The sequence below is a fragment of the Cibotium barometz genome, chromosome 51 (assembly GCF_041138505.1).
Source record: "Cibotium barometz isolate CiBa-2024 chromosome 51, ASM4113850v1, whole genome shotgun sequence".
Classification (NCBI taxonomy): Eukaryota; Viridiplantae; Streptophyta; class Polypodiopsida; order Cyatheales; family Cibotiaceae; genus Cibotium; species Cibotium barometz.
Window position 1 is genome coordinate 12,331,496 of NC_141096.1, and position 72,089 is coordinate 12,403,584.

Sequence of the window (72,089 nt, forward strand, 5' to 3'; positions counted from 1 at the left end):
ATCCACTGCAGTGTAGGTTTCTTTTACTAGAATGAGATGGGCCACTTTGGTTAGTCTATCAACTACCACGAAGATGGAGTTGTAACCTGATTGCACTGAACGTAATCCAGTATAAAATCCATATTGATACATTCCCACTTCATCTGGGGGATGTCTAATGGATGTAACTTCCCAGACATTTTTACCCTCGGCCTTGACTTTCTGGACAGCAGGTCAAACATTGACATACATGATTAAGTACATCCTTTTTTAGATCAGGCCAAAAGAAGCTTTTCTTCACAGACATGTAGGTTTTGATGAAACGTGGATGTCATGCAATAAGGCTATCATGGGCTTCATTCAGAATTTGACCCTTAGTTCCCTCATCATTGGGAATGCATAGCCTGCGATTATAATACATAATTCCATCATCCAGGCTGTACCCTTGAACTCAGTTCAACTCTTGTGGAGTTTTGCTTTCCTGCATAAGTAGGGTAGCAATAGGGCCAAAGAATCTATCTTGCATGATCTTCTCTCTTGCTTCAATAATCAAAGGATTTGACACTACAGTAATTGCAAGCAAGGAGGCTTTTCTGTTGAGGGCATCTGCTACCACATTTTCTTTGCCTGGGTGGTACTTGATTTCAAAATCAAATTCCTACAGGGTCTGCATCCACCTTCTTTGGCGCATGTTGAGATCCTTTTGAGAGTGAAGATCCACTTTAAGCTCTGATGATCTGTCACATCAAAGTGAATCTTTGACCCAGTAGGTAATGTCTCCACAACTTCAAGGCATATACTACTGAAAGTAGTTCCAGGTCGTGGGACAGCATAATTTCTCTCATGCGTTCTGAGTTTTTGGGATTCATAGGCCACTGTATGACCTTCTTGCATGAGTGCACCTCCCAGGGTAAAACCACTGTCATCAGTTACTACCTCAAAGGGTAGAGAGAAATCTGGCAATTTCAGAACAGGATTAGTTACCAAGGTGGCCTTCAGCTTATCAAAAGCACTCTGGCACCTGGCACACCATTGAAACGGGATATTCTTCTTGAGAAGATTAGTTAGGGGGGAAGCTATGAGAGCATACTTTGGCATAAAAGTTCTATACCAACCAGTCAATCCCAAGAATCCTCTGACTTCTTTCATTGTCTTTGGTTCAGGCCAATCTATGACTGCTTGGACTTTCGTAATCTAGAGAAATTCCATCTTTGGATACCAGAAAGCCCAAGTATTCAACATGGTTGGCAGAGAAAGTGCATTTGCTCTTTTTTGCAACAAAGAGTTGGTGCTTCCTTAGAATCTCAAGAACTTTTTTGACATGAGCTTCATGGTCAGCTGCATTCTTTGAGGAAATCAGAATATCATCAAAGAAAACAAGAACAAAATCATCCAAGTATTCTCTGAGAATGTCCTACATTAGGCGATTGAATGTAGCTGGAGCATTTGTCAATCCAAATAGCATGATAGTGAATTCATAATGCCCATACCGAGTATGGATGGCTGTCTTCGGGATATCTTGCTCATTAATCTTGATTTGATAATACCCTAATATTTTTTCTATCCTCAAGTTACTTAAAAATTATCCGAAATGGTTTAAAGCATTCTAAACTAATCAAATTCCACTTTTAAAAGAGAAACAATATGAAAAGTTTAATTCTAACAATTTGATTACTTATCTAGGATAAAGAAAGAATGAAGAGAGGGGGAAAGTCTTTCCAACAAGGCATAACATCATTTTTTCATTTTAAAGAAAATAAAAATTAGAAAACCATTAAAAGGAATAAAGAAAAAGTAGGATTTCTAGCTTACTTGAATTTTTGTGAGCTTTCCTTTGGCTTGATGGTTTGAGGGATCTACTCTTATTTGCAACAAGAGTGGCCACAAATTCTTTTGAAGAGGGAAAGGTAAAAAACTAATGAATTATCAATAAATTCACTGTTTTTGGCTCCGGGATGGAGTAGAGTAACAATGCATAAAACACTATTAAGCTTCTACAAAGGGGGAGGCTTCTATTTATAGGAAAAAGTGAGCTTCTAACCAAGCAAACTGATTCTAGAATTTTCTAGATCAGTTTGGTCATTTTTTTTGGGTCAGTTTAGCTTACTTTTTGAAACTAGACTTGAATTAGGAGAGAGGAGAGATGAAATATCTCAATATTTGAGAATTTAAAACTCCACCACACATGTGAAATAGGCGCCTCCTTCATGAGGGGGAATCCTCACTCTGAGGTGTCAAAAATTCATTTTTTTAGTATTTCCTTTGGTCCTTAGTCCACTCTTCATCTTATGTGAGTATTTACTCATTTTTGGGGAGATTTTCTTTATTTCTTCAATTTATCTCCTCCATACATTTGGATGAATCTGATTGGCCCTCAGAACCTTAATTTTCAGAAAATCTGGACCCTTAGGATAAGGCCTTTTGAACAGATTATAATTTATTTCTAATGCACCTTCTGAAAATCTTTTTGAACTTCTGTTTCGGGGGAATTTATTTTAATAAGAAGAGATATTTTTCCATCCAAAAATATCTAAAATCTAAATAGCCTCTCTCTAGAACATTTTCCATCCAAAAATATCTAAAATGTGAATAGCCTTTCTCTAGAATATTTTCTCTCTCTAAGCCAGAATAGGTAGAAACAAGATCTTTTATTAATCTGAAGAGGGAATTGATTACAAGGAAAGATACTAGACATCTTGAGGGGCTGGGGAGGAATCTTACAAAAAGACATTGGCTGGTATAGAATCTCTTGCGTTTAAAGGTGGAGCACGAAAGAAAAGGATTCGTACAACAAAGTAAGTAACATAAACTTTCATTATGCACTCAATGATTTAAATAAAATAGTCATGATTTGTGTTTTGCCAAGAATTTTTTGTAAGAGGTGTGTTGTTCTAACAAAGAGGGATGGGAGGATTTGGTCAAAGCCATTCTGAATACCAATGATATTTACTGACCCTCATTGTCCTAAAATACGCCAAGCTGTTGCAGCAATGTGGTGAGCGAGATTACCACCTCCGTTGATTCTTCATTAATTCAACATGCTTGTGATGCGACTGGAATCAGCATGAAAGGGTACCAAGCAATCCGTCAGGTTGTAAAAGATGCATTTCTAAGACAAGGAATCACTGGCACTTTATTTCCTACACTCAAGGTGATTCACAATGTCAAGCATATCAATAATGATGATGTGCAGCAAGCTATAGGATAATTTTATCACATTGAGGGCACACTAACATTAGACACAGGGTCAAGCAGAAAGAAAATCAAGACAACAAGTACATAATTTCACTATGATGTTTACAATAACATCTTTGTTAATATTGAGAGACTACAACAAGCTATGGTGAAGTTCTATGGTCTTTCACCACACCAGAAGGTGAGAACTTGCAATTGCTACTATTCATGTTTTTCGGTAGAAAATGAAGACGATTATTTTATTTTGAATATTGTAAACTACCATTTATTTGCAGTTTTGGGGAGCACACTTTCATTTGTGCTCAAGCTAGATGAGTGCTAAATTGTGAAAGGTCGGAAGCTGGAACGTATGAGCATTACGCTCATGAATGAGGCCATGATATGTGCATGGGAAAAGACTACCAAACCAAGTTTTAGTGTGCAATATGAGAAGAGGTCTGGTGGATTGGTGCATTCGAGGTACCGAAGGAGACAAATGAGGTATTGACATGGATGTTTGAAAGGACTCCCTGGATAACAGATGTAATCAAAAAGCAAATTGATGGTCAACTTTTAGATGTAGAAAACATAGGAAAGTTCAAGGTGGATTGGCATCTTGGGGGAGATTTGAAGACAATTAAATGCATGATGGGTTGTGCTCAAGGTGCAACATCAAGATGGCCTTGTCTATACTACAATGCTCAGATTAATATTCCTAGGCAGAAAAAGACAAATGGAAAAGGTATGCAGAAGGTTGGTTTTGCTGGGAAGAAGGATGCCTCAAAAGGTCCCAAGAAAGGGAAGAAGCAACAGGAAGATGCAGTAGATCCAACCGAGTTAACTGATGATGAAGATGAGGAACAACCAAATGCAAGATGGGTGGAAGGTGTCATGTCTCCTGATATGCTAGGAGAACCAAACATGAATTCAAATTGGAGCCCCATCATTAATTTTCCACTAAAGAATATTCACTTTTGCACACTTCATGCATTCTTCATGAGAATCTTCGATCGATTGCTTAAGTGCCATATCGATTATGCATTCACAATGCCTGCATAAGAGACGAAAGCTACAACCCTTGGTAAATTAGAGCATCTTTTGAATTCTCTGGGCTGCCATGGCGGAAACGTGAAAATTGAAGTGAATAAGCAGGTCTCTTGTATGTCATAGGAGGTTGCTCAAAAGGTCTCCATGACTGGAGCACCATGACTGGAGCAAAGGCAAGGAGATTTTTGGAGAAGCCAATAAACATAGAGAATTTAAAGAAGACTTGGGCAGATACACTCCGCAGTGGCTCAGAGATGAGTCTTGATGAGGAGCTTGGGATACCAGCTATGAGAACACTTGGTGTAAAGAAGGCTATGGAAGCCATGAATGCAAAGTTGCGAAGATCTGGGAGAGTGAAGAATCCTGTGCAGAGGTTTACCTATGATGGTTATGTGGCACATCACTATGCATACATGGCAAAGGTTGTGCAGGTTGTAGAGCCCACATGCATTGATGAGGTTGTTAGAAATGTGTGTTGGGAGAAAGCTATGGATGAGGAGATGGATGCACTATATAGAAATGAGACTTGGGATTTAATGCAATTGCCTGAAGGCAAGAAAGCCATTGGATGCAAGTGGGTGTACAAAGTAAAACATAACAGTGAGATGGAAGCATAAGCAGGTACAAGGCTAGATTGGTAGCTAAAGGATATGCACAGACATATGGCATTGATTATGAGGAAACTTTCAGCCTAGTTGCCAAGATGGCAACAGTGAGAGTTGTGATAGCAGCTGCGTCAAAGCAATGGTCTTTACATCAGATGGATGTAAAGAATGCATTCTTGTATGGGGATTTGCACGAAGAGGTGTATATGTTGCAACCACCTGGTTATGAGGATGTGAGTCACCCCGAGCATGTTTGCAGGTTGAAGAAAGCCTTATATGGCTTAAAACAAGCACCAAGAGCATGGTCTGACAAGATTTCTGAATATCTTGTCACTGTTGCCAAGATGGCAACAGTGAGAGTTGTGATAGCAGTGGCTGCGTCAAAGCAATGGTCTTTACATCAGATGGATGTAAATAATGCATTCTTTCATGGGGATTCGCAGGAAGAGGTGTATATGTTGCAGCCACCTACTGGTTATGAGGATGTGAGTCACCCCGAGCATGTTTGCAGGTTGAAGAAAGCCTTGTATGGCTTAAAACAAGCACCAAGAGCATGGTCTGACAAGATTTTTGAATATCTTGTCACTATTGGCTTTCATGTAGCCAATGCAGATTTCTCGCTGTATGTGAGACAGTCATAGAGGAGTTGTGCTTGTTGTCATCTATGTAGATGACTTGATCATTATAGGAGACCATGATGCAGAGACCTTTGATGTAAAGATCTTACTTCGACAGAAGTTTGAGATGAAGGATCTGGGGGAGCTCAGATATTTCTTGGGCATTGAGGTGATTAGGTCTCACCACATGGTATTCGATTACTGCAGAGACAGTATGGCTTGGACATGTTGTCCAAGTATGGTATGACAGGATGTAAGCCTATCGCAGTGCCATTGGATCAGAATGGCAAGTTGAGTGCACATTCAGGAGAGATTTTGGAGGATCCTACTATGTATAGGCACATAGTAGGAAGCTTGATCTACATGATGATCACCAGGCTAGATTTGAGTTATGCTATTGGGTGAGTCAGTTTATGCAGGTTCCTCGGAAGCCGCATTTGGATGCATTGAGACGCATACTGAGGTATGTGAGGTCTACTTTGCATTGTGGACTATTTTATGAAACTGGGACAGAGATATGTGTACACAAATGCTGATTGGGCTGGTAGTATCTCAGATAGAAGATCTACTAGTGGGTTCATGTTTTCTTTGGGGAGTGCTGCTGTGACTTGGAGCAGCAAGAAGCAGCCTACGGTTACTCTATCCACCAGTACAGAGGCCGAGTACAGAGGTGCTGCTATGGTAGCATGTGAGGTAGCTTGGTTGAGAAAGCTACTTTTGCAGATTTGGGTCTATCAGTGGATAGACAAGTTGTCATTTTCTATGACAACATTAGCAGTATACAGTTGGCCAGGAACCCAAATTTTCATGCTCGTACGAAGCATATAGAGGTCCACTACCATTTTGTCAGAGAGAAGGTTTTGGCGCAGAGGAGACATTGACCTTGTTTATGTCAGCACACAGGATCAGGTAGCTAACTTCTTCACCAAAGCATTAGGTATACAGAGAAACTCCACGAATTCAGGGCTTCGCTTGGTGTACATGAGATGGAGTTGAGCTCGAGGGAGAGTGTTGAGATATCAAGCTCATCTAGTGAGGCGGTGGACATTGATGACCCGCCTGGGGGATAGGCCCCACACTTACACCACTGGCATGGTTGGTGAGATCATAGGTGATATGCGGCCAGTGGGATGATAGGCTGTGTGATAGCCATTCTAGAGACTGGCATAGTTATAACGCCAGCTCATTTACTTGGGTTCACACTATAGAGAACCCTAGTATGTATTTGGTTGAGTACCTTTCATATTGTGTGTACTCTTATCTTTGTATATGGTGTGTTGAGTGTTGTGTGAAGAAGAAGAAGATTTTCAGCCTCTCACCTTGTGTGCTCTCTATTAGGGTTTTGTGAGTGTATGTGTGTGCTTATAAGAGCTCAAGCTCTCTTCTCCCTTGCATCTTTTCATGGTGCGCATTTCATGAACAAGTATGGATCGCTCAACATGTGGAGTACCCAAGGGATGGAGAAATCACATTATAAAGCAAGAGGGGTTTATTTCAAAAATACAAGATATGGAGGTGGAGATTCTACCGGAGGAACACGTACAAACTATCTACAAGAGAGGTGGCATGCACCAAGAACAGTGCACGTGTTACCATGCCTTCACAAAACACACTGCAAGGCACCCAACGACCACATACTGGACACCACGGAAAGAGAGTGACCCCTTGGATTCTAGGACACGCCCAATGTGATCACCAGAGTCCAACCCTCCTCCCACCATAGCAACACCAACGCACACACATGTAGGTCCTTCTAGTAGGAGCAAGCACGTGAAGAAGACCCCACAATGCAGCCACCCTAGAGATTAAGACAGAGAGGCTGATGATGAGCAGTTCGACTGGGTTGGTGAAAACATTCCTACAGTGCGTAGCACCACAGGTGGCAAGACCCTACTACCAGGTCAGGGTCCAGGTCAAGCTCTTCAAGCCAAGGAAGTCCCAACCTCACCAACACACCAACACAACACAGAGAGCTCCAAGGAGAAGGATGCGCCAAGGGCTCTACAAGAAATCAAGTTTTATCAGAGGAACACTGAGTTGCTGATAAGAAGAGCCCCTTTCGTTCGCACAGTGAGAAGGAGATTCTCCAAATGATATAGAACAAAGTTATGTGTGTAGGGGATTGCCCTTGAAGCATTGCAAGAAGCTGTCGAGGCTTGCCTTGTTGGGCTTTTTGAAGACACTAACCTCCTTGCAATACATGCAAAAAGAATTACCATTTCAAACACCTTTAATCATGTGTAAAAATACATTGGTCATCCAATGCATTAGAATTGCTCCTAGAGGACTGGGGAAGCTATGCGAGAACAGTGCAAATTTAGGCTCTGCAGCAACGGCGGTGCAGGCTCAAAATTCACACGATTCTGGCATTGCTCCCCCAGCCACTCAGGATTATTTTTGATGCATTTATAATGAAGTTGAGTACACTAAATGTGAGAAACAATAGTTTACAAGATAAAAACACCTTTAATCATGTGCAAAAATACATTGTTTATCATCCAATGCATCAGAATTGCTCCTGGAGGACTGGGGAAGCTATGCCAGAACAGTGCGAATTTAGGCTCTGCAGAAGCGGCGGTGTAGGCTCGAAATTTGCATTGTTCTGGCACTGCTCCCCCAGCCACTCACCATTATTTCTGATGTATAATGAAGTTAAGTTATGAGAAACAATAGTTTATAAGATAAAAACACCTTTAATCATGTGTAAAAATACATTGTTTATGATCCAATGCATCAGAATTGCTCCTGGAGGACTGGGGAAGCGATGCCAGAACAGTGCTATTCGGTTGAGAGGGCTCTATTGTACTTGTCAACTGGCTTGACCTGCATAATGATAGACATTGCTTGCCAAGCTTTCTCTATTACTTCATTACGTATATTGTCATATTTTTTCCCATTTGAATTGTACAAACTCCTTTTGAGCATTGCTTCTAGTGGCATCTTTTCAAAATTGTGAGTGTGTATATTTATTGGTGGGTGGCAACAGCTGCAAGGCTTCACGTAGTAATTCTTCGGAGAGGAGGACCTACTCGTGTACCCATTTCAATTGTACAAACTCCTTTTGAGCATTGCTTCTAGTGGCATCTTTTCAAAATTGTGAGTGTGTATATTTATCGATGGTGGGTGGCAACAACTGCAAGGCTTCACGTAGTAATTCTTCAGAGAGGAGGACCTACTCGTGTACCTTCTACTCTTGTGACCTATCCCCTCTTGGTTTCCCTTCACAGGTCTTTAAGTATTCTGAACATAACTTTGTGTTGATTGTGCGAGGGAGGCATTCAGCCATTCTTCCAAGCCCTACTTTCTCCAGCTTTTCTTTGACTTCTGAATCCTCCAAAATCTGTAAACAGCTAGGGATATGGTGCTATAGGGTTATCTTTCCATGTATTATTTGTTGATCTTTGCTAATCATTGAGCCCTCAAACATCTGTGCATATGGCCCTAGATAAGTGAGTTTTGTACCGCATGGTGCTCTCTTCTTTCGGTCCATTGTGGTACTTGTTTGTGTGACGGATGGAGTCTCTTCAACTTTTGGTTTAGGGGTTGCAGAGGACGACATCTGGAACATTGAGAAGAGCGTCAGTCATAATGACTGGTAAGAGCTTGTGGTCCTCCCCCTCCTTTTTTGGTGATATGGTGTGTTTGTGTGTTATGCTTGATGAGAAAGGCTTAAGCCGTGAAGTGTTAAATCGTGAGCAAGTTAGTACATAAGAGGCTTAACTCGTGAGATTGCAGGGTTCAAACCCCGTGAAGTTGCAAGGTCTTTACGCGTATGGTTTTTTATTTTAAACGAGTCTATGGGTCAGCTAGGGCATGATTTATGTATTCGGTCAGAGATTAAGGATAATGTATCTCCATCAAAAGGGTTGGTGTGGATGACATCAATTACTAAGAATGATCATAATTTTTATGCACATTCTTCAATAATACGGGCGATGGAGGAATAGATGTAGACCATAGAATGCAATCAGACAAAGTGCTACTATTCACAATAATGAACATGACATGCAACTGATTCCCACTATTCCAAAAGAAGGAAAGAAAAGAGGTTCAATCACAAGCTCCCACACCTAAAATCGAAGGTCACAAACAAGCAGTGATAGATGGAAAACCTCGTGAATACAACCCTATGAGAGCGATGAGAACGGATGTAATGTATGAAGCTTGAATGAAAAAATCGCACAAGAAAAAATACACAAAAGAGGAAAGAAATGACTTTTATGATTTAGCCACCATCGGCCTCGACAGCTAACTTAAAGCAACATTCCACGTGTCATCGTTTGATTGGCGGATGGCTAGTGGTTGTTTCACAGTGTGAAGCACTAAGGTGGTTCATGATGTGAACGATGTCTTACCATTTCACGACGTGAAGTACTAAGCGTTTCACAACATGAACTATTTCTGACCATTTCATGGCATGAAGCACTGAGCATTTCACGACGTGTAGCTATCCGATCATTTGTGCATGCAAATTTAGATACCCTATGCTTCCTATATGCTCAAACATTTAATACCCCATATTATGCATTCAGAGAAGGATTAAATACACATAAAACAAATGATCATGTTTCACGGTATAAAAATCAAAATCTTTCACCTTGTATTCTCGAATAATGGATATTTCTTGTACTTCTTTGTTTATTGCCATGGAAACCAATTTGGTACTTTGGCACTTGTGGGAATTTGTTATTGTAGCCACTTCAGTTCCAAGTGGGAGTTTCTAATTTTTCCCTCCATCCAATTGAAGAGTGCATCCATTGAATCTTGTTGATCTCCTGTTTGGTTACTGGTATGTGTGGGTGCATGCTTTCCTTTATCTTCTCTGTAATTTTGGTTAGCTCATTCATCTTGGTGGGTGTAGTTGGTGGTATGCTGGGTTGAATGGTTTTCTTCCTCCAAACCAATTTTTTGGTCTTCTTAGTATTTGATATAGCTGGATATTGGTTTTGTTTCCTTTCATGGTCCTTTCCCATACTTTTGAAGGTAAATGCAGTACTGGAGCTTAGGTAGAACTTGGGTACCCATATTGTTGTATTACCTTGATAATAACCTTGTGTAGATAATAAATCCTTTCAAACCCATTGCTTTTGAGTGCTGTTAGGATGGTAGTTTTGGTTGGAATACTCCTTGCTGTCTTTGGAGGATGGCATTCTCTGTCATGTCAGCCTGAATTTTTTATCGTGATCCCTAGGCTACCTCTTTTGTATCATAGTATCCCTGTGCTCGAAGTTGGTCTTTAGGAACCCATTGTTGAATTACCACATACTTTGGCTACTTTTCCTATGGTCTTCTTGTAAGGAGGTGTGGTTTATGATGATGACACCTTCTCTGGCAACGTCAGTTGCTTTCTGTGGCATTAGCAGTTTCATGGTATCTATCATTGCATGTTTTCCTTTGTTTAAGGGGCTCCATAATGGCATGGTAACGATATCCTTGCCCTCATCAAGTTGTGCTGCCCTCTCTTCCCATTGGATATTACAATTACAGGCGCACATCCAAGATTGTCCAAGAATCATCTCTTCTTCCATCATAGATCCTGTAGGCATGACAAACACCTTTCCAACCAAGGGATTATTTCTAATGGAAATATTAACACTTAAAAATCCCACAGCTGTGGTGGTTGACAAATGCACACTTCGGACTTGTGCATTAGTGGCTTTAAGGTGAGGTTGGTCTAGAGCTTCCCATGTTTCATAAGAGATCAAGTTATGACTTAATCTCGTAATGCGATTCTTGTTGCATAACTCTCTTTTGTAGAGACTTTTACACACTGAGATGCGTCAGCTCAATCTCCAGGGCATTTTCATCAAAGAGAGTTAGTGGATCCATGTTCACATGCAATATTTTTTCATATAGTCTCTGTTTGGCAATGGCTTTCCTTGCCCTAGCTTCCTCTTGTGCTTGTTTTATCTTTTCCTTGGCCAACGAGACGATGTATTGCTTTATGCAAAGATGATTTGGAAGCGATGGCATTAGAATCAAAGTGCTCTGCTCTTTTAGATGGTCACCCGTCCTTGCAAGAGTGGTGTGGTGCAAGTGGCGGCACAAAAAAGCAAGCACTAGATGATGCAGAAAAAGAGAACCTTCAAAATCTTCACATTGATGACCCACCAAGTACAGAGGACGAAGAGGAAGGTGATGATATTGACAACAAAAATGACACAGATGATGATAAAGAAGTTGGGGATGCTATAGACTTTGAAGATGCAGGGCAAAGGAATGAAGAGGACCAAGGGAATGATGCTCTATTCAATGAGGATGCCGAAGACAATTTTGAAGATATTGGAAGGCATGAAAATGGTGATGAAGGTGGGAATGGTGATGATATATTGGATTCTGCAAAAGCCATGGAAGCTACAAATGTTGGGGTTGCTATGGCCGTTGAGAAGATTGGGGATACAGATGTCAACAAGGCTTTCCATGCTCATAGCCCATCAAGCTCTCAACCAAAGAAAGGTAGAAAAGTGCATTGATAGTGCTTATTATGAATGTACAACGAATCATTGAAAGGAGCTTATCAACAACTAATATTAGCAAAGGTTTTGTTCAAAGTGTGGATTTGTTGAAATAATAATTTGTCTTTTGATTAATACATTGGCTTTTTTGGATTCACTTTTAACATTTTTCTATTAAAGTGAATATTTCTATTCTATTTATCCTTTATTTCATGCCAACGTCTAGTACAAATGATGATGCACACTTACTATTAAGAAATTTCTCCATATCCTAGTGTAGCAGTGAGGCTCAAAATTAAGTTTGAGCCTAATACAAATGATGACGCACACTTACTATTAAGAAATTACACTTACTCCATATCCTAGTGTAGCGGTGAGTCTCAAACTTAAGTTTCAACCGTACCTCCATTTATGTCCAACCTTGGGGATGTCTTCCAACACAAGGCACAATCTCAAGTTGAGCGATCTTTACGTTGCCCTTGTAAGTGAGGCTCAAACTCAAGTTTGACTCTTATGTTATGGTTCCTAATTCATTATGGTACATCAGTCGAAGTTTAGTAATCTAAGTTTGGATACAAAGTATATGTGTAGATATAAAAATGACTAGTATTGTATTAGCCTTGTTGTATTATTTAAATCCTAAAAGTAATAGCATTTTATTTTAATCTTACAGATATATACAAAGAAGGGAAAGACGAAGATAACATTGCTCAACTAGAACATCATCATGAAAGCCCTACTAGAGAGATCAACTCTCATGATTTAAATGCTAGAAATAATGAAGACAACATGGTGGAGGTAGATCACATCAATGATTCAGCTTTGCAAACATCTTCAAGGCCTTCAAGTGATAGGACTAAAGAGACTAAGGACATTCCTAATTTGAAAGTTAATGTTGAGGTTAGTGAGAATAAAGATAAAGTCAATGAAGAGCTTCAAGAGACTTCTGCAACCAAGGAGAGACAAGAAGAGATTGTTGAACAAATGGATGAGGCTACATATGCTACAAATAAAGGGAAAATAGTTGAAATCAAGGACTCTGTGGCAGAGGGTGTTGAAGAAATTGATGAGGCTACATATGCTACGAATAAAGAGAGAATAGTTGAAATCATGGACTCTGTGGTGGCAGAGGGTGCCAAGAAAACTAAAGGTATATCTTTTTCAATAGGATGTTATTTAAGATGATTTATTCAGCAATTTTGTGTGTTAAAAAGTATGTTTCTCAGCGAGAGTTGTTTTTGCAGGTATAGCTGCTTCTAACAATCACAAGTTAAGTACGCAAGAAATAGAGCAACGTGTTGAGGAGCTACGTTCCGATACACAAAAGAGTAGGCCTCTAGGAAGTTTATATTCTTTTGAGAGAGATGGAGATAGATTAGTATTTCAATCTTCACCAATCAATAGGGAAATGCAATCACGTCTAGGAGCCATCATCATAGATGAATATGGGAGCATGAAACGAAAGTAAACTTGTGGATGTTTTGTTGTAATTAGCTCTCATTGATAATATAGGATCACTTGTTTTAATATTGTTAAGTATGTAAACACATTAAAGTGTTATCATTCTTCTGTATTGTATGCAGAAAATATTCCTCGTGCAATCACCATAAAGAAACATGCACTTATACTTGATCTTAATGGAGTTTTACTCAACAAGGAAGAGAAGAGGCATCCACAAACAAATTGTATTCGAATTGATATTGGTCGCACCACAGTTGTTATTCGCCCCGGGTGTTTTGAATTTTTGGATGAGATTTGCCAGTACTTTCATGTTGGTATTTGGTCCACCATGCTACACAAGAATGTTTGTGCCTATGTAAACACTCTTGAACAGTATGCACATAAGAAATATCATTTCTTTATGGTGTGGGGACAAGAAGAATGTTATATCCATAATCTTCGAAAAGTGTATAGGCCAGATAAGCCTACTGTTGAGGCTATGTTTAAACCTTTACTCAAGGTTTGGAATCAGTTCCAAGATATTTGCAATAAGAAGAATACATTGCTTATTGATGATAGCCCTTTCAAGGGATGTGTTAATCCAAAAGACAACTGTCTCTTCCCTGAAAGTTTTCAAGGAGGGCACGACTACGTACTGTGCAATGACCTTCTACCCTACCTTTTAAATCTAAATAATACAAATGACATTAGGTCTATTATTTTGCTTAATCGGCTAGGTCAATCTCCTATCACACATGGCCATAATTTATTTATCGATTTTCAAGATGTACTGGAAGAATGGCTCCAATTCACCTCCCTATTTTTGCGAGAAGAAGTGGAAAACTCATCTTCTGCATCTTCACACTTACCATTATATGGTGATAAGCTAAAGTATGTCCAATCAAGAGGCGAAAAAAGAGAAGTAGAATCTATAAGCAAGGATCTAGCAATGTTGGCATCCAAAGCTGGAGTACCATTACTATCCAAAGACCAGCTAAGCTTGTTAAAAGTGTGTTACAAAAGAAGGATTTTGAGTGATCAACACGCTATTGCTTATGCTACTCGCTTGGGATATGATCGTGGTCATCTCATAAGTGGAGTTGCAGCAAAAGCATACATATCAAGGCTACAAAAGGCTTACTTGAGCTTATGGGTAGGATAATGTCTGGTTTCATTAAACATTGAGTGACAGTATAATCAGATTCCAACCTAACCCAAACTAGTTATTGCTGTGCAGGTCGAAGGAAACCATTTCTGAGGTCTAAACGTGCAGTTTGAAGTATGAGATCTGTACAAATATCAAGACTTGTTGGGTGCAGAATGTTTGGAGCCATTTTGTACCTAAAAGCCCATAAGATAGACTTAAGCTTTGGCCAAAACAATGTACTTAGATGGGTTTAATTTTTGGATTGTACGAGCCAAATCTTTACACTATTGTATCAAGAAATCAAATGCCTTCAAACTTACTGTCATTTGATTATCTCTTTTGTCAATATTTGCAATTCGATTGCAATAAAGATGTGTTTGTTTTTTATTGAATATATTGCCTTGTCAAGGTGTAAGGCTATGAATATCATAATAATTTAATTTGGATAGACTCAATTATCTCAATAGTGAAAATCTTTTATACATCATATTCAATAAATTTGATGAAATTTAGCATTGACAATATACTCGCTCTTTTATTTTTTTGGTTGAACTAATGAGGTATTGGAGCATTTGTCTATGAAGGTTTAAGACCATCCATATCATGGATGAATTTATGTTGTTGGCACATAATATATTTATTCAAAATTTTGAATGTACATTAACCAAACATTTTGTTTTCAACAGGATATGTTGAAGCATATAGCTTTGATTTCAAGTGTACAGAAAACTTACTATTGAGGTGGCACCAATCATTGGTGACTTATGTACCTAGAGGCAAAAGAGTTCCACCACCCCCAGATACAATAAGGAAACAAAGAAGAGTATTGATACTTGAACTCAATGGTGTTTTACTTAAGACCATTGAGATGCAACATGGTGATGTATGTCCAGACTGGGCCAAACATATGCATCTTGTGGAAGAGAATACAAGTGTTTGGCATTTGATTCGCAAAGATGCATTCACTTTCCTTGATTTTTGTATGCAATGGTTTGAGGTATGGATCTGGAGTACTAATAGACTACAAAGGACTCGACGCATTCTTGAGTTGTGCTTTCCTCGGCACCATCAAAAGTTTAAGGTCGTAGCAGGGCATGCAGCATGTCAAAAGACGGATCTTCTTATTGGATATCGATTTGTATACCACAAAAACTTAGATGTAGCATGGAGAATTTTTCATGACCTGGATGGAAATAACACACTAATTTTTGATGATACCCTCTACAATGTAATGTGGAATATGCCCGGAACCTACTTGATTTTTCCAAAGATGTGGAATCAAAATATAGAGGAGCTTCAAAGTTTTTTGGAGACAACAATCAGCGCATGGTTACTTGGTTGGATTATGCAAAGTTCTTTGGCATTATCATCCCATGTTTTTACTTCAATGTCCCTCAAATTTGAGCATATATATCATGATTTATAATCTTGATATAGTGTCTAAGATGGGTTTTTATCTGTGGATCAATCGTAAACTTAGCATATTGTTACTGTCATTGAGATTTACTTTTTGTTTTGTTGTTTCTAACACCACACCCTTTAGAGATCTCTCATTTTTAAGGTTCCTTTTTATAATGATATTTAGAATTCTTTTGGCAAATTAAATAAACCCCATGTTTTTACTTCAATGTCTCAAAGTGGAGATAGTATTTAACATTATCTTCTTCATATGAAAGGTGTTGTATAATCTCAATTAAGTTTAGTGTCACGTATGTATCTATACAACTACAAACAAATACGCCAAATAGTTGTGTCAAGATATAATCTATTGGCACAAAGAGTGCACCAACAAATAGATGTTAGCTCAAACTACACAAAAATACCGAGTTTCCAACCAATCCTATAAGAAATGGGACTCGAATAATTCCCAAAATTCCTAAATTTGTCTTTCTTCCAAAATAGGGATGCATATCATTGTAGAAAAAAAATGGTCCTTTAGTGTATTTTTCAAGCTTGAATTATGGAAAAAGGACCAATCAATTTAATAGGTTTTTTCTAAGAGTATTTTTATTAATAACTTTGAAAATAAGGACAAACCAAAAATATGACTTTGAGAAATAGGGCTCAAAGTATATTAAAAGGGTCAGAGTATATACAACCATAATCTAAAGATTAAAGTTGAGCAATGAATTTAATTTTAATAAAATTGATATTTATTTTATGTATTGATTAAAATGATCTTTACTAAAATGTGGATATATTAATAATAGTCTAACTTCCTAAGTTCCTAGCCTCTAAGGCCCAGGCTCCTAGCCTTGGCCCTTATGTAGAATCCAGATTCCAATCACCGACTCACGAGTGGCCATGACCTAGCACCATGGCTTGAGCCTTTGCCTTTGGGCTTGAAGACTTGAAGGCTTGCTGCTTCATTGCTTCAAAGTTTGGAGGCTTGGTTCATTGCAGAGAATGAAGAGACAAAGTGAAGGGCGAGCGACCTTAAGCTGTTGCTTTGCTTTGTTTTTTTTTTCAAAAAACAAGCGGATATATTAATGAAAAAGGGATAATCCGATGTACAAGGATAGCGGCCACGTGTCCATCATGCATTTGGACAGGTGGCCAGGGCGCATGCCCAACACGTGTCGGCCCATGTGGCTGCGCGTGTCTTCGCGTGGGGAGAAAAAACAGCTTCTTTCATCGTTCTGTTGGAGACGCCATAATGGAGGAGCAGCTTCTCCAATCTGCAAGAATCCAATCTACCTCTAATCAGCCTTGCTCTTCATCCTTGCTCGGTGGTGCCCAGAGACTGTGCTGGAGCGAGTCTTCCTTATTGCAGCAGTTGGGACCCTCCCGGGGTCGAGGGCATCCGGCCCACTTTTCAGCTTCATCCCTGCTGGAGGCGCCCTGGATCGGGTGTTGGAGGCCTCTCCCCGCTGCCTTCATCTTAGATCAGGCTTACGAACAGCTTGCTTCTTTTCCTCTTAACGGCCTTGCTCTATTGTACTTGTGCTCGAAATGGGCATGGACGTATCCAAGAGGGGGATTGCTGGCCCTTTTTTAATTTTATTTTTTAAATTTATCAGGACTAAGCTGAACTGACGTTCTTGCAGAACTAAATGACGAACCATCAGTGTCCGTTGCTTGGAGACTTTGAGAAAGCAGCAGCATTGGTGGCACTCAGTGCCTTCCAGGTCACTATTCCTTAGCTTCCTTTTCAACTTCTCTGAATTGGTCCCTGGTTCCTGTATGCATGTCGAACCACTATTACACCTGATGGGCTTTGAGGGGGGTTTGCTTACTGCTGTCTGTAGATTGATTCTATAAGTGATCTGTCCTTAGAAAGGATGAGAATAATCTTATCTCTGGTTTTTTCAAGTTTTTCCATGGTGTAATCTGATGCTTTCTTTTGGAGCTTGATCATTAATCTCTTCTCCAAACTAAATAGGGCTTGAGTTTGTTTGTTCCAATACCTGATGCATGATGATATTAAGCACACAGAGAGAGGAGGGCCCTTGATTTCAGGGTTGTCAAAAGTAGCTGCTATCCTCTATAGCCATTACATGCCAAAGATACTCACTTCTGATTACATTCCAGAGAGTTGATGAACATCCAATGTTTTCTCCTATCATTAGATTTTTCCAGTTGACATCTTTGCCCCACCTATGAATGACTGCATGTAGCTCTTTGAAAGTGTTGGAAATGTGCTTGCAGTGGAAGAAGATGTGGAGGTCATCCTCGGGTATTGTACATTGATATGAGGCGATGTGTAGTTTTGCAGCCTTGCTCTGCGTCCATATGGGTCTGTAGGCTACCAGCCAGGCAAGGCAAGATTTCTTGGGATCGATGTGTGAGCTCCACAGCTCCTTGAGACTGAAATACAATTTTTTCCTATTCCAGTTGGTATTCCATCTGCGGTTGAGAGTGACATGAATAGGGGGAGCTTTTTCGAAATTAGGGATGGGGAGAAGGGGTTTGTTCTCTAACCATTGAAAGGCTAAGATATTGAAGTATGGGGGTCTGCTGATTTTCCAGATTTCTTGTTGGTTCCATTGAACTGCCCTGCTTTGAATTAGGTCTAGCTCTGGAGTTCTACTGTCGAACTTGGCAACCAGTTCTGCTCTTGAGAGCCAGGTGCCTTGGTGGGGGTTGAAGATATCTGCCCAGGTTGCTAGACCTTTTTTGTGGAGATTTAGTGCTAGTTTCCCTTCCTCTGGTTCAAGGGGGGTCAGAGGGAGAATAGACCACCAGCAAGAGTCCATGGCTAGGATACCTTCTGTTTTGTTGTCCTTGGGAATGATTGAGAGAAAACTCTTAATTCTGAACCAGGCTTTCCAGATGGTTGTAACTAGATGGCTCCCTTTAGGGGTAATGGGGTGATTGGAAGCTACTATGGTGATGATGGGTAAGTTGCACCATTTATTATGGCCTGAGATAGTGAACCTAGGAGTGTCCTTGAGCAGCAGCTGTGCCCAGTCTTCTATGGGGTTCTCTAGAGCTCTGATGATCCATTTAGAGGCCATTTTGTCAGCGTACAGTTGTATGTCTTTAATCCCTAGCCCTCCCTTGGATTTGTGGATAGTACAAATGTCCCATTTTACTGTTGGTAAGCTCCTGTTCCATGGGTCTCCTCCCCATAGGTAGTTTCTGCATAGCTTGGTGAACACTTTGAGGTCAGCGTCAGGAGGTCTCCAGCAGGCTGAGGAAATAGATAGTAGAAGGGATGAGGAAATAGATAGTAGAAGGGATGATGAAATGGTTAAATTCTCCATGCTAATGTCAGTTGCTTCCTTTTCCATCTAAGTAACTTCCTTTCTATTTTCTCCATTACCCATTGCCATTTTTGTCTCAGTGAAACCTTGAAACCCATGGGTATACCAAGAAGCCTAAAGATCTCACCATCCTGAATGATGTTACAGCCTGTCTCTCCAGGAGCCAAGAGGGAGGAGGTTCAATGAGGGTTTTGATTCCTGTTTTGCTGTGGTTAATTTTGGAGCCTGAGGCTTCACAGTAGGTTTGTAGACAGCTCCAGAGAACCTTGATGTTCTCTTCTTCGTTTGCTATTAGACTGTTAGTGTCATCAGCAAACATCTGAGTGCACATTTGATCTCCATTGGGTAATTTGATTCCAACCAGCTCTCCTTTGCTGATCTTGTCCTTTATTAGCCAATTTAGACCATCTGCGGCTATATCATAAAGCAGGGGAGCTAGCGGGCAACCTTGTCTAAAGTTCTCCATTGATGATAACTTTAGCTTTGGCATTACCAAATAAGGTTTTTACCATGTGGATGAATTGGGGGCCCAGGCCCATGTCTCTAAGAGATTGGAGGATGTAATCCCATTGGATTCTGTCATAGGCTTTCTCAAAGTCAATCTTGATAAACAGGAAGTCCTGGCTGGATTTTTCTGCATATTCAAACCCTTCCCATAAGGCAATTATGGAGTCCAAGATGTATCTGCCTTTTATAAACCCTTTTTGTTCCTTTGTTATCCAAAGTTTCATGTGATTAGTCAGTCTAAGGGCTAGTGCTTTGGCAATGATTTTGTAGACGCTGTTGAGCATTGTGAGAGGTCTCCAGTTACCCATGAGCTCCTTAGGGCCTTTTTTGTGGATCAGCTTGATAAGGCCTTCATTGATTTGGGATGGAAATGCTCCAAATTTCAAGGATTCTTGCCACACTTGGTATATGGGTCCTGTTAGCACATCGCAAAAGGTTTGGAAAAATTCAGCAGACAGTCCATCCTCACCTGGACTCTTGTTGGGCTTGAGGGAGAAGATGACCTCTTTGATTTCTTCTCATGAGAGATGTCCTGATCCAGGGTATCGGCTAAATTGGCAAGGACAGTTCTAGGTCTGGCTGCTTTGATAGCCTCCATTGCAGCTGTCTTGGTTGGGGAGGGGGGACCATCTTCCTGAAAAATGCTGAGGTAGTACTTAGTGAGCAGTTTTTTGTTCTCATCTTGGTTAACAGCCTGGATTCCATTCTTGTTTTTGAGCAAGGGGATATGCTCTTGCCTTTGCTTGACCTTCAGTATTTTAAACATTTCCAAACATGGCCTGTCATTTTTTCTTGCCCCACCACCAATCCCTGGTGTAGAGCTTAGTATGTTGGAGGGCAATTTCTTCTTCTCTTTTGATTTTGGCTCTGATCTAAATGACATTGGAAGGGTCGGTGGAGGCCTCTTTTTCTTGGAGCTGTACTTGGAGTTTTTTAAGTCTGCTGGTTTTGTGAGCTGATACTTCCTTTCTGACCTGTTTCAGCAAATTTTGGGTGGACTTGACTGATAGACTCCAAGCTTTTGCCGGGGACAGGTTGTTGCTGAAGAAGGATTCCCAGATGTGCTTGACTTCTTCTTGCACTAGGGGCAGTTTAAATAGTGCTGGGTCTGTGTGGAACCAGCAAGATTTATGTCTGTTGTCCTGATTATCCATTGTAGTGATGATTGGGTAGTGATCTGAAATGCATGTAGTCAAGTCTACCGAACATTCACACCTATTGAATTTAGAGAAAATTTCCCCGCTTGCATATGCTCTATCTAGTCTGGCTTTTCTGGAGAGCTCTCCAGTAGAGTAGTTTTGCCATGAGTAGATACCTTCTTGACCCAAATCCTACAAATTGAACTTGTGTTTTACTTTTTCCCAAGCTTGTTTCTCTGAGCCAAAAAGGGATTGTCCTTTGTTGTATCTGTCCTTGAGGGTTTCAACCATGTTAAAGTCCCCCATGATCAAAAGAGGTGATCGAAGCCTTAGAAGGGATTTCCAGGTTCTTGTCCTCTGTTTCTGAGGTCCGTGGGCATAAACTCCTACAAAGATGAAGCTGTTCATTAGTAAAACTATCCATTGATTGTTGATGTCAATGTGAAAGTCCTGTAGATCTTGGATGCTATCATAATGGATTCCCACTGCTAGGCCCCCACTTCCATGAGAATGAAGTGAGGATATCCAAAAGTGCTCGGGGGAGATGGAGTAAAGCCTTGTGTTTAGTTCCTCTCTTGTAGTCTTTATCTCCACTAGAGTGATGAAATCCAGCTGGCCTTTGGTTTTGAACCATTGTCTAACTAGTTGGGCTTTCTTTGGATCTGAGAGTCCTTTGACGTTGAAGCTTGCAGCTTTCATTATTTTTTGTTTGGGGGTTCGTTAAGGCCTCCTTTAGTGACTGACTGGGGGTGGTTTCGAGGTGTGCTCTGAAAAGATGCAGGGGGGAAGAGAGCTTGAGCTCTTGCAAGCACACACACACACTCACAAAACCCTAATAGAGAACACACAAGGTGAGAGGCTGAAAATCTTCTTCTTCTCTACTCAACACTCAACACAATATACAAGATAAGAGTACACATAATATGAAAGGTATTCTACCAATACATACACGGGTTCTCTATAGTGTGAACCCGACTAAATGAGCTGGCGCTATAACTATGCCAGTCTCTAGAATGGCTGTAACACAGCCTGTCATCCCACTGGCTGCATATCTCCCATGATCTCACCAACCATGCCAGTGGTGTAAGTGTGGGGCCTATCCCCCAGGCGGGTCATCAGTGGCCACCGCCTCACTAGACGAGCTCGATATCTCAACACTCCCCCTCGAGCTCAACTCCATCTCATGCACACCAAGCGAAGCCCTGAATCTGCGGAGCTTCTCTATACCCAATGCTTTGGTGAAGATGTCAGCTACCTGATCCTCTGTGCTGACATAAACAAGATCAAGGTCTCCTGCCAAGACCTTCTCTCTGACAAAGTGGTAGTGAACCTCTATGTGCTTCGTACGAGCAGGAAAGACTGGGTTCCTGGCCAACTGTATACTGCTAATGTTGTCACAGAAAATGACAACTTGTCTATCCACTGATAGACCCAAATCTGCAAGTAGCTTTCTCAACCAAGCTACCTCACATGCTGCCATAGCAGCTCCTCTGTACTCGGCCTCTGTACTCGATAGAGCAACCGTAGGCTGCTTCTTGCTGCTCCAAGTCACAGCAGCACTCCCCAAAGAAAACATGAATCCATTGGTAGATCGTCTATCTGAGATACTACCAGCCCAATCAGCATCTGTGTACCCATGTACACATATCTCTGTCCCAGTCTCATAGAATAGTCCACAATGCAAAGTAGACTTCACATACCTCAGTATGCGTCTCACTGCATCCAAATGCGGTTTCCGTGGAACCTGCATAAACTGACTCACCAACCCAACAGCATAGCTCAAATCTGGTCTGGTGATCGTCATGTAGATCAAACTTCCTACTATGCGTCTGTACATAGTAGGATCCTCCAAGATCTCTCCTGAATCTGCACTCAACTTGCCATTCTGATCCAATGGCACAGAAATAGGCTTACAGCCTGTCATACCATACTTGGACAACATGTCCAAGCCATACTGTCTCTGCAGTAATTCAATACCATGTGGTGACCTAATCACCTCAATGCCCAAGAAATATCTGAGCTCCCCCAGATCCTTCATCTCAAACTTCTATCTTAGCAAGATCTTTACATCAAAGATCTCTGCATCATGGTCCCCTGTAATGATCAAGTCATCTACATAGATGACAACAAGCACAACCCCTCTATCACCATGTCTCACATACAGCGAGAAATCTGCATTGGCTACATGAAAGCCAATAGTGACAAGATATTCAGAAATCTTGTCAGACCATGCTCTTGGTGCTTGCTTTAAGCCATACAAGGCTTTCTTCAACCTGCAAACATGCTCGGGGTGACCCACATCCTCATAACCAGGTGGCTGCAACATATACACCTCTTCTTGCAAATCCCCATGCAAGAATGCATTCTTTACATCCATCTGATGTAAAGACCATTGCTTTGACGCAGCCACTGCTATCACAACTCTCACCGTTGCCATCTTGGCAACTGGGCTGAATGTTTTCTCATAATCAATCCCATATGTTTGCGCATATCCTTTGGCTACCAATCTAGCCTTGTACCTGTTTATGCTTCCATCACTGTTATGTTTAACTTTGTACACCCACTTGCATCCAATGGCTTTCTTGCCTTCAGGCAATTGCACTAAATCCCAAGTTTCATTTCCATATAGTGCATCCATCTCCTCATCCATAGCTTTCTCCCAACACACATTTCCAACAGCCTCATCAATGCATGTGGGCTCTACAACCTGCACAACCTTTGCCATATATGCATAGTGATGTGCCACATAACCATCATATGTAAATCTCTGCACAGGGTTCTTCACTCTCCCTGATCTTCGCAGCTTTTCATTCATGGCTTCCATAGCCTTCTTTACACCAGGTGTTCTCATAGCTGGGATCCCAAGCTCCTCATCAAGGCTCATATCTGAGCCACTAGACTCTCCATCAACATGAGAATGCCCTGCAGAAATGTCAGGCATACCAAGGGGCTCAACCACTTTCTCTTTTCCTTTACGTGATGTACTAATCACATTTGCAGGGCTGGTATTATGACGCAGCCTGCCACTCCATGGTCTATCAATAGACCCACTAGATGAGGACTCTCCTGGTCCACTCAAAGACTGTGATTGCTGACCTGCATTCTGTGCAACCACACTTCCACTCACATCAGCCCCAACAGCTTCTTTTTCAGCAGCATACCAGCTGCTCATCTCATCAAAGACAACATCCCTGCTTACTCTCAACTCACGTGTAGCAGGGTTATAACACCTGTATCCCTTTTGCTCAAGGGAATATCCAATAAACACACATTTTTCAGCTTTCGGGTCTTTCTTAGTTCTTAGCTCATCTGGCACATGCACATATGCAATGCATCCAAAGACTTTCAGATGAGACAAATCTGGTTTTCTGCCAGTAAACCTCTCCTCTGGAGTTACATCATGTATGGCTGCAGTTGGAGTCCTGTTCATGATATATGCTGCTGTAGAAACAGCCTCAGCCCAATAGCAATGCGGCATATTCTTCTCTTCCATCAATGCTCGCGCAATCTCAGCAATGTGCCTGTTTTTCCGCTCAGCAACTCCATTTTGCTGCGGAGTGTATCTGCATGTATACTGTCTCCGAATACCATTCTTCTTCAGATATTCAGAGAACTCATTGGAGAAGTACTCTCCCCCTCCATCTGACCTTAGGCACTTTACATATTTCCCTGTTTGCTTTTCAACCAAAACTCTGAAATTCTGAAAGTGAGTGAACACCTCACTCTTCTCCTTCATGAAATATACCCACACTTTCCTTGTGTGGTCATCAATGAAAGTCACATAATACCTGCAGCCTCCCATAGATATGGTCTTCGTAGGACCCCATACATCTGAATGCACAACATCTAGTGCATTTCTGCTCACATATCTGTTACGTGGAAACACATGCTTTGTTTGCTTCCCAAATTGGCATGCTTCACAGATTTTATGCATACCTTCCACTTTAAATTTTGGCAGCCCTGTCACAATTCCTTTTGTCTGCATAGACTTCAATCTCTGCACATTCACATGTCCAATTCTTTTATGCCATATGTTTGTGTCTGCAACAATTCTTGAACCATTTGCAAACATCGCAGCACTCATTTCAGGCATGTCTACATCCAACGTAAACATTCTGCCCACTCTGTTGCCTTTTGCAACCAACCTGCACTTGTCTTTAAAATCTTCAACATAACATCCATCAGGGTTAAACCGAACCTGCAAACCCTGCTCAATCATCTGGCCAACTGAAACCAGATTCTTTGTTATGTTCGGTACATGAAGTACATCTGCAAGGTACTTCACTTTGCCATCCTGCATAGACAATGGCACATCTCCAATGTGGGCAATTGGATGAGCAGTGTCATCCCCTGTTTCCACAAAACCTGGTCTTTCCGGGTTCTTCATCTCCTTGAACCACTCCCCATGACTCGTCATGTGGTTCGAAGCGCCTGAATCCACATACCATACATTATCCTTTTGTGCTGCATCAACATTTTCAGACATGGCATTCACAACATGCTGCATAACAAACAACCTCTCATTATCCTCATTATTTTTGCTTGAGGATGCATAGTTGTTTTGCTGCACTTTCCCATTTTGCATGTCAGCTTGCTTTTTATAACATTCTGCCTGCACATGTCCAGGCTTACCACAATAATAGCATTCACGTGCATCATTATATTGCCTTTGCCAATTTCCACGGCCTCTTTGACTCCCCTTGCCTCTGAATTTGCCTCTTCCACCTGCGTGTTGTTGTTGTTGTTGATTCTGGGACTGTTGTTGTTGCTGCTGCTGCTGGCCATAATTCTGATTACCTATTCGACCACCTCCTTGACCGCGTCCACGGCCTCCTCTACCTCGTCCTCTTCCTGAACTCGTGTAGAAGGCTTGTTGCTCTGAACTGTTTTTACTTTGTGAAGACTGTTGGTCTTCACCCAAGCTCTTCTCTTCGATAATCAGCATAGACACCAAATCTGTAAAGTTGGGAATGTTTTCCCGAGTCTGAATGGACGTCTTGAACGCCTTGTATTGTGGCCCGAGACCACGTAGATAGACTTCCACCTTGTCATCATCATCTACTGACACACCAATAGATGCAAGGGATTCCACAATACCCTTTATCTTCAGCGCATAGTCATTCACAGACATGCCCTTTTTTTCCACAGTATGAAGTTCATTCTTCAACTGTATCTTACGTGCCTTGGTGTTTGTTTCATAAAGCTTTACCAAGGTGTCCCACGCCTCCTTGGGGGACTTGGCATCCTGAATGTGCCCAATCATGGTGTCCTGTATACTAATGGAAAGCCAATACATAACCTTCCTGGCTCCTTGGTTCCAGTCTTTAAACTCTTTCACATCTGCAGCAGTCGGATTTATATCCGGTATCTCCGGTGCCTCTTCATGCTCACCTTCTATGTAGTCCCAATAGCCTTTTCCCATCAGGAAATTCGTCAACCTGAACCTCCAAGCATGGAAGTTATTCTTGTCCAGCTTCTCAGCCACAATCTGTGTTATGCCATCATTAGACATCTTGCCAAACACACAATTTTACCAGAAACTGCACTCTGGTTTTTCTGCACAACTGCTGTATTTTCTGCACAGCGGTACTGTAGTACTCTCAAATGTCATCAACAGTGACTTCAATGTGCATACATACACCCAATGGCAACTGTAGACCTCTTTGCAGCACCCACAGTGTCTGCACAGTCAATCTGTCTTCCTGCAGTTCGTAAAACAGAGTTCTGCAGAGAATCGATGACTTACCCGTAGTACTTGAAATCGCCTGCTTTCTGAAAAATGGAGGTCCAGACGCGCCCAAAACGCGTTTTCGGCCCGGACTGTATAGTTGCCCTATAGCTTTACTACCGCGAAGAAAGCTCCTCAATCAGAGATTGTTTGCCGGTGCCTCCCGTAGAGCTCCCGACAAGGGTGTAGTCACCAACACAATAGGGAAGAGTAGTTGAAGCTCTTACCCTCGTACCGCTTCCTGTGGTTCTCTTGCTTGCAGCTCAGCCCTTAGCACGAACCAGGCTCTGATACCATGAAAAGATGCAGGGGGGAAGAGAGCTTGAGCTCTTGCAAGCACACACACACACTCACAAAACCCTAATAGAGAACACACAAGGTGAGAGGCTGAAAATCTTCTTCTTCTCTACTCAACACTCAACACAATATACAAGATAAGAGTACACATAATATGAAAGGTATTCAACCAATACATACACGGGTTCTCTATAGTGTGAACCCGACTAAATGAGCTGGCGCTATAACTATGCCAGTCTCTAGAATGGCTGTCACACAGCCTGTCATCCCACTGGCTGCATATCTCCCATGATCTCACCAACCATGCCAGTGGTGTAAGTGTGGGGCCTATCCCCCAGGCGGGTCATCAGTGGCCACCGCCTCACTAGACGAGCTCGATATCTCAACATGCTCTGCCTCTCTTGAGTTCTTTGCTGATCTCCATGTCATTGGAGCTGCCTGTTAGCAGTTTGGAGCTCTTTTCAGGAACTAAAATGCTTGTGGTGTCCATATTGGCTGCATCCAAGTTGTCGACTTCCTTCTCTAGCCTCAGATTGTTTATAGGGGTACTTTCTACATAATCATTTTCTACTTCCGTATCACCTGGGTCTGGAATAGCGGCTAAAACTGAATATCGGTTGGGCTTGAACAGAGGGTCCGGGGGTTTGGTTCTGGGAAAGGGTTTCCTTCTGCTGACCTGAATGAATTCTATTTCTTTTGGGCTTCCATTGGGAGGAGGAGGGCAAGGGTTCCGTAGAGCTTGACTCGAGTTAGGGGGGCAAGGGTTCCGTAGAGCTTGACTCGAGTTAGGGGGGGGGGGTTTCAGCTACTTGGGGGAGGATGAACTACGGGTTTTTGATGGGGCAATTTCTGATGAGGTGCCCTTGTTTCCCACAGTGGAAACACGAGTTGGGGAGGTGTTTGTAGAGGACTGTCTGAGTGTGAGAGAACTCACCACACCGTATTGCTATCTCATCTGGGAGAGGGAGGGAAAGATCCAGCTCTACTAGTACTTGAGGGTGCCAAGCAGGGTTGTAGTCCGAGAAAGCTTTGGTACCTTAGGACTTGACCTAGGGGAGCTAAGATGGATTTGATCCATGGGGACAAGTGAATGGGGAGATTAGGAAGTTCTACCCACACAGGATATGCTGAGGATTTGGGGCCATCAGGATTGAAGTCCTTGGTCCATCTCATGAAACAGAAGGGGAGATGTCTGTACATCCATTGTCCTGAGCTGATAACCTTCATTGCCATGCTTGGATCTTTGAATAAAAAAAGGTAATAGCCTTTGGCCACGAGGGCTTGAGTAAGGGTAACCTCTATTCCAAGAGGTGTCCAGCTTTCCCTTATCCATGCTCTCATTGCTTCCTTAGATGGTCTCGGGCCAAAGAGTAGTCCGACCAGGCATCTTTCTGAATAGTCTTCTACTTTGCTTCTGTCCTGTTCTATTGGAAGACTCACATGTACAGTGTTGGTAGAGTTATTACCTGGGGGGGTGTTATTGGCTGCCTCTTTCTGTTGGGCTGCTGCTGCTGCTGCTGTTGGCTCTTTTGCTGACAAGAGGGAGGGTTCTTTGAGTTGTCCCTTATTCTTCATATTTAGAAGTTGTTCTTTGGCTTCTTTTAGTTCCTGAACCAGTCTGGTGTTTTCGTCCATTACTGCATCTATGATGGTATCTCCACTCCATGATTTTTCTGGGATGGGATTCCAGGGGTTTGAGAGAGGGACTTGATGAGAGGTTGAGGGAGAAGCAACAGGAATGTGACTGCTGAGCATTTGGTTTATTTTTGCAGGTGATGCTGAAGAAGTCTGGGGTCTGATAAGGGACGAGCTCCTCCACTTAGTGCCCATGCACTTGGGAGGGCATCGCGGTGAAGGAAAGCCTACGCTGCAGGTTTAAAAAAGGGCAAGAAGCTGGGGAAGATGAAGCGCAGGTTTTAGCTGCTTTCTTTACACACTATATTGATTGATGCTATAGTTGCTTTGCTTTGTTTTGCAATTGGTATTCTTGGGAACTTTAATACTTGCTATTATGCTATAGCATAAATACTCATGATTCTCTGGTCACAGGAGATCTCTCAATTCATAAGTTTGAATTTTGCTCAGGCTTCAGCACCATCATGACTGCTCTCAGGTCTCATGAATGAGGTTTTGCACGTGCACCATCATTGCTAACATCTTCATTGTGCTCTCAGGTACACACCATCATCTTGTCATTTACCTTTCTAATATGTCCTCTCCAACATGTATTCTACCCTCTTAAAATCACTTGCATGCCCAAATACAACCCTGGTCTAGGCTTGGCTAACTAGGCACTAACTAACTAGCTAATGCTCTCTTCCCATATGCAACCCTGATCTAGGAGCTTACTAATTGGCTAATGATCTCTTCCCAAGGTTCTTGCTAATAAATTGGGTGAGCAATTATGGGTCTCTCTCAAAGAACTCACTAGCTAGCCACACCCCTAGTCTTGAATTCTGAGGATTAGCTAGCCACACCCCTAGTCTTGAATCCCGGGGATTGATGTTGTAATGGCTAAATTGGCCACCAATTTTGGGAATTCTATTGTGGGCTCACACAAGGAGCTTTTGTTTATTCTCTATATAGAAAAAAAGTCATTCACTAGATAATTCCCTAGATATAAATGAGTTTATCTAGGAAAAGTGCAAACTAGAGAAAATGAAATGCTTTCCTAGATAGGCTAACTAGGAAATATAGTGCATAGATTTCTCTATATAGAGAAATTTTCCTACATGGGAAAATTTCCCTATATAGAGAAAGGAATATTTCCCTACAAAGGAAAAAATTTCCTATGTAGGCAAATTTTCCTATGTAGGGAAATATATGCATTGGGTGAAAATATGGAATGGTGAAATGCTATAAGAGTTATATAGCTAAATTTCATAGCAAGGGTAAAGGCTTAAAACATAGAATTTGAATGCTATATAGCACAGAAAATGAAATATTAGAAATGTTCACTAAAATTTTGTTTAAACATACGTTTTACATAAAATGAACTAAAAAGTAGTGGCCTCTTTATGTCATGATAACGCCCCTCACGCCCCTCTCTTTAGTCTGTTTCAAGTACTGTACTCAAGCCCTGCCAAATTCCATTCTACAATTCTATGTAGCATTCACACCACCGACTTCCTTCTGAATGGTACTAATCACAAGCTATTGCAAGAGGTGAGTAATGTGATTTCATGCAGTGAATGTTTTTGAAGGGCTTTGCCCAAGTGACCTTGCTTTTCTTTGTGAAGAGATTGGAAGGGCATATAACTAAATTTTTGAAAACCCTTCCCTTACTTTGAAGGGTAATTATGTTTCACCATTCTTGTGAAGGTTTTGACTCCCTGGGAAGGGTATTGCAACCTTCAAATTCTAGCTTTGCTTGCATGTTTGCAAGGTTGTGTTTTGGTGCTTTATTTGCATTTAATTTGTACTGCTGATATTCTGCAATTTGTACTGTTGATATTTGGAGAGGAAATTTGAGAGAAAAGAGTTAAGAAATTGAGCATATGTGTAGAAATTGGGTCAATATCGATGCTCTAGCTTGGGTAGAGTATTTTTAAATGTTAATGAAGGGTCTACAAGTTAGATACTTACATGTTTATGCTCTTTTGGACTGCATTTGGTTTGGTGCAAGATGGGCAAATCAGGATCTTAAAGCTAGCATAATACAAATTCCACATCTAATGACATGGGCCTAGAAGCTGATCCCTGCCCTGATGCATCTCATAAAGATGTGGCCCCACCTTTGCAGAATCAATCATTATGCACATGAATTTCATGAGAATTGTGGCCTTTCCTTGGATGGAATTGATCCTCGGTCCTCTACATGGCAAGAACGGCAGTCTTGATAAAGAGTGGACTACATTGTTCAAATGCCCGAAGCCGGTTCAAGGGAGCAGTAAGAAGGTGACTTGACGTCGTGCTACTGCAAGACGTCTTTGTTTGTAAACCCAAAATTTGTAATCAACAAATGGTCCGTGCCTACCACTTTGTATGTGTAAGCTCCTCTCTTGTAGGACACACTGCTCATGTGAAGCAGCACCACTACCACCACCATCACCCGAAGTGCCACTGGGACCAACACCACCCACATACTCGTGTGCTATGAGCCATCATTCCTAAAGGACTCTCTGGTATCCATCAAACTCATGTGCACTCCACTCAATCTTTGGAGACATCTCAAGCTCATGAACTGTGTCATCCGGCCCATCGCCTCCTAAGTCACCAATGGATGTAAACTCTTGAGGCCTACCAGTCCTAGGATTGACTTGAGCGAAGCTTGGGTGAAGGTCATCTATGCCTAGAACTCTGTATGTGTCAATGTCGACTCATGCTCGTCGGCAAGAGGGACATGCCAAGAAACGTACTCTCCTAGGTGATGCAGGATAAATGGAAAGATGTCCACATCCCAGAGTATATCCACCAGTATTATCTATGTTGAGGCATAGAGCATAACATGCATCGAGAGAAATGGTGGTGCATCCTGAGGGGGGAGAGGTCACCCAAAAACCTCTGTATACAGGTTATGGATACAAGGCCAAGTATGGCACTATCACGTCAGAAGACCTGCAGAACTCCTGAATATTCCATGTGCTGCACAATCTTTTCCATGATCATATGCTACTATGTCTCAGCTCTAGCACTCTCTATCTCAGTCCTAGCCTAATCCAAAAGTAAAGCATATAAAAAATTGGTAAGTCACTCTAACTAGGTATTACTTAAAGAAATTTATAAGTTTAGACCTTAATTATAACACTTTTCTATACAAAAAGAGGGACCTACCAGGCGGATGCCAATCTCTTTGACGCGCCTCTATAGTGGTTGCCTCTACCGTCTACAATGCTGATCTAAAATAATCAACCTTTGCTCTCACCTCTAGAAACTTATGTGCGAGTCTCTCGCTCACAGATGTGGGACCTACATGACACACTCAACTACCATTAATTTTTAAAATATAGAAAAGTAGATATAAAGAAGCAACTATGAAAAAACTAAAGAAGCAATGAATATGTATAAATACCTTGACATTTGTCGGTATCAATCATGAAAACAGATGTACCACATGCTAGATTCTCTCAGTGGTACTATGCATGTCAATCCCCACCTGAATGCCTAGTGCCTTGACAATAGACCAAGGTACAAATGGAGGATCTGTAGTAGCAGTAACTGCATGCAGGCCACCTCCCTTGGTCCTGACCTCGACCAGCACTGCCACCACTGCCCAGGCCCTGGTATAGTCAACCTGCTCCTCTAAGACAAACTCTACATATAACACTTTTCTATACAACCTGGTATAGTCAACCTGCTACACAATCTTTTCCATGATCATATGTTACTATGTCTCAGCTCTAGCACTCTCTATCTCAGTCCTGGCCTAATCCAAAAGTAAAGCATATAAAAAATTGGTAAGTCACTCTAATTAGGTATTATTGAAAGAAATTTATAAGTTTAGACCTTAATTATAACACTTTTCTATACAAAAAGAGGGACCTACCAAGCGGATGCCAATCTTTCTGACGCACCTCTATAGTGGTTGCCTCTACCGTCTACAATGCTGATCTAAGATAATCAACCTTTGCTCTCACCTCGAGAAACGTATTGCGAGTCTTTCGCTCTCACAGCTGTGGGACCCTACGTGACACAATCAACTACCATTAATTTTTAAAGTATAGAAAAGTAGATATAAAGAAGCAACTATGAAAAAACTAAAGAAGCAATGAATATGTATAAATACCTTGACATTTGTCGGAATATGTATAAATACCTCGACATTTGTCGGTATCAATCATGAAAACAGATGTACCACATGCTAGATTCTCTCAGTGGTACTACGCATGTAAATCCCCACCTGAATGCCTAGTGCCTTGACAATAGACCAAGGTACCAATGGAGGATCTGTAGTAGCAGTAATTGCATGTAGGGCTAGTGGAGGCCACCTCCCTTGGTCCTGACCTCGACCAGCACCGCCACCACTGCCCAGGCCCTGGTATAGTCAACCTACTCCTCTAAGACAAACTCTACATATAACACTTTTCTATACAACCTGGTATAGTCCACCTACTGCACAATCTTTTCCATGATCATATGCTACTATGTCTCAGCTCTAGCACTCTCTATCTCAGTCCTGGCCTAATCCAAAAGTAAAGCATATAAAAAATTGGTAAGTCACTCTAATTAGGTATTACTTAAAGAAATTTATAAGTTTAGACCTTAATTATAACACTTTTCTATACAAAAAGAGGGACCTACCAGGTAGATGCCAATCTCTTTGACGTGCCTCTATAGTGGTTGCCTCTACCATCTACAATGCTGATCTAAGATAATCAACCTTTGCTCTCACCTCTAGAAACTTATGTGCGAGTCTCTTGCTCACAGATGTGGGACCCTACGTGACACAATCAACTACCATTAATTTTTAAAATATAAAAAAATAGATATAAAGATGCAACTATGAAAAAACTAAAGAAGCAATGAATATGTATAAATACCTCAACATTTGTCAGTATCAATCATGAAAACAGATGTACCACATGCTAGATTCTCTCAGTGGTACTACGCATGTAAATCCCCACCTGAATGCCTAGTGCCTTGACAATAGACCAAGGTACAAATGGAGGATCTGTAGTAGCAGTAACTGCATGCAGGGCTAGTGGAGGCCGCCTGAATGCCTAGTGCCTTGACAATAGACCAAGGTACAAATGGAGGATCTGTAGTAGCAGTAACTAGATGCAGGGCTAGTGGAGGCCACCTCCCTTGGTCCTGACCTCGACCAGCACTGCCACCACTGTCCAGGCCCTGGTATAGTCAACCTGCTCCTCTAAGACAAACTCTTTATATAACTTCTTTGCAAAGTAGATGGGATTCTAGCGGTTGTTCGTCGGCATCCTTCCATATGCGGCAACATATCGACTATAGATATGTGCCACCATCGAACACCGTGAAATAGTAAGGGGCTTCCCTGCCCTAGACCGCATCCCATGACTATCAAGAAAAAGTTCCAAGTATGATCCATCTCTAATAGAACCAAGCTCGACGATATGTTAAGCCATGTGATATTGGAGCAATACGGTGATGTACTATCCACTTATCTACATAAACAACATCGTGAAGGATACGAAGGGATGAGAGCATCGCCTCGACACGATATGTAAAGTAGATGTTGTGTCTCTAGCACTCCTACGCACAGCCGCTAAAACTCACGGTCTATCTCTATGATGAGGTCCACAATAGATAGCGGCCCTCCTCCCAGCCCTCCTCGCGTGACTCCATGCTAGACCATAAGCCTAACACAAATGGGTAGGCCAATGTGAAAGGTCCAATGCTTAGTGCTAAGAAAATACTAATCTAACACTAATGAAGCTTTAAAACACCACTAATGTTGGATTCAAAGCCCACTAATTGCACTTCAATCCAAGAGAGAAATGAGAGTAAAATAATGAAAACAACGTGAGAGAATGAGGGGAGAAAAAAACCTTATTGGTTTTATAATCTCGATCGAGGTTAGGTGGTGTGCATTTTAGGGTTTGCAAGATGAACGACCCTAATGTATGCATGGTTTTAGGGTTTGTGAAACAAATGGCCCCGATGTACACTTGAATTTAGTGTTGGTCCAATAAACGGCTTTGATTTGTCGAAAGTATCTCGGGGGGGCACGTGTCAAGTTATTTTTATTGTTGATGGTGATATCTCAATTGAGATACCCCTCCCGAAAGTTTCACTCATTAGCATCAATGTCCTATTTTTAGTGAGAGTCAACGAAAGTGAGTACCCTCACCTTGCATCCACCCATATATAAGAATAACTTTTTTTTGCTTACACATCATTTCCTTGTACTTCATATTCTTTTATGCTACCTAGAAACACCATATTAGTGAATTTGGGAATTTCCCAATTCCCATTTTTGAATACTTAAAAAAGGGGGACATGGATAACATGTTTGTAAGTTTCTCAAAACCCTATCATATGACCTATCGTTGGAAAGCGCTTGAAAAATGGAATCTAAAGAGCTATAAAGCACTCATTTTGGATTAGTGGTGTTCAAGTTATGGTTAATCCAAACTTTTGACCACGTGTCCCAAACTTGTGGGAAATTCCCATATTCCCCAATATGGTGTTTAGAAGATTCAAACTTTATCGCTTAGTTTGTTGCAACGTAAGATTGCACATTTTGTACATACACTTTTTCCGACTTGGTGCCACTGATATGATGCCAATTATGTAGACAATGATGGTATGAGGACAGTATCAATGCTAATCAATGCTTTTATGTTAGTATGGAACATTCTAAAGTTATGGAAATGGATTACATGTGAATGCAGGTAGTAGAATGTCATTTGTGCAATCAACATTGCTTGGGATGCGTGGATTCACAGGAAAGTAAACTCCAACAGGTTCAAGCAAAAGAAAATAGGCAAGTTCAAAACATGTTCAAATTGCATGAAATAGCTGAATTTGTGAATGATGAGTTTCAAGAAGTAGATAAGGGTTGTTTAAAAGAAGAGCTTGTGTAGGAAAAAAGCTCAGCGTGATTAGAATGAAGGGTGGGTGAGGATTTATGATTGGGCTTATTTTGGTTGTATGTTTTGCAAATTTTACAAGAAAGAAAGAAATTATAATAGTGATTTTGGTAAAATGGGTTCCAAAAATATTCAAATCAGTGGCCTTTCGAATTAAGCAAGACTAGATACTCACAATTTTGAGTCTATGCAAGGATAAAGTCGATCTTGCCACATCAAATCTGTTTGTTGCAGCATACCATGTGGCAAAGGAGGATCTTTCTTTTTGTAATTATGCATCAATTTATTAGTTACTCTCTTTATGTGGCTGCTCTTCACTTCCAATCTTCACTTCCAATAGATGTGTATCATAATAATAAGTCTTGCATCACTATTGTTTAATATATTAGTGAGCCCTTGATGAGGGCATATTGAAAGATTAAAACTCACTATTTTTTAGCATCATGATGGATGAACCAGTAGATATTTAACTTAAGAAAAACTAAATAATTTATGCATCACTCTTAGAAAATCATGAGATTGTTACAAATCTTGTTGGATTATTCTAAGGTCTTGTTGGATTATTAACGGAACATCATCTAGTATCCATGAAGTTCATGTCAACTTTGGTCTTGATATTCAAAAAATAGATTGTTTTGGTTTGGATGGTGCATCATCAATGATTCGATGACATAATGTCTTGTTTGCACGCTTTAAAAAAAGAGAGAATATTTTCATGACTAACATTCATTGTGTTGCACATCAAGCAAGCTTGTGTTTATCTAATGTAGTCGAAGATTCTGAAACTGCACAGAACTTGGATCGTGCATGAATTCTATCAAATCAGTGTTCTCGAAAAGCTCTCTTAAAACCTCCATGTTAGATAGTTTGGAGAAAGAGTTTGGGTTTATAGTATTGTGTATGAGTAGAATTCATAAGGTCAAATGGTTGATGAGTAGACATAGTGTGGTTCATAAGGTTTGTGAATCTTTTGAGGCTTTGCTAGAGTTTGAAAAAAGAGAGAATAGGTCTCTTTTTTATATGATTTCAAAGTATATTATGGACCGCTTGTATATACTCTATTATGTGTGTTAGTCACTTTATCTTCTTTGTAGACCTCTTTTTGTTGTGTGAAGAAGAAGAAGATTTTTCAGCCTCTCACCTTGTGTGTTCTCTTCTAGGGTATGTGTGAGTGTGTGTGAGCTCAAGCTCTTTTCTCCCCTACATGTTTTCATGGTATCAAAGCTTGGTTCATGCTAAGGGCTGAGCAGCAAGCCAGAGAAGCACATGAAGCGGTACGAGGATAAGAGCTTCATTTACTCTTTTCCCTTTGTGTTGGCTATTACATCCTTATGGGGAAGCACCGGCAAATGAACTCCAATTGAGGAGTTTTCTCCACGGGACCAGAGCTACAGGGCAACTATATTTCCATTGGACAGATGTTTTTCAGGTTGAAAATGCATTTCGGGTACGTTTGGATCTCTATTTTTCAATTCGTAGGCGTTCACGGGCACTGTGGGTAAGTTTCGATTCTTTGCAAAACTCTATTTTTGGAACTACAAGAAGGGCAATTGGTTGTGTAGACACTGTGTGTACTGCAAAGAGGTCTTAAAGTTGCCATTGGGTGTATGTATGCAAACTAAGGTCACTGGTTATGATAGTTTGGGTGCAGTATAGTACCGCTATGTAGAGAATGCAATAGTTTTGTGCAGGTTAAACAAGATTACTATTTTTGGTAAATTTATGTTGCAAACAAGATGTCGAATGATGGAATAAACTATATTGTTGCAGAGAAGCTTGACAAGAACAACTTTCATTCTTGGAGGTTTAGATTCATGAATTTCTTGATGGGAAAAGGCTACTAGGACTACATTGAAGGTGAACACGAGGAGGTAGCAGAGATTAATTCAACTACTGTAGATGTAAAAGAATTCAAGGATTGGAATCAAGGAGCAAGGAAAGTCATATATTGGCTTTCTATTAGGATACAAGACATCGTGATTGGGCATATACAGGATGCCAAGTCACCTAAGGAGGCATGGGACACCTTGGTGAAGCTGTATGAAACTAATACCAAGGCACGAAAGATTCAGTTGAAGAATGATCTCCATACTATGGAGAAGAAAAATATGTATGTGAATGATTATGCCTTGAAGATCAAGGGTATTGTGGAATCCCTTGGATTTATTGGTGTTTCTGTTGATGATGATGATAAGGTGGAAGTGTGTATACGTGGTCTCAGGCCACAATACAAGGCATTCAAGATGTCTATTCTTCAGACTCGGGAGAACATTCCCAACTTCACAAATTTGGTGTCAATGCTGATCCTCATTGAAGATAAGAATTTGGGCCTTCTACACAAGTTCAGGTGGTAGAGGACGAGGTAGAGGTCATGGACGTGGCCAAGATGGTGTGGCCGAATAAGTAATCAGAATTATGGTCAACACAGCAACAGTCCCAAGATTTGCAACAACAACACACAGGTGGAAGAGGCAAATTTAGAGGCAGGGGGAGTCAAAGAGGTCGTGGTAATTGGCAAAGATAGCATAATGATACATGAGGCTATTTTTATTGTGGTGATCTTGAACATGTGCATAAGAAACAGAGTGACATGCGAAATGAAAAAGTGCAGCAAAATAACTATGCATCCTCTAGAGCAGAAATAATGAGGACAATGAGAGGTTTTTTGTTATGCAACATGTAGTTAATGCTATGTTTGGAAATGATGTAGCAGCATGTAAGGATGATGTATGGTATGTTGATTTAGGTGCTTCGAATCACATGATAGGTCATGGTGAATGGTTCAAGGAAATGAAGAGTCTTGAAAGACTAGGTTTTGTTGAAACAGGGGATGACACCGCTCATCCGATTACCCATGTTGGAGATGTGCCATTGTCTATATAGGATGGTAAGGTGATGTACCTTGCAGATGTACTTCATGTTCTGAACATTACAAAGAATCTGGTTTTTATTTGCCAGATGATTGAGCAGGGTTTGCATGTTCGGTTTAACCCTGATAAAACTGTTATGTAGAAGACTTTAAAGATAAGTGTAAGTTGGTTGTAAAAGGCAACAGAGTAGGTAGAATGTTTACATTGAATGTAAATATGCCTAAAGTGAGTGCTGTCGAAGCCAGCTTGTGTGTTGGAGCCTTCATTGAGAACAACCCACCTATAACCTATCGTCAAAACAAATAACATTGTAATCTATATTACAATAAATCAGGGCCCATGGAGAAAGGAAAACCCAACTATGATAAGTTCGTTGCTTTATAATTAGGATAAAATAGTAAGGCATTTAGTGTGCAGGACATGCAACATATAGTGCTATTGCTTTGAAATGCATTCAACCTATGAAAAGCATTCAAATTGTGAAAAGCGATCAAACAAGTAATGTTACTGCTTTTGAATGTCTGTAAGCTATGAAAGAGATTCCAATTATCTTGAATCCACACAACACATTTTCTATTTGTTGGAAAACAGCAAATCAACAAAGGCTGGAGACTATACTTGTACCTCAAAACTTGATAGATGAACATAATAGGTGGTAGCACTTAGAGTCCTTTATAATCTTTCTTCTTCCTTAAAAAAGTAGCTAGATATTCCTATCACACGTTGCAAGGAAGCAATGTGTGATAGTAAAACAAAAAAACAAAAACAACATGTTATGTGCCTCATGCAAGGTTTCTCCCCTTACACACACACACACATGCACACTCTCTACACACCCCTTGCATTTTCACATGCACATGTATACACATGTAAACACATCCCCCTCAATCCCCATGTTTTTGAAAGAAAAACCCCTCTCTATTTTAAAGAAACAGAATCCTCCCATATGCACAAAAAAACCCCCTCCCCTATTTCTTATTTCTCTCTTATACATTTGTTAAACCCCCCCATTGTATATACATATACATATACAAAAACATAAAAACACACACACATATATATAAAGTGAAAAATAAAAACCACATGGCAATACAAGCCTGGTCTCGTGGGTAATCGGTGGAGCCCCATGGACCAAGCATGGGGGCACATAGACCCATGCCACTATAGACTATGAGGTCTTAAAGAACCTTGTCAAGTGACATGCACAGCCACCACTGTGCATTGAAGATTGTGTGCACAAATCTTGACTGTCCATCTTCAAAGTAAACTTGGCCTAGTAAACTTGCCAAGTAAACTCGGACAAGTAAACTACGTTGGCACACTGCAAAGTAATATAATGGCTTGACACCACATGGTTTCACTACAACACTGGAACACAAGAGGAAGCAAAAAAAAAACCAAATTGCAAACAAACATACAAGAAGAAAAGACCAATCAAAATCAAAGAAAGTAGTAAGGTACACAACACGAGGAAACAAAAACAAAAAATAAAATGGGAAACGAACACGCAACTGGCACACCCAAACCATCTGCCAGGGCAGAAAAATCTAAGCCACACCCACCGGGCAAGGAGAAGGAAATACCACATAAGCAACTGACAAGTAATGATAATCCAACAAACACACCACAAAGTAATGCCAGTGTTTGACCCTCTTCTCGACAAACTAGTAAGCGAGGTAAAACCTTTTATACCCTCATTTTACTTCTTATATTGGCTCCCCATTGAGTGGGTAAAGAATGCTTCCCACCATAGGGGGTAGAGCTAGTTTAGCTGGGATTGCTTTGTAGTACATGCCTAGATGGTAAAACATCATACCAAAAAAGCATACCCTAGAAATTCCAAAAGCTTATAATTAACTGGAAAGTCCAATAACCTACAGCAAAGCCTACACACATTACCTTTTTGAACCTAACCAACCCAGCCATTCTTGGGGCACACTTAGTTTACATAGTCCGTTTCAAGCTCACATACAACCTGCACTAACCTGGCCCCCTCATTGTAGCTGTTCTTCTCACATAGCCCCTACCCATTATTGGTGAAGTCCAATTTTTGCTACGTCCATCCCTTCTCCCCATAATCACATAAAATGAATGTGCACACATACTAAAACCAAGGACTTAATTCCTATACAAAGAACTTCCAAACTAGAACCATGGCTAATGGAGCCATGTCCCACCTTGTCTGCATAGGGAACCTAGCATGGGCCTCTAGATCTTCCTGATCCATTTTCCCAAATGTATGGCAAGTCATTAGGGATAATTAATGCTCCCTTTGACAAATTGCAAGTTTAAGGAACCCTCATTTATGCCTGATTCAAAACCCCTTTATAAAATCACTTTAGGGTTGCCTATCTATCGATATAATTTCATGCCATGTTCCAACTACTTGAAGCAGCCCCCTACCTTGACAAGGTCATCCTCAAGGCCTCCCAAAACTAATCATCATGAGGTGTCCTAGATCTCCCTCTCATCTTGCACGTCAATGAGTGTCCTAACATAATTCAAGGGAGTTCAAGATGCCAGATGGGTCACACCACCACCGGCTCCCTCTCATCGAGGATCTCCTTTTAGAAGAGCCCTACACCTCCTAGCCATCTCATCAAAATTCCACTGCTACTACAGGAAAGGAGCCGTGGCCGAGGTTCACCTCCTGGCACCATCTCAATAATCTTGTAGATGAAGAGGATGACCTTGGAGATTCCTCAAAGAAGACAAATAGGGCAAGACTTGGACTTTTAAAGAAGGTCTCAAGTAATGATACACACCATTCTGGTATTCTGGGTGACCCAAAAGCCAAATCCAACCCTAGTATGAGCAATCTCAAAGCTACCCTACCCACAAACACGGTCAAGAGAGCTACCAAGGGTAGTTTTTGGTGGACTCTAGTAGGCCTCTTTCTTGACATGGTATGAGGCTCTAGGAGAGGAAATTATCACGATCCATCCAATCCAAATATACACTCCACCCATATCCCTCTCGTTAATCATCATCCTCCATGGGATTAACTACTTTGTCCACTCAATCCCCAAGCCTATTGAGATATCAAGCTTAACTAGTTCTCTGGACATCGATGCCCCACCTTGGTGATAGCTTCTGCACTTATGCCACTAGCATGGTTGGTGAGGTTATGGGTGATATTCCACAAGTTTTGTGAGACTCACTTTGGTGTATTAGAGTTATGGCATAGTTATAGCACCATCTCATGTAGTTATTATGTTCACAATATGGATCGACCTTTGTAAGTTATAGTAGGAGAGTACATTCCTTTATAGTATGTACTGAGACCTTGAATGGTATTTACAAGGATTACAATCAATTTTAGACCTCCATTGAGTTCGAGAAAACTTTCTTGATTTTCAAGAAACTGATTTCTCTCCTCATCCATGAGGAGATGAATCTTGGGGAGGTTCATCTTGTGAAAATTTACATGAGCAGGGATTCTTCTCAGATAGAGGTAGAGATAGAGGCATATTGTCATCTAGTGGATGTAGTGGTGGGTGATTTGGAAATCAAAACCACATACAACAATAACAACAACGAGAAAATCAGTCTCATATAGGTGGAAGAGGCTCTTCTAGAGGTAAGGGAGCTAGAGAGGCTGAAGAGGTTGGCAAAGAAATCAAAATGTAAATAGCATGGAGTGCTATTACTGTGTGGAAAACTAGGGTAAAGGACTGCTACTATAAAAGGAAAAATGATATCAAAAGTGGAAAGTTACACAGTAAAGTAACTATGCATCATGCATAGTTACACAGTAAAGTAACTATGCATCATATGTAAAAGGGTTATGACACAACTGAGAACTTGTTTGTGATGCACATGCTCAGTTCCACGACTGGAGATGTGTGAGGATTGGGTGTCAAGATGTGTGAGGATTGGGTATATGGAGGATGCCTCTAACCACATGACTATGAGAATGGTATAGAGATATGTAAAAAATGAATAAACTAGAATATGTGGAAACAAGTGATGATACTGTGCACCCCGTCAACTGAGAACTTGTTTGTGATGCACATGCTCAGTTCCACGACTGGAGATGTGTGAGGATTGGGTGTCAAGATGTGTGAGGATTGGGTATATGGAGAATGCCTCTAACCACATGACCATGAGAATGGTATAGAGATATGTAAAAAATGAATAGCAGATGTACTTCATTTTTCAATATTACAAAAAGCTTGGTTTCTATTGAGCAGGGTGGTCTATAATAAGTGAGGTTCAATTCTCAAGGGTGGTTTATGGAAGACTTCAAAAGTCAGTGTTGCTCAAGTGGTTGTAAAGGGTAACAGAAATGGCAAGATGTTTACTTTAGATATTAACATACTTGAGGTGAAGAGAACCATATTTGTGCATGGAGCAGTCATCACATATACATGTTTACATATGGCACAAGTGCATTGGCCATGTGAATATACAACGCGGCTATAAAGGCCCAAAATATTATTACAGGTTTGTCGAAGTTTAAGGTTGATAGTATACATAAAGTATGTGAAGCATGCTAGCTTGGTAAGCAGGTCAAACATGCTTTCCCACATAAAAAGCACGTCAATGCAAGGCCATTAGATGTTATAGAAATGAAAAACAGGTACTTTGCAGAAGTTTCTCCTACCTTGATGTTTGAAAAGAATATGTCAGATTATTTTTGGCTGAAGTAATAGCTACTGATGTTTACATTATAAACAGGACCCCCACTACACCTGTTCATAGCATGATGCTTAAATAGAAGTTTAGATACATAAAACAAGAGGTGCCTCACTTGAAAGTGTTTGGATATATTCCATATGTGCATGTTTTTGATGAAGTGAGAACCAAGTTGGAGCCAAAGATAAAAAATTGATTATGAGCAGACATTCAATCCGATACCTAGAGAATGGTAATCATTGCTATGGCTACAGTTGACGGGTTTAGTATTTACATCAAATGGATGTACAAAATGTATTCTTGCATAGTGATAAATACAAGAAGAAGTATCCATGATGCAACCACTAAGTTATGAGAGCGATACACATCCAAATTTTGTATGTAGGTGTTCTGCAAAGCCAGAGATAGGTACCCAGAGCATGGTCATACAAAATTGGGGAGTATCTTATTACCATTAGATTTCAAATATCCAATACAAAATGTTCACTTTATGTGAAAAAGATAGATAGAGAAATCGTGTTAGTCATTTATGTGGATAACTTGATTTATCGGTGATAGTGATGCTAACATACATGATGTTACGCTACTTTTGAAGTAGAAGTTTGTGATGAAACATTTGGGTAAGCTATGATATTTTCTTGGCGTAGAGGTGGTGAGATTACCTAATGGCATTTTATTGTTTTATAGAGGTAGTATGGCTTTGATATGTTATCCAAGTATGATATGACAGACTATAGGCCCATTTCAGTGCCATTGGTGTAGAACACTACTAGATTTGGGAATGCGACTTAACATCCTCCAGGCTAGGTATATTCTTTATAATCAGGCAATACAGTGGTGTTGTTGCAATATTTGCTAAAAATCTCAAGAACTTGCTATGCCACTTAATTTAGCCAAGAAATTTGGATAGTTCCTTGATGTTCCTTGGTGCTTGTAGCTTGACAATCACCTCCACCTTAGGGCTCCACTGGCCATCACTTTACACTTTGCCGGATTTAGACTTTGCCTTGCTTTTGTACACTTTTCTAGACTTAGCATTATTAGGTGATGCAGATGCTCGGACTTCTTTCCAAACACATTGAAGTCATCAACAAACACCTTTATGAATGTGGTGAGATATTTGTCAAAGGTTTCTTATACTATCTCTTGGAAAGTTGTTGGTGCATTCCTGAGGCCAAAGATCATTACATGTGAATGCCCCCCATATTGTGATGAATGCCTCCATTGGAAAGTTGTTGGTGCATTCCTGAGGCCAAAGATCATTACATGTGAATGCCCCCCATATTGTGATGAATGCCCCCATTGGAAAGTTGTTGGTGCTTTTGTGAGGCCAAAGGGAATTACATTCGATGAAAATGACCCCATTTTGTGATGAATTTAATCTCTTGCTCTCACCCACTTAATCCATCTAGAATGGATTACATTTTATGTCCTATTATTGCATCCAGAAGTGAGTCAATGAATGGTAGCAAAAATGGATCTACATTTGTAGTTACATTTAATTTTTTATAATGACTACAGACTCTCAGATTCCCATTCTTGTTTGGCACTATCACAATGGGTGATACCTATTTTGCTTTATCAATGGGATAAATGAACCCTACCTTGAAAATTATCAATTTCTTCCTTTACTTGTCTTACATAGTTTGGGTTCATTATGTACCTGTTCTATTTGCTTGATAGGCATCATGTCTTCTTTGAGGTTGATCTCGTGTTGGTAGAAGCTTGGATCAATGCCCTTCATGTTTGCATAGTCCCAATCACCCTAAAAAACGTGCTGCAAAAAAGGGACAAAATTCTCGAATTTTTTTTCGTTTCGAGACAGTGATGGAAAATAGGTTTTAGGACCTTCTCTTCCATTTGGGAAGTTCCTAGCATACTTTTTTTCCGAAAAAATATTAAGAGGTTCACGTGCGTATAGCGCCTAAGCTAATTAGGGCAAACGGACACCCGTTTGATCAAACGAAGAGTACACCAAGCCTCTTGAGGTTGTAACGGGGGCTATGGGAAGGTATAAAAAGCAAAAAAATAAAAATAAAAAAATATGTGATTGCTCATTAAGGAGCATTTAGGCACTGTGACATGGCCACAATAGAGGGATTTCATGTAATTACACAAGGACTGAACCCAATGGCTGACATCTTTGAGTCATTGAGATCCATGCTGCCAATTCACCTCCCCATGCCATTGGCCATGCCTATAACAAGCATGTCATCCGGTTTTACAAGCGTGTCATCTGGTTTTACATCCCCTATCACTTCGATTCCACCAAGCTTTGACCCCTTGCCTAACATTCCTGCAAATTCTATAAATACCAACCCTTTCCTAGATGCCCACACCTTGGACATACTAACTAGTCTAGGAAGGGGGGTGGGCCAAGGACTCAGTGAGTCTCTTCCAACAAGAGCACTCACATACGGCCTCAATGACTCATACAAAAATACGGCCTCAATGACATACAGAAATACGGCCGTACAAATTTCCAAAATTATGGGCAAATATGATGGAACAACAGACCCTGTTCAATTCATTCAAAAGTTTGAACAGAGATGTAAAGCCTTTGGAAATTCCAACTTCTCTACTAAGGTACATGCGTTGAACTTATGCTTAGAGGAAAAATCTAGTTGATGGTTCATCGCATTGATGCTGGCAATCAAGACCAACTTCAAAACTTTGAAATCAGCCTTTATACATGGCTTTTCCAGACAAGGTGATCGGTGGAGTGTATCAATAGAACTCTATTCAATTGAACGCCAACCCAATGAATCCATTAGTGATTTTATCCTTCGGATAAAACTCTTGGACTCACATTGTGAGTCATGGAAAAAATTAAACGATGTTCAATTGAGGAGATGTTTCGTGATGGGCTTAAAGAATAACAGCTTACACAACTTGATCATTGTATCCAATCCAAAAACATTCGATCAATGTTGTAAAGAAGCAATACGATTAGATGACATGCTAGAAGATGATCATGCCGCGAGGTGTTCCTCATCTAAACCAAGTGAAGCAATGGCAAAAGAAAGATCAATCTCAGAATTGACATTCCCAAAATTTTATGCAGCCTTGCTTAAAACATTACAGCCAACATCTCGAAGAGAGGATGAAAACCTTCAAAACCAGACATCCTTAATGCCTATAAAAGGGACGAGCGAAATGCCTTGGTTGAATGCAATCACTATGACCATCCCAATTCTCATTGTGCATACAACGCACTTGTTTTTCTATACTGCATCTATTGTAAAACCTTTGACCATGATACTAAAAAGTGTCCTACTTCATCCACAATGGACTCAAAACCTCCATCTCCCGTGCACCAAACATAAATAGTCCAAAGGGTAGAAACTGCTCAGGAGGCAGTTAATCGGACACTTCAGTGTTTCTATTGTCGTGGACCTCACAAGGTGGCAGATTGCACAGTTTGGAATACTTCCATGCCCATAGTCACTGACACGTTGCAACCAATGTGTGAACGATGTGGCATTGATCGCATGTTCCAAGATTTCCCAAGACGAGTTGCTTCAATGAAACTTGTCTCACAAAATACAAACTCTTAACATCTTAAGTGTACAAAATGGGCAACTCGCCACAGTGCCATTAAATGTGCTGACACGCTTACAAGCGAAGGCACGACAAACAGTCCAAAAGAATGTAAAAGACAATACCTCAACATGGGTAGAAGAACATGCTTTAAAACAAAACCCAAAAGAGAAAACAAAACCTTCTAAAACCCAAGAAAAATAAGGGACAAAAAACTATCGAAACCAAGGTCGAAGTAAAAGACAGGGAAAAGGAGTCTGTAGAGGACATAAACCCAAAAGGGGACATAAACACGACAGAGCCAAAAGCTATACATGATGCAGAAGCATCCACATTAAAGGCCACCACACAAACCTCAACACCCATACGTGCGACACAGGATACAAAAACCTAAAAGAAAATTCGATCCCGTCGCATGGGCAAACATAGTGAAGAGCTGACAAACCAAAGAAAGTCAGAGAATGAAACAAGTTCTAGTACATCACTAAGTGAAGATGAGACAAGTTCTTACTCTTCGCTCAGTGCACCACATAGACCAATCAAGAAACTAGAACCCACCCAACCACCCCAAATGCATAATAATGATCACATAACATATGCGAAATGCAACAAATAAGCTCAAGAGTGCATGCTTAGCATGGTTGAATGTCTTACAGGGTCACCGGTTGTGATTGACCCTCATAATACCAAACCTAAACCAGCAACCAAGATACAAAGCCTAGAGGAGCACCGCTTTCCCTTTCAAGAGGAAGACATACTCTCTACAGAAGAGTCAATTGACACAGACTATACGAACTATAGGCTTGAGAAAGCATGTAAACAATTCGATAATTCCCTTAAACAATCTCTCAAAACCTCAATGCTCCTCTGATGATAAAGCCAAAATCACATCAATGCTTGTACCTTTAATGGCTCAACTTGAGTTATATAAGGACATAACAAACTACATAAAACAGGATTGTCAGGATTCACAAGTTTCCAAACATCCCTCATTAAGAATTGTCAGAGGGCCAAGTGTGCCGTTGTACGCATTGGGTACTTTTGAAAAATATGAGACCCAAACAGAGGATGAAAGTGAATGGGAATATAAAACAGACACATGATCTGAAGCTGAAACAATAACTAGATTCTATCATGGTATCGTTGGATTTCCCTACAGGCAATGATGTTCAGTGCAAGTGCACATTGATTAGCCCTCGAGCAAGTCATAACATCATGAGACAATAGACACTTGGGTGTCATTGGGAAAACCTAACCTCACCCTGACAAGCAATAGTCTTGCAAAAGGAACCAATGAACAAAACATTGAAGTTCTAGGTTACTTTAGATAGACTACTCGAACAATCGATGGTGATATGGAATTTACATTTCATGTCACCCTAGATTCCCTTGAGTATGATGTCATCATTGGTGGCGGATCTTGGATAAGTGAATCGTTGTCTTCACTAGATGAATCCATGCAAATAGTCACCTTGAACACTCCTGCATGCAATGTACAATTGCTAACGGGAGGACGAAACCTTGGAAGAGCTGGAACTTCCAACACATCTTACTGGAAAGATCCCTAAGATTTTGGTTGGATTGGAAATTGTAAATAAAATCACCACAGCTCAAGCACAGATTTATCTAATACAAGAACACAATCTCATGACTCTCGAGCTATGGGATTTGTTAGATCAACCAACACTTACGGCACATCCTGAAAGGATTACCTTTATACAAGACTTGAACACGCCATGTTTGGGGTACTTTGAACATACAATGTATATTGAAACTAACCTCCTCACTTGCAAGTTTTTTGTGGTTGAGTATGTGTTGGAAGCATATTTGATCTTGGGGCATAAATGGACTGTTTTGCTACCCAAGCACCACTGTGCTTGCTAGCGATAGAGGCATCATGATGGTCAATGACAAAAAGTTACCAATACCATACTACGAGAAATAGGATCCAACTTTAATGGATATCTATGATGCTGAATGCAAAAGGATACAAGCCTCTTCCACAAAATCCCCTCTACACAATGACCCACTATTTGCATCAACAACAACCAACTCTGATAAAACCTCTACTCCATCAACCCCATCCTCACCTATGAAGTTCTATGCCAAAACCTCGCAATCAGCAGCTATTCCTGAAGAGTTTCCCAAAGCCCAACCATCTATCTCTAACAGGGAACTCAAAGGAAAGGCCCTGGCTCCTATGCATCTTCATCAACACACCTCACCAATGGAGATAACCACATGCTCAAAAACCTCATCATCATCAACAATGCCAGCAATGAGTCTCAAACCTGCAGCCTCAGCACCAAAGTCAAGGAGGACCCCAAACCTTCCATATCACCCCAAAAGAAAACTCCGCCATGACAACCACAATCAAGATATATTAATAGTATCAAAATGAGGGTGGAGGAGCAGCTACTTGTAGCTCAAGGCTACTATGAAGGTGCCAATCACATTTGGGTGCCTTGACAGTCAAAACCTCTTCCTCAACAAAGCACTCAAAAGCCAAGGAAGAACAAGGGTACTCCACAACACCGTCCACACAAAAGCCTATGCGAGTTCCTCAAAGAACTCCACTAATGCAACAAGTGTGGGTACCAAAAACATTGCTGCAAGAGGATACTACCAAAGAAATACTAAAGCTTGGATCCCCAAGCGCATCACAAAGTCTCCTAAGCTTGCACAAAGAAGGAAGCCTCAACACCAAGCACATTGGCCTCTAAATTACAGTGTTCAAAGATGGGTACCTGTGCCTACGCTTCAACAACAAGGATACTATGATGGTAAGGTTGCCAAAATCAAACAATGTGAAGAAAACCTCACCACCACCGACTTCAACCCCAACAACTTCACCTATAGTTTGACAAGAATGGAGGCCCAAAAAGCAGCAACAAGCAAATCCCTCAACCACTCGTGCATCCAGCACCAACACAAAAGCTTGTTTGTTCAAGTCTTCCCTACTGCCTCGACATCATTTTAGTAACAAATTCAAGATCAAATACGGAGACTTAAGAGTACATCAAGAACAAAATATCAATGCTCTTGTCACCCCTCTGGAAATGATAAATGATCCATCCTAAGCAAGTGCAAACACAGTTGTAAAGTCACGGCCCACGTCAGTCTTTGCACTTTCATGTCATGACTTTCACGTCTACACTTTCACGTCTTGGATCTCCACGTCATGACTTTCACGTCTTGGATCTTCACGTCATGACTTTCATGTCTACAATTTCATATCATGACTTTCACGTCTGTTATTTCATATCATGACTTTCATGTCTACAATTTCACGTCATGACTTTCACGTCTACTATTTCACGTCATGACTTTCACATTTGCAATTTCACGTCATGATTTTCACATCTATTGTTTCACGTCATTATTTTCACGTCTGCTATTTCACATCATGACTTTCACGTTTGGTCTTTTATGCCTCAGTGTTTCACGTCTTAGCAGTTCACGTGGAGAAAAAAAATGAGGTCAAAATTTGTAAATTCAAGGAGTTCCATCTCAAGGCTTAAGAACCTGCACTTTTACGATTTAAGTCTCATCATGGATTAAGCCATATCACACAATAGCACTATATATTTGTTAAGCTTATTGCTTACTATTCTTTTGGCTAAATTAATGTAGCAGCTGCTCCATGAGTACGAATCCATACTCATGCACTGGAGAACATTTTCACTAATGCCTCACCATCAACAACTTCCAGGTACATCTTTGGATGGGGGGGCTATGGTGGGCGAAAGCCTGGTCAATGGTACAACCCATCGCTTGGAATTTTCCTTCAAATTACAAACCTCTCCAAACGATGCCACCATCTTAACAAATCAATGATCTTCAATCCTTAGTGAAGATATATATATTAGCCTCGCAAGTCGACACGTAATTCTTTCAATCCTCACCAACAAGTCGCTCTACCAGAGCAGTTCAATAAGAGTCTATATGACTCAATTCTTGTACTTCATGAAAATTTGCTTCTAAGATCACTTAAATATAAATAAAAACATAAAAAGCACATGGGCAGAAGAAGACAAGATTAGGTCCTACTTAACATCTGACAAGAATCTTGCCACACAAAGGGACATCATCACAAGCCATTAACTTCAAATGATAAATGTCACTTTAATGAATCAAATGAGGAACTGAGAATTACCATCTCGTTCTACATTCCTCCAGATCCTTCTCTCTCTTCTCTCCCATTATTAATATCTCTTAGTGTCCCCACTAACAAAAATCACATGTAACCTTGACGATGATGGCCAAAAACAAACTGAGCAAAAAAAAAAAAGAAAACGGCTATTCTTATCTTCTCTCCTCTTACAATTCCCATTGGTTGGTGTAATCTTCCTCCCCAACTCTCAAGATGTCCAGTATCTTCTCCCTGTAATCAATTCCCTCTTCAGAATAATAAAAGATCTTGTTTCTACCTATTTTGGCTTAGAGAGAGAAAATATTCTAGAGACAGGTTATTCAGATTTTAGATATTTTTGGATGAAAAAATATCTCTTCTTATTAAAATAAATTCCCTTGAAACAGAAGTTCAAAAAGATTTTTAGAAGGTGCATTAGAAATAAATTATAATCTGTTCAAAAGGCCTTATCCTAAGGGTCCAGATTTTGTGAAAATTTTAAATTAAGGTTCTGAGGGGCCAATCAATTCATCCAAATGTATGAAGGAGATAAATTGAAGAAATAAAGAAAATCCCCCCAAAAATGAGTAAATACTCACATAAGATGAAGACTGGACTAAGGACCAAAGGAAATACTAAAAATTTAAATTTTTGACACCTCAAGAGTGGGGATTCCCCCTCATGAAGGAGGCGCCTATTTCACATGTGTGGTGGAGTTTTGAATTCTCAAATATTGAGATATTTCATCTCTCCTCTCTCCTAATTCAAGTCTAGTTCCAAAAAGTAAGCTAAACTGACCCAAAAATGGTCAAAAATTGACCAAACTGATCTAGAAAATTCTAGAATCAATTTGCTTGGTTAGAAGCTCACTTTTTCCTCTAAATAGAAGCCTCCCCCTTTGTAGAAGCCTCCCCCTTTGTAGAAGCCTCCCCCTTTGTAGAAGCTTAATAGTGTTTTATGCAGCACTGTTACTCTACTCCTCCCCTCTTCACTTTTTCCTCTAAATAGAAGCCTCCCCCTTTGTAGAAGCTTAATAGTGTTTTATGCACTTTTACTCTACTCCTCCCACCCAAAGCTAAAAACATTGAATTTATTAATAATTCACTTGTTTTTGACTATTTCCTCTACAAAGAATTGGTGGCCACTCTTGATCCAAGCAAGAGTAAAACCCTCAATCCCTCAAGCCAAAGGATAGCTCACAAAACTCCATGTAAGTTAGAAATTCTACTTTTTTCTAATTCTATTCTATGGTTTTATGATTTCTTGCTTCTTTTAAATTGAAATTGGATGCTATGCCTTGATGGAAAGGCTTCCCCCTTCTCTTCATTGAATTCAGCCCTTCTTTATCCAAGATGTGTAATCAATTAAATAGAGTTAAACTTTTCGTATTGTTTACTCTTAAAAAATGAGAATTGATTAGATTAGAGAGCTAAATTTATCTTGGGGTGAATTCGAAGTAGATTTAGAATGAAAAAAATTAAAAAATGGTCATCCATACAAAGGAGGTTATGGTAAATATTTTTCTTAAATTTTGTGGAAATAAGTTTTATCTTTATGTTATTTAAAAAGAGTAATCCCCTCCGTTTGTGTATTCTAAAAGTGTTATTTTCATTCTATGCATAGAAAGATGCATATTGGAAATATTTTATTGTAAAAGTGTTACTTTCACCAATATTGATTTTTATGCATAAAGTGATGCAGAAAAGAATTTTTATTATTATAAAACTGTTACTTTCACCAATATTTAATTTTATGCATAAAGTGATGCATAAAAGATTTTTTTAATTATAAAAGTGTGATTTTCATTAGATTTAAATTCTATGCATAGAAAGATGCATATCGGACATTTTTTAACTATAAAAGTGTGATTTTCTTTAGATTTAAATTCTATGCATAGAAAGATGCATATCGGATATTTTTTTATTATAAAAGTGTGATTTTCATTAGATTTAAATTCTATGCATAGAAAGATGCATATCGGATATTTTTTTATTATAAAAGTGTGATTTTCATTAGATTTAAATTCTATGCATAGAAAGATGCATTCCGGATATTTTTTTATTATAAAAGTGTGATTTTCATTAGATTTAAATTCTATGCATAGAAAGATGCATATCGGATATTTTTTTATTTGATTTTCATTAGATTTAAATTCTATGCATAGAAAGATGCATATTGGATATTTTTTTTATTATAAAAGTGTGATTTTTATTAGATTTAAATTCTATGCATAGAAAGATGCATATTGGATATTTTTTATTATAAAAGTGTGATTTTCATTAGATTAAATTTCTATACATAAATAAATGCATAAAAGGATTTGCTTTTATATAAAAGTGTTATTTCCATTGAAGTTGGATTTTATGCATAAAAAGAGGCATAAAAAATTTTTATATCAAAACTAAAGTTCTCTTTGATTCTATGTTTAATTTCAATGAATAATTGATAAATGAATAAGTAAATACACTGTGAGAGAAAATTCTATCATTTCATATTCACTCGGATGGTAATGAGAAAATTCTAAAAATCTATCGAAGTCAAAAACTTTGATAAATTGATTAATTTATTCCTCATAGGAATTCGTGATTAGTTTAGAAATCAGTTAAGTGAATATTCAATGAATGAAATTCAATAAAATAGTGATTGAAATATCACCCCCTTTCGAGAAAGGTAATTCAGGAAGAACCTTACCAGACTCGAACCCAAAATCAGACTTTGACCAAGACCAAACTCCTTCATCAGTTTCAAGGAAAGACGATGTGACCAGTTCAAGAAAATTACACTCAAATCACCCACCAAATTTGAAACTAAGTTGAGACTCTTTGATTTTGATATGAGGATCAAGGTTACAGAATTCGAGAAATTTTGTTCGGAATTCAGACCTACGATCTAAAAGTCTTGGATATGGATTTAAGATATACTCATTATATTCAAAGAAAATCAAAACGAAAAACTTGCATAGAAACCTTGTTTTCTTAAAGGATTGTCTTACGCCAGAATGCTGGAAGGAGCATTTGGTATATGTGTTTTTCTGAGGGAAGTTCGGTTGGAACAGCAGCTGGTAGCGGGGAGTGTTCAAAGGACGGCTCACATGGCAAAAACCTACCCAAGCCTTGACCAGCCTTGGTATGGTGAAAAATGGTGTGCTTTCGGTACAATGGGCGAGGGCTGACGAAGTAGTCCCTGAGTGAAGTGCCAGGACACCTAAGGAGGATCCTGGAGGGTTCTGACCAGGCGATGCACGGGGTCGCGGTGCTTAGGACACCCATGCGTATGTCGTGGAAGATATATATATGTATGATGAGACGAAAAATTATTGTAATCTGTTACTGGATCTCGTTGGCTGACCAGCTCGTTTCGACGGAGAGTCCAGAGTGATACCTATTTTTGAGAAATAAGGAACTGGATGGAAATTTTGAGTTATGATATCTGTAACCAATAATTGTTTGTCAATGGATTCTTTTATAAGTTAAAGTTTAAAGAGGAGTGTGTGCGTATCTGTATTCTAAAGCAAAAGTTAAGAAAGGAATTCAATTATGGGTGGGTGAGTACTTGTCTGGTTCTACCAATTCCAGTAGTTGGGCGGTGGCTAACCCATGGGCTGGATGGGGTTAGGCTGGAATCAGTAGAGTTTTAATAACAAAATTGCTTAATAGGAATACGCTTAGAATTCGAGTAGTTAAATAAAAGCCTGAAGACTTCTCTAATGAATAGATCAATGGCTGTGCCTCATTCAATTAGGAAAAAAGCGTTGATCCCTTCAAGTTAAGTCTGTAATAGTTTCCCTTCTATCTCGTTTATTCAGATGAAGGTTAGTTCAGTATCTTGACCTCGTTAGAAAAATTCGTTAAGAAAATAAATGGTGGAATTGTCCCCATTTTTCGGGCATGGGAAATTTTCCCGGTTTCGGTTTTCGGAATGACCACCAGCTTAGTCTCGTGCTCGAACATTCGAGGGCGAGACCCCGAGTGAGAAACCCTGCCCCCCGCGTAAGAGAAAGCTACGTCCTCTGCTACCTTCCGGGAATCGCGGTGCGCAGAGGGGGCAGTTGGGATCCCACAGTTGGTATCAGAGCGTTGTTGTAAATTTACGTAACAGCAACATGAATTGCTTTAAATTTTAAAGTAAATATGGAAAATAATGTTTTCACTTGTTAATATTATGTTGAATGAACTTCAAAAATTGAAAACTCATAAATTGAATTGGAAATTTATAGATGGATACCCCAAATCTATCTGGCATTCTTAAACTCTCCCAAAGTCAGGATATGATAGCCTTTACATTCGAGCACCTCATCAACTCTGCTACGACCTGAGTAAGCAGACTGAGACTTGCACGTCATTTTGAGAGCCTTTACTTTCTTGATCCTTTTGAGCGACGTCGGTATATGTGGTTCTTTAGAGGACAATGTATTAATGTCAGTGCCAGTCAATCAGCGTCAGAGGCTCAAGCAAAATATTTCCTTAGCCATGATTCTGATAAGGCTAGGGCTTGTTCAGCATGTACAACTCTTTGATCATTCACCCAAGAACTTCAGAATTTCATGCCGAGTTTTTAGGCTTCTTAGCTGCTTTATCCCTAGAAGTAGAATCACAGCACCTCTTTCTGTAATGAATCATGTGTACCATGGTATGTCTCCTTCACAAGTTTCGCTTCTTTATGCGTACGCGATTAAGGCAGTGATTTTGGGAGCCGTGATGCTCTATGTATATATCAAAAACTTTTGATAATAAACGATTGCAAAAAAATTCCAAATTGTTTTCATGATTGTGAATATGGTTAGTAAAATTATCACAGTAAATCTTGTTTCATGAAGTATGATGAAATAATTATCTGTTTAAAGAATAAATCGTAAAAATTAAATAATCATAAATCTATTATCAAAGTTAAGTTGACGAAAATCTCGTTTTGTCAGAATCATGAGGCGCGCGGCCCGTGCAAGGCAACCGGATCCTCTGACCGATGACGAAGAGTTAGATCCGGATGTTCAAAAAGCCCTGCACAGATCCCAACCTGGTCCCTTCAAGGGTGAAGGAGAGCAGTTAGGTAAAGTAGTGAAGCAGTGGATTGAGGCTATGGAAGAATACTTTGATGTAACTAGCTACAATGAGAGAAGCAAGATGGCTTTCGTCAGGTTAAAGATTGTGGAAACGGCCAAGGTCACTTGGAGGAATCACTGCGAGACTAACCATCTCGACCGGAATACCCAGACCTGGACAGATCTTAAAGCTTACCTCAGGAAGAGGTTTTGTCCTCCGGGCTTCCTTGAAACCAAAATGAATGAATTCTTAGAACTGAAGCAGGATATCCACACAATTGAAGAGTACCATCAAGCGTTTACCCTTCTCCTCAAATATTCCCCGCAATTGGATGAAGAGCAGCTGATGGGCCAGATTCATTCAAGGAATGAACGAGCTATTGGACACCTTAGTGAAAAATGCCAAACCTGTCTCAATGGCTGAAGGAGTAAGAATGGCAAAGGACTTTGCCAAAGCCTTTATTGTTAAGGTCTCGCCGAAGCCTGCACCCTCTAACTTTAAAAGATTCTAAACCTCAGGAAGTACTTCAAACTTTCCTCCCCCAAAGAGGCAGTAAGGCCCAAATCAGAAAATCAGGATACTGGGAGATTCAGAAGTGAAGGAAGACCCTTCCCACAGAACACTTTCTCAAGAGCCCCACCTCTTTCAAGGATTCAGAGGGATGAGCTCAGAAGTGAGAACCGGTGTTTTGGATGCCAGGGTTTTGGTCACTAGCTGAAAGACTGTAAAAGCTTCTAAGTTACTAAAAGGACTTAGAAAGAAACAGCTCATTTATGTTGTCAAAATGAATCTGGTAGACACAAAGTTAAAGGCTAAAGAACAAGAATGGTTAAGTGAATATGATGATTTATTCCCAGCACAGCTAACTGAGATGCCTCCGATTCGGGAAGTAGATCATGTGATAGAATTGATCCAAGGAGCTCAGCTAGTAACCCAGCGCACGTACAAAATGCCAGTTCCCGAAGCCATCGAACTCAAGGAACAGCTTAGAGAGCTGTTAGAACAAGGGTTTGTAAGACCCAGTGTTTCACCTTAGGGAGTGCCAGTTCTCTTTCAGAAAAAGAAAGATGGAACGTTAAGACTCTGTGTGGATTACAGAGGTCTCAACCAGCAGACAGTTAAGAATAAATATCCTATCCCCAAAACTGATGAGCTTCTGGATAGGCTAAATGGAGCCCAGATCTTCACAAAGATAGATCTCAAATTAGGGTATTACTAGATCAGGATTAATGATCAAGATATCCCAAAGACAGCAATCAATACTCGCTATGGGCATTATGAATTCACTGTCATGGCGTTTGGATTGACAAATGCCCCAGCTACATTCAATCGCCTAATGCAGGACATTCTCAGGGAATACTTGGATGATTTTGTTCTTGTTTTCTTTGATGATATTCTGATTTACTCAAAGAATGCAGCTGACCACCATGAAGCTCATGTCCGAAAAGTTTTTGAGATTCTAAGGGAGCACCAACTCTCCAGATTCCGTAAAAGTCCAAGCATGCATAGATTGGCTTGAACCAAAGACAGTGAAAGAAGTCAGGGGATTCTTGGGATTGACTGGTTGGTATAGAATTTTTATACCAAAGTATGCTCTCATAGCTTCCCCCCTGACTAATCTTCTCAAAAAGAATACCCCGTTTCAATGGTCTGCCAGGTGCTAGAGTGCTTTTGATAAGCTAAGACCGCCTTGGTAACCAATCCCGTTCTGAAGTTGCCAGATTTCTCTCTAGCCTTTAAGGTAGTAACTGATGCCAGTGGTTTTGCCCTAAGAGGTGCATTCATGTAGGAAGGTCATGCAGTGGCCTATGAATCCCGAAAACTCAGAACGCATGAGAGAAATTATGCTGTCCATGACCTGGAACTACTTTCAGTAGTAGTATATGCCTTGAAGTTGTGGAGACATTACCTACTGGGTCAAAGATTCACTTTGATGTGACAGATCATCAGAGCTTAAAGTGGATCTTCACTAAGAAGGATCTCAACATGCGCCAAAGAAGGTGGATGCAGAACCTGTAGGAATTTGATTTTGAAATCAAGTACCGCCCAGGCAAAGAAAATGTGGTAGCAGATGCCCTCAACAGAAAAGCCTCCTTGCTTGCAATTACAGTGGTGTTCCATTAAATAATGAGGCAAGAGAGAAGATCATGCAGGATAGATTCTTTGACCCTATTGCTACCCTACTTATGCAGGAAAGCAAAACTCCACAGGAGTTGAACCGAGTTCAAGGGTATAGCCTGGATGATGGAATTATGTATTATAATCGCAGCCTATGCATTCCCAATGATGTGAGAACTAAGGGTCAAATTCTGAATAAATCCCATGACAGCCTTATTTTGCAGGACATCCAGGTTTCATCAAAACCTACATGTCTGTGAAGAAAAGCCTCTTTTGGCCTGGTCTAAAAAAGGATGTGCTTAATCATGTATGTCAATGTCTGACCTGTCAGAAAGTCAAGGCCGAGAGAGTAAAAATGCATGGGAACTTACATCCATTAGACATCCCCCAGATGAAGTGGGAATGTATCAGTATGGATTTTATTACTGGATTACCTTCAGTGTAATCAGGTTACAACTCCATCTTCGTGGTAGTTGATAGACTAACTAAAGTTCCCCATCTGATTCTAGTAAAAGAAACCTACACTGCAGTGGATGTGGCCAGAGTGTTCCTCAAGGAAATCTTCAGATTGCATGGCCTACCCAGGAGAATAGTAAGTGATCGAGATCCCAAGTTCACATCAAGATTTTGGACTGCATTTTTTGAGGCAGTAGGAACTTTCTTGGATCTCAGAACAGCTTACCACCTCGAGACCGATGGTCAATCAAAAAGGGTAAACCAAGTAATCAAAGATATACTTTAGTCATGCTGTTGGCAGGGAACCCAAGAAGTGGCTAAGTTATCTGCACCTAGTCGAGTTCGCCTACAATGCTTCTTATCACCGAAGTATTGGGATGAGCCCTTTCAAAGCTCTGTATGGACAAGATTGCTTAACTCCATTAACTTGATCCGTCCCATTGATTAGGGCCGAGATGTCCAGACAGATGCTTGATGACATGGAGCAGTAGATGCAGTCAATTCACAAAGATATAAAAGCTGCCCAGGATAGACAAAAGTAGTATGCAGATAAGAAGAGGACAGATAGAAAATTCGAAGAAGCAGATATGGTTTCATTCGAGTACACCCCAAAAGAATTTCTCTATCTCTTGGAAAGTACAAGAAGTTATCCCCCAGGTATTGTGGGCCATATCTGATTACAAAGAAAGTAGGTGACTTAGCCTACGAACTTCTTCTACCTCCTCATCTCAAAGTACATAATGTATTTCATGTCAGCCTACTTAAAAAGTATGTGCCAAGCCCGAATCATGTGCTTCATACGAAATCTTAACTTCTTCAACCCAAGGGCAGATGGAACTCCAACCTGAAGAAATCCTTGATGTTCGAGAGAAGGTTCTCAGGAACAGAATTATGAGAGAATTATTGGTCAAATGGAAGTTCTATCCTTTTGAAGATGCCACCTGGGAGAAAGAAGCCAAACTGGTTTACCCCCAGTTTGCGAGATGAGGACATCTCGTGTTTTTCAAGTGGGAGAGAATGTAAGATTCCTCCCCAACCCTCAAGATGTCTAGTATCTTTCCCCTGTAATCAATTCCCTCTCCAGAATAATAAAAGATCTTGTTTCTACCTATTTTGGCTTAGAGAGAGAGAATGTTCTAGAGAGAGATTATTTAGATTTTAGATATTTTTGGATGGAAAAATATCTCTTCTTATTAAAGTAAATTCCCTTGAAATAGAAGTTCCAAAATATTTTCAGAAGGTGCATTAGAAATAAATTATAATCTGTTCAAAAGGCTTTATCCTAAGGGTCCAGATTTTCTAAAAAATTTTAAATTAAGATTCTGAGGGGCCAATCAGATTCATCCAAATATATGGAGGAGATAAATTAAAGAAATAAAGAAAATCTCCCCAAAGATGAGTAAATACTCACATAAGATGAAGAGTGGACTAAGGGACAAAGGAAATACTAAAAATTTGAATTTTTGACACCTCAAGAGTGGGGATTCCCCCTCATGAAGGAGGCACCTATTTCACATGTGTGGTGGAGTTTTAAATTCTCAAATATTGAGATATTTCATCTCTCCTCTCTCCTAATTCAAGTCTAGCTCCAAAAAGTAAGCTAATCTGACCTAAAAATGGTCAAAAATTGACCAAACTGATCTAGAAAATTCTAGAATCAGTTTGCTTGGTTAGAAGCTCACTTTTTCCTATAAATAGAAGCCTCCCCCTTTGTAGAAGCTTAATAGTGTTTTGTGCACTGTTACTCTACTCCTCCCTAGAGCCCAAAACATTGAATTCATTAATAATTCACTTGTTTTTGACTATTTCCTCTACAAAGAATTGGTGGCCACTCTTGATCCAAGCAATACTAGAACCCTCAATCCCTCAAGCCAAAGGATAGCTCACAAAACTCCATGTAAGTTTGAAATTCTACTTTTTTCTAATTCTATTCTATGGTTTTATGATTTCTTGCTTCTTTTAAATTGAAATTGGATGTTATGCCTTGATGGAAAGGCTTCCCCCTTCTCTTCATTGAATTCAGTCCTTCTTTATTATCCAAGATGTGTAATCAATTAAATAGAGTTAAACTTTGTTTACTCTTAAAAAAACGAGAATTGATTAGATTAGAGAGCTAAATTTATCTTGGGGTGAATTCTAAGTAGATTTAGAATGAAAAAAATTAAAAAATGGTCATCCATACAAAGGAGGTTATGGCAAAATTTTCTTAAATTTTGTGGAAATAAGTTTTATCTTTATGTTATTTAAAAAGCGTAATCCCCTCCGTTTGTGTATTCTAAAAGTGTTATTTTCATTCTATGCATAGAAAGATGCATATTGGAAATAATTTATTATAAAACTCTCAATCGTGCTATTATTGCAAGTCTGTGCTAACGCGTGGTCCCGTGCTATGGATGGGGTACTAAACAATGCAGTAGAAGATGAAGGGATGCAAACTGCTTGCAAGTTCTTTGACAAAGATGTCATTGATATTGACATGGATCTATCATTTTGAGAATCAGTGTCTGCATTCCAAATCATAAGGGTCCTTCCACCCAATGATGTGTTACACACTATCATGAGAGACTATGAATATAAGGGCAAGCTAGAGTTTCTCCCCAAAGAATACAATGGAAATTGTATTTTTGAGCTTAAAAATGGAATTAAGTATATGGAGATGGAGAAAAATTATGAAGGAATTGTTTGGATGAAGCCTTAAACACAGACTAGGTTAAACAAGTCCTTTGTATTATAAAAGTGTTACTTTCACCGATATTGAATTTTATGCATAAAGTGATGCATAAAAGAATTTTTATTATTATAAAAGTGTGATTTTCATTAGATTTAAATTCTATGCATAGAAAGATTCATATTGGATATTTTTTTATTATAAAAGTGTGATTTTCATTAGATTTAAATTCTATGCATAGAAAGATGCATATTGGATATTTTTATTATTATAAAAGTATGATTTTCATTAGATTTAAATTCTATGCATAGAAAGATGCATATCGGATATTTTTTTATTATAAAAGTGTGATTTTCATTAGATTTAAATTCTATGCATAGAAAGATGCATATCGGAAATTTTTTAATTATAATGGGGGATTTTCATTAGATTTAAATTCTATACATAGAAAGATGCATATCGGATATTTTTTTATTATAAAAGTGTGATTTTCATTAGATTTAAATTCTATGCATAGAAAGATGCAAATTGGATTTTTTTATTATAAAAGTGTGATTTTCATTAGATTAAATTTCTATGCATAAAAGGATTTTCTTTTATATAAAAGTGTTATTTCCATTGAAGTTGGATTTTATGCATAAAAAGAGGCATAAAGAATTTTTATATCAAAACTAAAGTTCTCTTTGATTCCATGTTTAATTTACATGAATAATTGATAAATGAATAAGTAAATACACTGTGAGAGAAAATTCTCTCGTTTCATATTCACTCAGATGGTAATGAGAAAATTCAAAAAATCTATCGAAGTTGAAAATTTAGATAAATTGATTAATTTATTCCTCATAGGAATTCGTGATTAGTTTAGAAATCAGTTAAGTGAATATTCAATGAATGAAATTCAGTAAAATAGTGATTGAAATATCGCCCCCTTTCGAGAAAGGTAATTCAGGAAGAACCTTACCAGACTCGAACCCAAAATTAGACTTTGACCAAGACCAAACTCCTTCGTCAATTTCAAGGAAAGATGATGCAGTTCAAGAAAAAATACACTCAAATCACCCACCAAATCTGAAACTAAGTTGAGACCCTTTGATTTTGATATGAGGATCAAGGTTACAGAATTCGAGGAATTCTGTTCGGAATTCAGACCTCCGATCTAGAAGTCTTGGATACAAATTTAAGATATACTCATTATATTCAAAGAAAATCAAAACGAAAAACTTGCATAGAAACCTTGTTTTCTTAAAGGACTGTCTTACGCCAAGATGCTGGAGGGAGCATTTGGTATATGTGTTTTTCTAAGGGAAGTTCGGTTGGAACAGCGGTTGGCGGCGGGGAGTGTTCAAAGGACGGCTCACGCGGCAAAAACCTACCCAGGTCTTGACTAGCCTTGGTATGGTGAAAAATGGTGTGCTTCTGGTACAATGGGCGAGGGCCGACGAAGCGGTCCCTGAGTGAAGTGCCAGGACACCTAAGGAGGATCCTGGAGGGTTCTGACCAGGCAATGCACGGGCTCGCGGTGCTTAGGACACCCATGCGTATGTCGTGGAAGATATATATATGTATGATGACGAAAAATCATTGTAATCTATTACACTGAGTCTCGTTGTTGCTAACTAGCTGGTTTCGACGGGAGAGTCGAGAGTGATATCTGTTTTTGAGAAACAAGGAACTGGATGGAAATTTTGAGTTATGATATCTGTAACCAATAATTGTTTGTCAATGGATTGTTTTATAAGTTAAAGTTTAAAGAGGAGTGTGTGCATATCTGTATTCTAAAGCAAAAGTTAAGAAAGGCATTCAATTATGGGTGGGTGAGTACTTGTCTGGTTCTACCAATTCCAGTGGTTGGGCGGTGGCTAACCCATGGGCCGGATGGGGTTAGGCTAGAATGAGTAGAGTTTTAATAATAAAATTGATTAATAGGAATACGTTTAGAACTCGAGTAGTTAAATAAAAGCCTAAAGACTTCTCTAATGAATAGATCAACGGCTGTTGCCTGATTCAATTAGGAAAAAAGCGTTGATCCCTTCAAGTTAAGTTTGTAATAGTTTCCCTTCTATCTGGTTTATTCAGATGAAGGTTAGTTCAGTATCTTGACCTTGTTAGAAAAATTCGTTAAGAAAATAAATGGTAGAATCGTCCCCGTTTTTCGGGCATGGGAAATTTTCCCGATTTCGGTTTTTGGAATGACCACCAGCTTAGTCTCGTGTGCGGACATTCGAGGGCAAGGCCCCGAGTGAGAAACCCTCCCCCACACAAGAGGAATCTACTTCCGCTGCTGCTACCTTCCAGGAATCGCGGTGCGCAGAGGGGACAGTTGGGATCCCACAGTTGGACTCTTCTTTGATCTACCATATTCACCTGGACTGGTGCTACCTGTATTGCGGTTATTCCCATTGGATCCTCCATCCATAATGAGATGTGGTATCTCTCAGCTTGATCATGACTTCTAGAACTATTGTGTCACACCACCTTCTCCACACTGGTGCAGCTACTATTGTGGCTTCTAGCTCTATCATTAGTAATGTTGTGAGCTTGTCCTGAGGTACTATTGGATGAGGGAGTAGATGCTCTACACACACACACACACACACACACACACACAAAGTCACACACGAGCTCAGAGAGTGAGAGGGACAAGATGCGATAACTGGAAGTATTCGATGATAATGATAATGATAAAAAATGAGTGGAGTACAGATTCTTGTAGTGCTAGGTCTGATGTGCCCACAACACACTAGAGTGTGTTCACATGGGTATAAACTGGATACCCAAATACTAATGAAAAAGCCCCATGTCTGTAACATAAAATGCATGCTATACTTCAGTGATAAAAGTTGAAATTTTCCCCTCATTAGGGCTAGGCGATGAGCAAATCATCAAGGCCAATTTCTGTTGAATCTGCTGATTGTCAGCAGTATAGTAGAAGGCTGATTCAGAGCCAAAGGCGGCTCAATGAATTCAATAAAAGCATGAAGATGTAAGCTCTATGGACAATGTGCTATAGTCACAATTTCCAACAGCAATGTATAAATTGTCAAGGACATCAACAACAGCAATAAGCCCACTGAATGCTAATACATAATTAAAGGAACCTTAGTCAATTGGTCAAGCTGACAAGGTGGTAATCAGCAATGGAAATAGGTTGATATCACAAATTTTAAGCATTGTAAGTGGGCTAAAAATGCTGAAAAAGATGTGTAATCCCACACAAATTGATGTAAAGAATGTTTGAATTATGCATAGTGACAAGGCCACCATTAGAATCCATGGAAATAAACTCCAAAGGGGAGGAAACTCAAACATAAATCTAGGAAAGAAAGTAATACATCTCATTGTAGCCACCAAGGGTGCCTACATGGACTGTCCACCACAAGCAACAAACTGTTCACCACCAAGGGTGCCCACCGCACATGGACTGTCCATCGCAATAGTGTCAAACCAACATGGACTGTCCATCGCAATAGTGTCAAACCAACATGGACTGTCCATCACAATAGTGTCACACCAACACCAACACCAACACCAACACCAACACCAACACCAACACAGAGACTGTCCACCACAACATGGACTGTCCAGAATGAGTCAACAACATCCGCAACATTAAGGGCTCCAATGGCACTGACTACACCAACTAACACTCTAATGACATCTCTAGGGATAGGAGATTTCACCAAAGGCCATGCTGCCACCTCATGGCATCCACGAAAGGAGATGCCACCGACTGGACCTCAGGCATATATGGATATTTGACATCCTTCATTCTTCATCTCCCACTCACCTTCTAGGAGAACATCTTTTTGATCCTTATCCTAGGAGGACATGATCTTCATCCATCTTGGAGGACATGTTCTTCATCCATCTTGGAGGACATATGTATCCTGTAGCCCTATCTCACTGGGAGGACATCCTTATGCTCATCCTTCATACCACTTGTACCCTGTGTTCTATCATAAGCTTGAGCTGTGTCATCCTCTTCATTGTGACCTCTGCTGAGTGTGCACGATACAGTGAAGGACACGTATCAGTGTTCTTGGAGTAGTGTAAGTGTTCTCGTTCCTTCCACAGTCTCGTCTCTCCTTATGTTGTGTTTTTCTACATAGTGTCTTTTGTGTTGTGCTGTGAGCATCAACGACTTCAGTTATACTTTCAAGAGAAGAGCCACCACGTAGTGTTCCGGGCAGCCAACCCTACTACTATAGGTACACTAAAATTTGGCATGCCCGGCGGAACTCTCAAAACTGGGAGTCCTGATAGGTCACCCTTTCCTCTCCGTTGTGTCCTCTTTCCATGTTGCATCCTCTATGCATGCCCAATACACGCTCCCATAGTAGTCCAGTCAGCCCATCTAGGAGCCCTCTCTCAATACATGGTCATAGTCACAAGAGGTTCAACTACTTACCACCTAGGGACCCTCTTCCACCCCTTCCTATGGTGGCCAACCTTGGTAACCCCACCTTTGACAACGCGAGAGGCCTAGCCAACCCTCCTGGTCCAGCCAATCCTCCTGGCGTAGAACCCCTTTCCACGATGCTGGGCTAAGTCAACATCAAGCTTCCCACCTTCAAAGGATCACCCACTGAGGATGTGGATGACCACATCCGATGGTTCATCTCCATTTGTAAGAGCCGAGGTCTTGAGCGGGAGCTCGGGGGGGTCACTCATAGAAAAATGTAAATATCACGTGCATTCAACAGAAGCATATTTTTAATTTATGAAACTTACAGAAATATATTTACATAAGGGTATGATTTAAAAATTTTTCAAAAAAATTTATAGATTCATGAAGAAAAGGGGATATTATATGGATAAAAAAATTCACAGATAAAGGATTTAAAATAAAGGCCTTGAACGCACGCGATAGGGGTATTCTACATATAGTGACCCCCGAGAGCGGGAGGATGCCTTCTTGGTGCTCTTTCTGTCCACTCTCCAAGGTTCTATAGACAAGTGGTTCAATTAGTTTCGACCACTTTATAGACTGGACCACTCTGAACAACACCTTCCTCTCGACCTTCCATCCCAGTAAATATGAGGACCATATTCTCCAAGAGCTAGGGAAGCTCCAACTACTCATGACACAGACCATAGTGGTGGTGGCCCGCTTATCAACTTACCCTGGCAACTTCATGGTGCGTCAGTGGGTGACACAAGCCTTACCCAGGTCCACCCAACAAAAGATTTGAGAGAGTCGTCCCAAAACAACAACATTCTTGGAGTTCCAGGAGCTAGCCTCACAACTTGAAAATCCATGACTCATGTTTGAGCATGATGTTGGCTTTGTGCATCCAATAGTGACACAATTTGATACCCGGTTGCTCAGCTGAAGCGGGAGCTAGAGGCACTCAAAGTGAGACAGAAACCTCCTAGTGAGGAAAGTACCTTGCTCCAAGTGAAAAGAGAGATTGAAGACTTGAAGACCCACCACAAAGCCAAGAAGGGGCTATGGTGTACTATATGCCAGTCACTTGGACACACCGTCCAATAATGCCCAAAAAGGATGTACTGCTCCTTTTGTGAAAAAGGAGGACATGTGAAGATAAAGATTGCTAATACCTCAAGGGGTTCCATCAACTCCATCAACAACAACCTCCTCATCCCGCCTCCGTAGTCCCCAACCTTGCCCATTATGCTATAGCTACCGTTGCCATTCCACAACCCTTCCATTCTGCTACACCTCCTCCTTGCCCACCCACTCCCCAGGTGACCTACCTTCCACCACTCATCCCTAATCCTCTTGCACCAACCACCATGGAAGAAGCCCCCGTGAACCATCCTACTCACCCTCCCCAACCTCGCAATTGTCTCATCCTTTACTATATAGATGTGGGGAATATGGTCATTACCAAAGCCGCTGCCCCCTTCCTGAAGGTACTCCACCCTATCGCATTGTCTGGAATTCGAGGATCATTATACTCGAGATTGCCCCAAGCAAAGGGCATCCACATTCTCTGACTTCACATTCCCAACCCCAACCACCCACTTAGTCATACCCGAGATTTCCCCAAGAAAAGGGAATCCACATTCTCTGACTTCACATTCCCAACCCCAACCACCCACTTAGCCTCTGTAGGACATCCTCCATCTCAAGGACATCCTTCTTCCATAGGACATCCTCTATCCACTTGCCAACCTTCCTCTCCCACTCTAGGGGTGTTCGTCTCACAACTCTAACACCTACCCATGAGGATCCACCATCCACCACAGTGGTCACCAGATCACAAAGGATGGCCATGCCTCAAGAGCAACAAGGGGATATGCACGTCCCTCGTACAGTCATAGATCAGTCCTTCTTGCAGGCCTTCAAGGACCTCCACAACCAACCTTCTGTGTCGGACAACCCACCTACCCCTTCTCTTCCACATTCCAAACCACAGCTCACACCTTTCTATGTGGAGGATCTACTCAAGGGAAATAGTGAGAGATCCCTGCCCCCTCCACGCAACAAATTTGGGGTTGCTAGCAGTGGAAGTAGCACTTCTTGCATAGGGCAGAGCCTCTCACTCGGGGCCTCACCCACGGATATCTGGACAAGAGACTAATCTCTCGGTTCTTCCAAAATCCAACCCGGAAAAACTTCCCTTGCCTAGAAAGCATGAGCGATTCCTCCAAGATATTTTTATTCTAATGTAGTCAAGGTTATCACTAACCAAACTGATCCGACCGAACCCGTAAGTCACATGGTCAGATCAAGGAAAAGACTTGCACTTGGATCATAGAGACCAACGCTTTTTTCCTCGTCGAGGCACAGCCGTTGATTCTTTTCCATAGAACAAAGACTGTCCGGGATTTACTTCATCTATCGTACCATTACAGAATTGGGTCTCATTTTAGAGATCCATTAGTCCAGCCTAACCCCATCCAGTCCCATGGGTTAGCCAACCGCCCAACCACTGTAGTGATAGGATCCATTTACGAATTTGGTTATGTTTTGTCCTGGGTACCAGGGAAAAAAGTTCCCAAGCCCCCTAGCCGGCGCTTCATGCAAACTTCAAGATAGTCACACCACTTACACACCCAATATGAAATTGCTTTTTTCACAGATTCAGCTGTCTTTAAAAAAATCTTCTAATGAAACTGTGAGACCCCTCTGCCCCCTCCGCGCACCGGATTCCCGGTTGCTAGCAATGGAAGTAGATTCCTCTTGCGCGAGGCAGGGTTTTCCACTCGGGGCCTCGCTCTCCAATGTCCGGACACGAGACTAATCTGGTAGTCATTCCGAAACTGAAACCGAGAAAATTTTCCTTGCCTGGAAAACGGGGACGATTCCACCTTTTTGATTTTCTTAACAAATTTTCTATAACAAATTTTCTAACGGGGTCAAGAGACTAAACTATCCTTCACCTGATTAAACCAGATAGAAGGAAAACTATCACTAACTTAGTTTGAAGAAATCAACGCTTTTTTTCTTAACAGAAGTCAGGCACAGCCCCATTGATCTAATTATTTGAGAAAATCAATGCTTTTTCCTAACCGAAGTTAGGGCACATCCATTGATCTACTCATTTGCGAAATTCTTCAGGTTTTTATTTAACTACTTGAATTCTAAGCGTATTCCTATTATTTCAATTTAATTATTAAAATTCCACTGATTCTAGCCTCTGACTTCTTTCATTGTCTTTGGTTCAGGCCAATCTATGACTGCTTAGACTTTGGAAAATCTGGAGAAATTCTGTCTTTGGATACCGAAAAGCCCAATATTCAACATGGTCGACAGAGAAAGTGCATTTGCTCTTTTTTGCAAAGTGTTAGTGTTTCCTTAGAATATAAAGAACTTTACGGACGTGAGCTTCATGGGGTCAACTGCATTCTTTGAGTAAATAAGAATATCATCAAAGAAAACAAGAACAAAATCATCCAAGTATTCTCTAAGAATGTCCTGCATTAGGCGATTGAATGTAGCTGGGGCATTTGTCAATCCAAACAGCATGACAGTAAATTCATAGTGCCCATAGCGAGTATTGATGGCTGTCTTCGGGATATCTTGATCATTAATCCTGATAGATCTGGTAACTATTCTTAACTGTCAACTGATTGAGACCTCTATAATCCACACAAAGTCTTAACGTTCCATCCTTCTTTTTCTGAAGAAAGAGAACTAGTGCTCCCCAAGGTGAAACACTGGGTCTTACAAACCCTTGTTCTAAAAGCTGCCTAAGCTGCTCCTTGAGTTCAATGGCTTCAGGGACTAGCATTTTGTATGTGCGCTGGGCTATTGGTTGAGCTCCGAGGGTCAATTCTATTTCATGATCTACTTCCCGAATCGGAGGCATCTCAGTTAGCTCTGCTGGGAATAAATCATCATACTCACTTAACCATTCTGGTTCTTTAGCCTTTAACTTTGTGTCTACCAGATTCATTTTGACAACATAAGTGAGCTTCTTCTTTCTAAGTCCTTTCAGTAACCTAGAAGCTTTTACTAATTGCAGATTTGGGGATCCGAAAATCCAAGTTCCTTAAACTTTGTTCCCGTGAAGGTCACGGAAGGAAATGGTTCCATTGTGACAGTGAATGTCAGCTTGATTTTTGTGGAGCTAATCCATTCCAAGGATTTCGTCGAAAACTCCCAAAGGTAAGACTCTGAACTGGCAGTCAGTTACATTCCCATCTAGATTAAACTGAATACGATTTGTCTCATGGTGAGTGAAAAGAATCTTCCCACTGGCCAATTCAACTTGCATAGGTTTCCCTGATTTCTATTCTAAGACTAGCTTACGCAAGCATCCTGGGGAAATAAATGAATGAGTACTGCCTAAATCAATCAAAAGCTTAAATGGCTTACCCTTATGCTCAACTGGAGCATGGATGACCGAGAATTGACGATTTAGCCCTTGGTTTTCAATCGCGGCATAAATTTGACCTCTTTCTTCTTCCACTACTTCTGCTATCGTAACTGCTCTGGCTGCCTGCAGATTGGGGCAGAACTCTTTCTCTTTGGTTACCCCAGTTCTGGGAGGGAGTTTTGAGATTACTCTGAACAAAGGTAGATGGTTGAGCTGGAGTCCTCCTGGGATTGCCTTGATTTTGGTGAGACGGATCCTGATTTGACTAATACTACGAAGGGATTGGTCTCAGCACTCAGGGTCCTTGACTTCCTTGTCCTCTTGACATGGGTAGTCTTTAAGCTAGTTGACCAAAACCCTGACACCCAAAACACCTCTTCTCACTTCTAAGCTCATCCCTCTGAATCCTTGAAAGAGGTGGGGCTCCTAAGAAAGTGTTCTGAGGGAAGGGTCTTCCTTCACTTCTGAATTTCCCAGCATCTTGATTCTGAATAGGGCCTTGGTGCCTCTTTGGGGGTGGAAAGTTTGAAGCACTTCTCGAGGTTTGGAACCTTTTAAAGTTTGAGGGTGCATGCTTCGGCAGGACCTTAACAACAAATGCTTTGACAAAGTCCCTTACCATCTTGACAGCTTCTGCCATTGAGACTAGTTTGGCAAAGTCCCTTACCATTCTGACAGCTTCTGCCATTGAGACTGGTTTGGCATTTTTCACTAAAGTGTCCAATGGCTCGTTCATCGCTCGAATGAATCTGGCCATCAGTTGCTCTTCATCCAAAAGTGGAGAATATTTGAGGAGAAAGGCAAATGCCTGATGGTATTCTTCAATCGTCCGGCTATTTTGCTTTAGTTCCAAGAACTCATTCATTTTGGTTTCCAGGAAGCCCGGAGGACAGAACCTCTTCCTGAGGTAAGCTTTAAGATCTGACTAGGTCTGGGTATTTCGGTTGAGACGGTTTGTCTTGCAATGGTTCCTCCATGTGACCTTGGCCGTTTCCACAATTTTCAATCTGGCGAGAGCCATCTTTCTCTTCTTGTTATAACCGGTTACATCAAAATACTCTTCCATTGCCTCGATCCATTTTTCCACTACTTCTCCTAACTGTTCCCCTTCACCCTGAAGGGACGAGGTTGGGAGCAGTGCATGGCTTTATGAATGTTCGGATCTAACTCTTCATCATCGGTAAGAGGATCCGGCTGCCTACCACCACGGGCCGCGTGCCTCATGATTCTGACAAAACGATATTTTTGTCAACTTAACTTTGTCATCAGATTTATGACTATTTAATTTTTGAGATTTATTTCTTAAACAAATAAATATTCCATCATAATTCTTGAAAATATGATTCACTCTGATAATTTTATTAACCAATATTCATAACCATGAAAACAATTTGGAATCTTTTGCAAAACATCATTTATTATCAAAAGTTTTTGATATATACATAGAGCGTCTCGGCTCCAAAAGTCATCACCTCAATTGCGTACGCATAAAAAGGGGATACTGCGATGGAGACATGCTATGATATACACAATTCATCACTAATAATGGTGCTGTAATTCTTCTCCTAGGAATAAAGCGGCTAAGATGTCTAAAAATACGGCAAGAATTTCTAAAATTCCGGGGTGAGTGATTATAGAGTTGTACATAATGAACAACTCCTAGCCTTATCAAGATCATGGCTAGCAAGATATTCTGTCTGAGTCTCTGTCGTTGATTTTGGTATTGACGCGAATACTTCACCCTCCAGAGAACCACATATGCTGATGTCGCTCTACTGGATCAGGAAAGTATAGATCCTCAAAGTGACGGCGAGTCTCACTCTACTTTCTCGGGTTATAGCAGAGTTGATGAGATTTTTGAAGGCAAAGGCAATCATATCCTGACTTTGGAGAGTTCAAGAATGCTAGACAGATTTGGGATATCCATCTAAAAATCTAGTTCAATTTATGAGTTTTCAATTTATGAAGTTCATTTCAAACATAATCTTAACAAGTGAAAATATTATTTCCCAGATTTACTTTAAAATTTTAGGCAATTTCTGCTGCTATTTCATAAGTTTACAACAGTGCTCTGATACCAGCTATGAGACCCCTCTGCCCCCTCCGCGCACCGGATTCGTGGTTGCTAGCAGAGCAGAAGTAGCTTCCTCTTGCACGGGGTAGGGTTTCCCACTTAGGGCCTCGCCCTCGAATGTCTGGACACGAGACTAATCTGGTGGTCATTCCGAAACCGAAATCGAGAAAATTTTCTTTGCCCGAAAAACGAGGACGATTCCACCTTTTTGATTTTCTTAACGAATTTTCTAACGGGGTCAAGAGACTAAACTATCCTTCACCTGATTAAACCAGATAGAAGGAAAACTATCACTGACTTAGTTTGAAGAAATCAACACTTTTTTTCCTAACCAAAGTCAGGCATAGCCATTAATCTAATCATTTGAGAAAATCAACGCTTTTTTCCTAACCCAAGTCAGGCACAGCCATTGATCTA

At 40.4% G+C, this 72,089-nt stretch overlaps 1 protein-coding gene across 1 annotated transcript; it reads left to right on the forward strand.

Annotated features, from left to right (window-relative positions):
• Window positions 1-12,666: 12,666 nt before the first annotated feature.
• On the forward strand, window positions 12,667-17,121 carry LOC147609336 (uncharacterized). Its single transcript, XM_086787948.1, has 3 exons — window positions 12,667-13,027; window positions 13,122-13,255; window positions 17,017-17,121. The coding sequence occupies exons 1-3, from the start codon at window positions 12,667-12,669 to the stop codon at window positions 17,119-17,121; spliced, it is 600 nt and encodes a 199-aa protein (XP_086644074.1).
• The last annotated feature ends 54,968 nt before the right edge of the window (window positions 17,122-72,089 follow it).

What these genes read in the sequence shown, in the direction of transcription:
- LOC147609336 (XM_086787948.1), top strand. Translation starts at nt 12,667, where the DNA reads ATGGTGGAGGTAGATCACATCAATGATTCAGCTTTGCAAACATCTTCA. An exon ending in GGGTGCCAAGAAAACTAAAG is followed by an intron (nt 13,028 to 13,121) that starts GTATATCTTTTT and finishes TTGTTTTTGCAG; the next exon opens with GTATAGCTGCTTCTAACAAT. An exon ending in AGAGAGATGGAGATAGATTA is followed by an intron (nt 13,256 to 17,016) that starts GTATTTCAATCT and finishes GCATTTGGACAG; the next exon opens with GTGGCCAGGGCGCATGCCCA.